Source organism: Vicugna pacos, unplaced genomic scaffold, assembly GCF_048564905.1.
Source record: "Vicugna pacos unplaced genomic scaffold, VicPac4 scaffold_20, whole genome shotgun sequence".
Classification (NCBI taxonomy): domain Eukaryota; kingdom Metazoa; phylum Chordata; class Mammalia; order Artiodactyla; family Camelidae; genus Vicugna; species Vicugna pacos.
In genome coordinates, this window is record NW_027328741.1 from 92,116,140 (window position 1) to 92,188,228 (window position 72,089).

The 72,089-nt window shown below is 33.3% G+C and overlaps 1 long non-coding RNA gene across 1 annotated transcript; it reads right to left on the reverse strand.

Moving 5' to 3' along the window:
• Window positions 1-18,728: 18,728 nt before the first annotated feature.
• LOC140693767 (uncharacterized) lies at window positions 18,729-55,223 on the reverse strand. The gene is made up of 4 exons (XR_012069464.1): window positions 54,951-55,223; window positions 53,505-53,761; window positions 44,887-44,957; window positions 18,729-19,005 (listed from the first exon to the last, which is right to left on the reverse strand). It is a non-coding gene; the product is annotated as an uncharacterized lncRNA (long non-coding RNA).
• Window positions 55,224-72,089: the final 16,866 nt, after the last annotated feature.

A 72,089-nucleotide genomic window follows, 5' to 3' on the forward strand; every position in this document is an offset into this window, starting at 1 on the left:
TGCATTTTCAAGGGATCAGTTATGTCTTGAATCAGTCTTGGTGGACAGTATGTTTCCAGAAAACTTTCCATCTCCTCTAGGTTATCCAGTTTGTTTCCATAAACTTTTCATAATATTCTCGTATGATATACGGTATTTGTATTTTATTTGTTGTAATTTCTCCATTCTATCTTATTTTGATAATTTGTGCTCCCTCTCTTTTCTTCTATTTGAGTTTGGACAGAGGATTGTTGCTTTTACTAACTTTTTCAAAAAATCAGCTTTTGGAATGGTTGATTTTTTTCCAATTATTTTTCGAATCTCTATTTTGTTTATTTCCTCCCTAATATTTATGATTTCCTTCCTTCTGCTGCCCTTTGGGGTTTCTTGTTCTTCTTTTTCTAGTTCATTCTGCTGGTGGGTTAAATTGTTAATTTGTGATTGTTCTTCTTTTTTGAGGAAGGCCTGTATGGCTATAAACTCCCCTCTCAGCACTGCTTCTGCTGTGTCTCATAAATTTTGTGTGGTATTGCTTTCCTTTTCTTTTGTCTCAAGGTTCTTTTTCATTTCAGCTTTGATTTCTTCTTTGACTCATTCGTTTTTTAGTAACATATTGTTAACTCCCCGTGTTTTCCGTTTGTTCTCATTTGTTTCTCTGTTGTTGATTTCTAGCTTCATGGCATTGTGTTCAGAAAACATGCTTGAGGTAATTTCTATCTTCTTAAAATTGCTGAGGATTCTTTTGTGCCCAAGTACATCATGAATCCTGGAATATGTCCCATGTGTACTTGAAAAGAATGTATATACTAATTTGTGGGGGGGGCAATGCTCTGAAAATATCCACAAAGTGTAATATTTCTATTGTATTTTTTAACTTCTCTGTTGCCTTATTCATTTTCTGTCTCAGTGATAGGTCCAGTGATGTTAATTCAGTGTTGTAAATTCCAACTATGATTAGATTCCCATCACAATCCCCCTTTACATCTGTTAGTAATTATTTTATGTACTTAGGTGCTCTTCTATTTGGTGCATATGTATTAACGGGTGTGCTAACCTCATCTTGTATCACTCCTTCAATCATTATAAAATGTCCTTCTTTATCTTTCTTTATGGCCTATGTTTTAAAGACTCTTTTGTCAGAAATCAGTACTGCAACACCTGCTTTTTTGGCTTTTCCATTTGTATGGAATACCCTTTTCCATCCTTTCACTCTCAATCTATATGTATACTTCTCCCTGAAGTGGGTCTCTTGTATGCAGCATATTGAAGGTTCTTGCTTTATTATGCAGCCTGCCACTCAATGACATTTGACTGGAGCATTTAGTCCATTAAATTTACAATAATCGATGATATGTTTTTATTTATTGCCATTTTGACCTTATCTTTGCAGTTGATTTGATATTTCCTCTTTGTTCGTTTCATCTTCTTTTTATGGTTTGGTCATTTTCCTTTGAATTATCATGAATTTTATTTAGTTTCACTGACTCCCTGATATGTTTTTGTCTTTTTGTTACCCTTTTATAGAAGTCTTTTATACCATTATTATAACTGCTTTTATTAAACTGATAGTAACAAGATCTCAAACCCATTCTACTGAGAAAGAAAAATTTTAAAAGAAAGACAAAAAAATTCTCTATTTTCCTGCCTCTCTCTCCCACTCTCAATTATTTATATGTCTTTTTTAAAAATTTTATGTTTAATTTAGTTATGATTAATGAGTTATCACCTTTCCAGCTGTGTGTTTAACATTCCTGCAGTATCCTACTTCTTTTGATTTTAGAGTATACCTTTCAATATTTCTTTTAGCATGGGTCTAGTATTGCTAAAATCTTGTAGCATTTTCTTGTCTGTGAAATCTTTATATCTCCTTCTACCAGAAAGGATACCATTGCTGGTTAAAGTATCCTACAATATATCATTTTTTTCATTCAGGACTATGAATATATCTTGCCAGTACCTTCTGGCCTGTAGTATTTCTGTAGTGAAATCAGCTGGGAGCCTTATGGGGATCCCCTTGTAACTCACTCTTTGCTATTCTCTTACTGCCTTTAGGATCATTCCTTTATCCTTTTCTATGGCCAACTTAATTATATGTCTTGGTGTGGGTGTATTTGGGTTCTTCCTTTTTGGGACACTCTGAGCTTCCTATACTTGGATATCTGATTCCTTATTTAAATTTGGGAAGTTCTCGGTCATTATTTCTATGAACACCTTAGCAACCCCCTTTAATCTTTCCCCCATTCTGGAACTTGTATCATGCCAAGATTGGCATGCTTTCTATTATCCCATATATTCCTTATGCTTTTTTCATTTGTTTCTCATTGTTTCTCTTGTAGCTCTTCTAATTGGGTGCTGTCAATTGTCCTGTCCTCTAAGTCACTAATTCTTTCCTCTGCGTTATCTAGTCAATATTGCAACACCTTTAGATCAATCCTCATCTCAGTCAACGAGTTTACATATTCTACTCATTTCTTCTTTATAGCTTCCATTTCATTTTTGACATATTTTGTATCTCTAAATACTTTATTTCCTTCAGTCATTTGATCACTCCTCTTCTGAACTCCTGATCTAGTAGGATATTGATGTCTATTTCACTGATCATTCTTTCAGGGAATTTCTTTTGTTCTTTTAATTGGGAATGGTTTCTCTGCTTGTTCATCTTGCTCCTACCTCTCTGGCACTGTGGTGTATGGAGTATCAGTTATCTAATGTGGTCTTAAAGGAGTTTGTCTACCTAATGTCTATGTGGTAATACAACTTAGAAAAAAAAAGAAAAAGAGAGACAGAGAATTTTAAAGAAGGGATAAACAAAAGTTTGAAAACATTGTATAATTCATAATAGAAGATCAAGTTGAAGCAGAGTTTTGAAAAACAATAATAATAAAATTATTTTTTAAAAATTTCAAAGGGATTAAAATGGGTGTGTATATAATTGCCTTAGAAGTAAAAATTAAGAGGTTAATAAAAAATGGAACAGTTAAAAACAGATTAAAACTTTGGGGTGGTCCGTGTCCTCCTGGTGACTGTGTATATTTAATGTGAAATCTTTCTGTATTCATCCTGTTTTGGAATCTCATCTTCATTTTATCAGAGGCCCTCCATTGGAGCCCTCACTCTGCTGCTACCAGTGTCTGTCGGCAAGCTGATCACTCTTACCCCCAACATTGCATCTGGAGCAGCTCTCTTTGACTTGGGCTTGTTTGTCACTCTCCTGCTGGATGCTGCAGTCAGCTGTTCCAGACTGACCAGACAGAAGTGGGCATCACACCATCTCCTGGCACCATGTTCAGGGGCTGCGGTCCAGCCCAAAAAGTGAGGGGCCACACTCCCCCTCAGGGTGCTGGTCACTTCACTGCTCTGTGTCACTGTACTGTCTGCCTCAGGTTTGCACACCAGAAGTTGGCTCCAGGAAGACAGAGGAACAGCCCTGTCCCTGGTCTGGCCCAAATCCCAGCTCCTTGTTTGTCTTGGTGAATCAAGTTTTCTGAGGAACCAGGACAGAAGTGTCCTATCTGCCTCAGGCTGTAAAGAAGTCTCCGTCTGGCCCTTAAGGTTGCTATGTCCTCAGAGGTGCATGCAGATTTTTCCCCCACTGCTGCCTGGGTGCAAAGTACCAGAGGGTATGGTGGCTGTATCTGATCCCCAGTTATCTTCACCTAGAAACTTTTCTGGGTTTTCAGACATGGTTATGCACCCTTCCCCACACAGGGCACATCTGCCCTATTGTTTTATGGAGGGCCCAGATTTTTCTGCCCTGTGCACCCACAGCCATGGCACACAGCCCCCTCCATTTCCCCTGGCTGCCACAGTGCAGCCATTCCCATCTACCACCCAGCTTGTGCAGCATGGCCCTGCCCGCAGCTTCTGGGCTGCATTTTGATCTGGGTGTCTCTGCTTGTTTAACTTAGTTCTGTCAGCCTACTTATACTCTGTACAGACCCAAGCCTTGGAGGCTCACCCTCCATCCTTCCGAATTCTCAGTTGGAGAGGGGAGACCCAGTGAATGAGCACCAGCCCTCCTTTGCAGCTCCCTCCCTGGGGGACCTGACCCCCTCTGTTTTGCCTTTTCTTCTTTCTTTCTTCCTTTTCTCCTACCAGATTTTCCACATGTTTACATAGTGAAGAGGACAATGTTCTGGCAGAGTTCTGCATGTTCTCTGCTTAGCTGAGTAGGTCTGTGTGTGTGAGTCTTGGTGCATTTGTGGGAAATGGTGAGTAACGAGCATCCTTCTAATCCACCATCTTGGCCTCTGCCCCCAAAAAGTTTCACTTTATGGTGGAAGATAAACACAGCCTGGAAATAGATGGAAGAGATATTTCATGGAAATTACAAGAAAGTGCATATTGCAATGATAAACTCATACAAAATACGTTTCAAAATAAGGGCCACAATGAAAGATAAATATGAGATTATATAATGAAAAAGAGATCAATATTAAAATAGGGTATTACACTCATTAAATTATATATGGACCCAACACCACAGATCCAAATTATATAAAGACATATTAGTAGACATGAAGGAATTAACTGATTATAAAACAATAATAGTAGATGAATTTAACACCTCTTTATTCTGAAGGCCAGTTCAACCAGAAAGAATATCTGTAAGGAAACAGAGGTCTTAATAGTATATTAGATCATTTGAACCTAACTGGTTTATTGGTCACAGCATCAGAAAATCAGAACACATAAACTTTTCAAGTGTGCACAGGATGTTATCTAAGGAATTAACCACAAATTATGTCATGAAAAGTGCCTCAGGAACTTTAAGCAAATATAGATTACAGCAAGTATTTTTTCATACTCATAATTATGAAAAAATGCATCAACTCTAGAAAGAAGAACAGGAAAAGCACAAACATGAGATTAAACCACACCCTTTAAAAAAATAAAACATCAATTATGAAATCAAAGGGGTAATAAAATCATACCTAGAGACAAATTACAATGAAAGCACAGCTTCATAAAATGTACGGGATGCAGCAAAGACAAATCTATCAAGTAAGTTTAGAACAATTAAGACCTTTTACAAGGAACAATAAAAACCTGACACAAAGGACCAAGCATAACACCCAAAATTACATGATATAAAAACAAGCAAAACCCAAAGGCATTAGAATAAGAATTCTTTAATGAGTACTTTGAAAATAAATGAAATAAAAATCAAAAAATAAATTAAATGTCCTAAAATCAAGAGTTTTTTCTTAAAAATATAAACAACCTGGTAAGCATTTAGCCAGGCTTATCAAGAAATACACAGAATGGACCCAAACAAAATAAGAAATGAAAGAGTAGAAATAACATCTGATATTACAGAAATACAAAAAAAGATTATGAAAGCACTGTGAGAAGTTACGTGACAAAAAACTGGACGACCTTAAAGAAATGGATACATTTCTAGAAACGTGTAGCCTACATTTTATAAAGACAAAAAAGAAAACTTGAAAAGCAGAATCAGTATAAGTTAAATAAAATCTTTAATTTTAATAACACCCCTTGAACAAAATGCCTGGGTGCCTTCACTGAAACCTCTTTCCCACCAACTCTTTCAAAAAATGCAGGAGGAAGGAAAATTCCCAGATTTATTCTATAAGGCCACCATTACCCTGATAACAAAACCAAAGACACTACCAAAAAAAAAAATGAAAATCCAATATCCTTGATGAATATACATTCAAAAATCCTCAAAAGAACATCAACAAATTAATCCAGCAATACATAGAAAGGATTATACACGATGATCAGTTGGATTCCTTCCAGAATCACAAGGATGGTTCAACATACACAGGTCAATCAGCATGACACATATCTAACAAAAGAGGGACAAAATTCACAGGACCATGTCAATACACACAGAAAAAGCATTTGACAAAATTCAACATACATTCATGGATGTGAGTATAATGGGAACATCTCCCAGCATAATAAAGGCCATTTAAAACAATTTATAATTCTCAGGGGGAAAAGCTGAAAGCCTTCTGGGTAAATTAGTGTAAAATATAAGGGCTCCTACTCTCACCATTTCTGTTCCACAGTAAAACAATAAAGGAAGAGGAAAAGAAAAGGAAGTAAAAGAAATGCAAAATGGAAAGAAAGAGGCAAAACTGTCGCCAGTACTGATGACATAACAATCTGCATAGAGAGTCCTAATGGATCCACACTGCCTATTATGAATAATAAATAATTTCAGCAAAGGAGCAGGGTACAAGATTAATGTAAAGAAGTCTCTTGCATTTCTACACATTAATCATGAGATACCCTAAAATGGACGTTGAAAGCAATACTATTTAAAATCCCATCCCCTCGAATATCTTGGAATAAATGTAACCACATATGGGAAAGGTCTACACACTGAAAATTATAAAACATTGACAAAGAAATTAAAAATTATTCAAAGAAATGGAAATATGTCTTGTGCTCTTGGATTGAAAGAGTTTGTATTGTTAACATAGTCGTACTACACAAAGAAACCTGCAGATTTAAGCAAATTCCTGTTAGATAGCTATAGTGTTTTCCGTAGAAGTAGAAAAAAATAACTGTTTTACATGAAACCATTAAAAATTGCCAAAATGATCTTGAGAAAAACAACAAATCTGTAGATATTACCCTCCCAGATACCTTACTATACTACAAACCTACAGGAATAAAAACAGCATGGAATTGGCACAGAGATATAATCAATAAAAACAGTCTAGAAATAATTCCACACACCTATGAGTAATGAATCTATGATAAAAGAGGCAAGAGTACACAATGGATAAAATGTCACGTCAATGGATGGTGTTGGGAAAGCTGGACATCTACATGTAAAACAGTGAAATTAGAGCATTCCCTGACATCATATACAAAAATATACTCCAAGTTTATTAAGGACCTAAATATAAGACCAGATACTATAAAACTGCTAGAAGGGAATATAGGTGATACCCTATTGGATATATATCATAGGAATATTTTCTTATATCAGTCTCCATAGGTAAAAGAAATAAAAGCAAACATAAGCAAGTGGGACCTAAACAAACTTGAAAACTTCTGCACAGCTAAGGACACAATCAATGAAATGAAAACGCTGCCTGTGTAATTGGAGAACATATCGGTAAACAATGCAAATGACCAGGGTTTAATAGATGTAGGTAAATAGATGCAACATATATTTAGGTTACACAACTCAATGTGAAAGGCAAAAACCCAATCAAAAACAAGGGCAGAGTAACTGAGCTAATATTTTTCCAATGAAAACATAAAGATGAGCAACAAGCAAGTGATAAAATTGCTCAACATTACTAATTATTAGGTAATTACAAAACAAAACTACAAAGAGGTATTACTTCACACTTCTCAAATGGCTATTATCTAAAAGTCTACAAATAGAAAGTGTTGGAGACCATGTGGAGGTAAGAATTCTCTTGAATTCTCTTGGTAGGAATGTAAATTTGAACAACTTCTATGGAAAACAATAGTCAGATTTCTTTAAACCTAAAAGACAAATACCATATGAAACATTAATAACTCTCCTCAGAAAAATCTGGGGAAAACACCCTAAATTGAGAAGAATCAATGTTCAAAACAGCACTGTTTATTATATGCAAGACAGGGAAGCAATCCAAGAGTCCACAGTAGACTATGGAATTAAGAAGATATGATATTTCTATAAATATGCAATGGTATAAAATGCAGCCATGAAATAGTATAACACATTGCTATTTCAACGTCATGAAAGGACCTAGTAAATAATGTGCTTAGTGAAGTAACTTATACAAAGACAAAACTATATAATATAATTTATGTTTGGAATCTAAAGAATAACAGATATCTATGTAAATCTATCTATAGCTATCTATTGATAGATGGCAGATAAATAGATAGATAGAAGGATAATAAATGATAGAGAGATAGATAGATATATAGATAGATGATAGATAGAAAGATAGATAGATAGATAGATAGACAGATAGACAGATTGATTGATTGATTGAATGATTGATAGAGATATGGTAGAAAGAAAGAGAGATTAGATAGACAAGACTGAAGCAGACTGAAATATATGGGAAAACATTTATCTTTACCAAAGTGGAAGGGAAGTGCAATTTTATGGTACGATATTGAGGGATATAATATAAAATACATAAAGGAGAGAAGCAACAAGATAATCTGTATAGATCAGGGAATTATACACAATAACTTAGAATAATTTAATGTTAAAAATATTGTCATAATTTATAATGCAATATTATCCACAAAGAGGTTGGTATCCCTTAACTGTACATCTGAAACTGCACAATATACTACATCAACTGTACTTCAATTAAAAATAAAACATCTCATGTATAATTTAGCCCTTTTTCCGCTGATAGCAGCTTCCTTTAATATTGATTTATTTTTACTCTTTAACTTTTAATATTACTGTCTCAAATTAGTTCATTTATTCTTGTGAAGGTGTTACCAGATTGATGTATATATATTTATTGCCCCTGATTTCCTATTTTTCTTTCTTGAATACATATAGTAGAGAAGCTTTTAAAAACATACCCAAAGAAACAGTAGCAAATATCTCATGTTGTCTACTTAGCATTTTGTTCAATGTTTTGCATATTTTTGCTCTCTTATTTTTCTTAGTAGAGCTCTTTTCTGCACCCCGTATAAGGTGTCTCAGTTTTGTTTTTTCATCTCATTCAGGTTTTTTTTGTCTGGTAAAGACTTTATTTTCACTTTATACCTAAGTGATAACTGTGCAAGGTAGGGTATTCTTGGGTGAGAGGTTTATTATTTCAGGAGTTTGAAAATGTCATTTTATTTACCCTTGGCCAATGTTTTCTGCTGAGAAATCTGCTGAAAACCTAATGAGGTTCCTTTGTAGATTATTATAATATTTTTTGGCTGCGTTTAAAATTTTCCTCTGTCATTGAGTTGTCAATTTGCATCTGACGTATCTTGAAGGTCTCTTTGCCTTAAAGTTATTGGTGTTTTGTTGGCTCACGGACTTGTATATCAGTTCCTTACACAGGTTTGGGAAGTTATCAACTATTACTTCTTTAAATAAACCATCAGCTACATTCTAACTTTCTTCTCCCTCCAGGATTTCACACTAAAGTGCATTTCCTGAAGAAGTCTGATGGCTATTGTAGAATTTCCTCACTTTTTAATATCTTGTATCTCTGCCCTCTTCTATCATTTCTAGTTTTGTATTGGTCAGCTTGGTAAATTCTCTTCCACATAGGCAGTCTGCTTCCAGTGCTTTCTGTTGCATTCTTCGTCTCAGTTTTTGAGTTCATCTCGTCCTCCAATTATGTTTGGTTATTTTATAGTTTCAGTCTCTTTGGTAATGTATTGCTTATCAGCATTTAATTTATTCCTAAGCTCACTAAACTGCTATCTGAGTTTTGTTTTATGTATTGAGATTCTGTATGACACCTATTTGGAGTCTCTATTAATTATATGGCAATATACCATGACTTTAAGTTTGCTGCAGGGTTGACATTGTGTGTGTGTGCGTGTGTGTGCTCATGTGTGACTGTGTCTGTTTTGGTGTCTGTGTCTGTGTATCTGTATGTTACCATGCCGTATAATTTTACTGTGGTTGGTCATGGTCTTGGTAATTTACTGCTCTGATGACACTAAATAACAGATTGGGAGTTGAAGACCTTGCTTTTGTTTTCTGGTAGTTTGCAATATTGCACAATTTTTGGTTTTACTTACCTGAGCTACCTCTGATAATATTTCAAAATGGCACTTTCCAGTCGCTACTGTCTGGATAAAAGATGTGCTTTCATTGTCACTTCTTAGAATTCTCCAGTAGTTAATGCCACTCTTGTCACTGGTATGGTGAACACTTCCTTTTATCTGATATGCCTTAAGACTCAGTGTACACATTGAGGAAACATGCAAAGACAGGTGGGTAATTGGAATCAGGCAAGTGCCTTTCCCATGACCAGTTTTGCAAGGTAACTTGTCTCCACCAATATGAATTGGGAGTTAGGACAATGTCATGAATGTCTGAGTGTCTGAAGGATGGAATTTCTGTCTCCATTGTGGCTCCCTCCTAGTTACCTGTGACCATGAGTACTGGTGCAGTTTGAGGCTGAAGCTGTGTGAACCTCTGAGACCCTGTTTCTACTGGGTTCTCTGAACCTGTAGGCTCAGATACCCTAGTCAGTGGTCCTTGGTTGCAGGCACCAAATCTTCTCTTCCCTCAGTAGAGCCTCCTTTATGTGTTTTAGCCCACCAAACGTCAGCTGTACATATGCGTTCTGGAGTATTGTTTTGTGTTGTAGTTATTTTTGTTGAGATGTGAACGTTTTACTGACTGTAGATTTAAGGGGAGAGACAGAAATAATTTAAACTTATGTCACTTTTTTCAAAGCATATACTTTTTCATTTAAATGCTTAAATTATAATAAGGACATTATAAGAAGAATAAAGAAATTGAACAAATCACCCCCCTTAATGTCATAGTACTACAAAATATTTTATTTTCCTGGGTTCTTTTCTTCAATATTTTTCCCACATACATGCACATTTTACTAAAATATATGCCTATAATTTCTTTAAAATCATTTAAATTATTAAAATATTTCTGTGCTGTAAATATAGCACTGTTGCTCCTCTAATTTATAACTAGTAGCTTGCATATTTTTGTCTTCCCCATCCTTCTTGTCTGTCCCCAAAGGAAACCACTACTTGGAACAGTACACATATATATGTGATTATGTTACTGTTTCTTTATGATTATTACACTTATATCTTTAATTTTCTCATGTAAGTTATAACTTAAAGTGTTTTTGTCTGTATGATTTATTTTCATATATACAACACTCTCTGGGTCCAGTCACATTGTTCCAATTTGAAGAATTTTATTTTTTGATATGGCAATGACTATTTATTATGTTATCTATATCTCACATCTACTTCAGCCAATCATCTCTTGATGGGCAGTTGATTTGTGCATCTATCCTTGGCTTTTATAAATGATGATGTAAAGAACATTGGGGTAAAATATCCTTTAAAGTTAATGTTTTCATGTTTTTACAGATCTATACCAAAAACTGGAATTGCTGCAACATATAATGCTTCTATTTCTAGTTATTTGTGCACTGTTTATACTTTTATACAAGTGGATGCATCAATTTTTATTTCCACCAACAGTGTACCTGGGTTCCATTTTATCCTTTGATGGTTGTCATTTGAAGACTTTTCTAATAGCCATTTTGGTTGCTGTGAGATTATATTTCATTCTGGTTTTGATTTATGATTCCCTTATGAATAGCAAAATTATGTTTCTTTTTATGTGCATGAAAATCATCCACATGTCTGTTTTTGAAAAGTTTACATGAAGACCCTTAAACTGTTTTTAAGATGGGGCATGTGTTTTAAAATATTGGGTCTAATATGCTACATATATATTAAGGCTATTAACACCATCTTGGTCTCATTGTCTGAAGTTTTTCCTTCTATTCTATGTGTTGTCATATTTCTTGTAGAAGGTTTCCTTTGCTCTGAAAACGGTTTTGCACTTCACACTTATACAAGAATTAGAATCCCTGTATCACGTAGAAAATCTAATTTTTCCTTAGTAAACTTAAAACTATTATTAATTTTCCTTTTTTTAATTAGGAGACATATCAAAAATAAATATTGCTATGATTTATCTCAAAGTAAGTTCTCCTCATGTTCTTGGTCAGAAATTGTATAGTTTCAGGTTTTACATTAAGGAAATTAATCCATTTATTTTTGTATTCTATGGAAGGAAGTGCTCATACATCTTCTTTTTACATGTACTGTCCTGTTTTCCCAGAACTACTTGTTGAAGGGATTGCCAATTTTCCATTGTATACTCTTGCCTCCTTCATTGTGGACTAATTGACCATATGTGTGTGGGTTTATTTCTGGACTTTTTATATTGTTCCATTGATCTATGTGTGTCTTTTAGTGATAAATTTTGATGTTTTGAATACTGTAGCTTTGTAATATGTTCTAAAGTCAGGGAGGGTAATACCCACAGCTTTGTTCATTTTTCAAAATTAATTTTAGAAAATTTGTGTCTTCTGATTTTGAATATTATTATTTTTCTCCTTGTTTTGTGAAGAGACATATGGATTCTGGGAGAATAGAAATTTTCTAAAGGAAAAAACAAAAGAAAAATACTAAAATTTAGATTATAAATCATACAATATTAAACAACCAATGGATTGCTGTATAAATCAAAGGAAATATATATAAAGAAAATGACAACAAAAACAAAGTCCATGGGGTATAGCAAAAGCAGTATTAATAGGGATGAATATAGCAAAATAATCCCACTTATTCAAATAAGAAATATCTCTCTCTTATAACATAATCGTACAAACAGATGATGTAGCAAAATATGAAACAAACTTGTTAGTAGAAGGAAAGACAGCTGAAAGATCATAAGATACACGAATAAAAAGATTAAAAATAGAACCATTCAATCATACTAAATAATGGCTATTGAAAGATAGATAAAATTGATAAAATTTAACCAGACTCATGAGTAAAACCAGAATACAGATAAATAAGCTCATAAATAAATGGAAGTTACAGTTTATATCAAAGAAATACAAAACATTATAAGAAGATACAACAAATTATATGTCAATAAAATGGAAACCCAAGAAGAAATGGACAATTTCTTAAAAAGACATAATCTCCAGGATGGAATGAGAAAGAGAAAATATGAACAGATTATCACTAATGAATTTGAATAAGTTATTAAACAAAATCTTCCAAGAAACAAAATTCCAGGCCTAGACAGCTTCACAGGTGAATTCTGACAAACAATTAGAGAAGAGCTATCACCTATACTTCTCAGAGAATTCCAAAAATTTGCAGAGGAAGGAAGGCTTCCTACCCCAACTTTCTGTATCACACTACTATTAAAACTGGAACAAATACCTTAAAAAATTACAGGTTAAATACTACTGATAAGCATAGGTGTAAAAATCATCACTAAAATGTTAGCAATGAAAAAAATACAGTAAAAGGATTATACAGTATGATTAGTCCATTTTATTCAAGGGATGCAAAAGCGATTCATTACCCACAAATTAATTAATATGATACACCACACTAACAAATTGAAGAAAAAAATAATATGCTCACTTCAAAAGAGTCATAAAATGTTTTGAAATATTCAGTATCTATTTATGAGTAAGTTTCTCCTCAAATTGGGCATGAGGAAACATACCTCAACACAGATAAGATCATATATGACAAGAACTCAGCTAACATGACACTCACTGATTAAAAGCTGAAATCATCTCCTTTATGGACAGGAAAAAGACAAGAATGCACACTCTTTCAACTTTTATTCTGAATAGTATTGGAAATTCTAGCCATAGTTATCCAAAATAAATGTAAATAAAATATGGCTAATTTAGAATAGGAATAAAAGTATCTGATTGCAGATGACATACTTTAAACAGAAATCCTTAAGATGGCACCTCAAAACTACTAGGGCTTATCAATGCATTTGATAAAATTTCATATTGTAAAATTAACATTCAGAAATCTTGCATTTCTGCACACTAACAACAAGCTAACAGATAGAGAAAGTGAGGGAACTGTCTCACTTAGAGTTGCATTACAAAAAAAATAAACCTGGAAATATATCCAATCAAGGAGGTAAAAGAACTGTACACAGAAAACTATGAAATATTTATAAAAGAAATTGAAGATAATGCAAACAGATGAAAGTATATATTGTGTTCATTGATGAGGTAATAATATTGTTTCAATGACAGTATTAGCAAAGAAAATACACTAATTAAATTCAGTGCCTATCAAAATACCAAGGGCATTTTCATAATTTACAATAAATAATTCTAAAATTTACATGTAAACACAAAATTGTTGAAATCACTAAAACAAATAACAAAAGAAAAAAACAAACCATAAATACAAATTTATTTTATAAACAACAAAGAGGATGTATCACTTTCCCTGATTTAAAACTATAATACAAAGCTACAGTAATAAAAAGAATTTGGTAGTGGCACAGAACAAAGGGAATAATGGCACACAAAGAATGCCTAAAAATGAAATCAGACAGTTATGGTCATTTAGACCATTACAAAAAATGAATATACAGTGGGGAAAAGGTAACCAACAGGCATATGAAACCGGTCAACATCACTAATCATCAGAAGAATGCAAGTCCAAAACACAATGAGAGTTTATGTCAGCCCTGTCAGAAAGAATATAATCAAAAAGATAACAAATATAAGTGTTGGTGAGTATGTAAGAAAAACAAACCTGATGCACTGCTGGAGTGAATGTAAATTTGTGCTGCCACTGTGGAAAACAGTATGCATTTTTCTCGAAAAATTAAAAATGAAATATAATCCAACATTTCCATATCTGGATACTTATTCCAAGAAAATAAAAACACTAACCAGAAAAGATAAATTCAAACATATATTCCCTGCAGCATTATATACAATAGACAGGATATAGAAGCAAATTAATTGCTCATCAATAGATGATGGATAAAGATAATGTGTGTTTATAATATATATATCTACACAGCTATATTTTTATCTTTGATTTTATTGATTAATCTATATTTACATGTATATATAAATATATATGTATATATATATGCACACACACAGATAAAATTCCAATGGGTTATTACTCAGCTATAAAAAGAATAATTTTTTCATTTGCAACAAATTTGTAGACCAAAAGGGTAATATGTTAAGTGAAATAATTCAGAAATAGAATGACATATGATATATGATTTTACTCATATTTGTAATTTAAAACAAATGAAAATAACACAGCAGAAAAGGAGATATAGATATACAAAGAAACAGGTTGTTCACAAGAATGGGGGAAATGGGGTGAGGAAAAAGAAATATTTCATGAAAATTAAGAGAGAAAATTTTCCATTTGCAAATTAAATGAGTCAGGGTCAAGAAATGTGCTGTATGGGGAATAGTAAATAACTACTAAATATCTTTAAATAGCAACATATCATATCTAGATATATTCTGGTTATCAGTTTGAAGTGTACTAAAAGTTGCAAAGAGTTTGATGTTTAAGAGATACTAACACAGTTTATAAATTAATGTTCACTTCGAAAAGAAACATACTTTTAGAAAGAAATTAGATTTGTAGTTAACAGGGGCAGGGGTTGGGAAAGGAGAATTTGATTAATGCACTCAAATGCTATAAACCTCCAGCCATAAAATAAACGTGTTCAAGGGATGCCCCGTAGTAATATGAAAATTACAATAAATACTGCTTTATGTTATATATGAATGTTGTTAAGGAAGTAGACAATAAGGTTTTATATCACAACCAAAAGGCAAATCGTATTTCTTTAATATTGAATCTAAATGAGATAATGAATTCTCCCTAATGTTGCTATGATATTTGTTTCAAGATACTTGTTAATCAAGCCAATATCCTGGACACCTAAACTTACACAATGTTCTATGCCATTTATATCTCAATAGATGCAGAAGGAAAAATGGAAAGACAATATTCATTTTTCCCATGATATTTCTCATGATTGTTTCTGCAGCAAGTAAATTTGAGTTATGATATACTTATCCTAGGTAAAGATACTAATAAATATGTGATTCTAATAAATAATACATAAAGATACTAATATAATTAGTTTTACCATGCCTTAAACATTGTTCATGTTAACAGCCCACTGCTTCTGTAGGCATCAAAATTTCACTCTGTGTATTCATCTGAGATTAGGAAATGGGTGCTCTTCTGCTGAGTGATAAAGTTCACTGTCTCTGACCGATGGTCTCATCTCCATGACAGCATCAGTAAGAAAGGAACATGCTAGGTTGCTAAAAATCTCAGCATGGGAAAATCTCAGAACCCCTACAATTCTTAACTGTTTTGCAATGGGAAGTCAATACTGACAAAGACTTGATTTTGGATAACAATGTGGTGTTTTCTCATGGTTGCATTAGAGAATGTGAGGATAATCATTGAGACCCACAACAAATATTCTCGCTCAAGAGCTGGGCAAAGAACTGTAAATGTTCTGCATTATTAGGACTGAGGACTGCTTTCAAAATGATGACAATGCAAACTCTACTCCATGTAGTCCAAGGAAAGAAAGATTATTGCAATTTCTAGGTGAACAGGAATAAGTCAGTGGTTCAGTCTCTATAAATTAGTCAACGGGTTTTCAAAGCCAAAATAAGTTGTGACAACAATGAGAATTAAAAGAAAAATAACTTAGATGTAAGCTTAAATTAAAAAGGAGACACAATCCTGTTCTGGGCTCTGTGGACTGAAGAATGTACCTGCCTCAGTCCAATTCAAGGGTTCAGAGGCTTGGCCCTAGCTTCAGCTCGGGATTCAATGAACAGTTAACAATTAGTATACTGGAAGAAATATAATCTACCTCTCCCTGATCGGTAGAAAATCTGGTGGCTCAATGAAACTCTTAATACACAGATATTCTGCCAAATGCAGAGGAATATTTCACTGATGACTCAGCTAAGACAAACTTAACAATCCATCTTCACACACACACAGTGGTAGACAGATTTGTAGTATTTACTGGGAAGAATTCAGTGGGCAGTGCACAGAGAATAGTTTTCAAAGCACCAGCCAACTTTTGTACTTTTGCCAATGGTCTAGATTTTACCAGGGAGAAAACTACAGATGGACAAACAAACAATATTCTTCTTTAGGATTTTGAATTTTGAAAGTAAACTGTAGCTTTTGGCTTATAAGTATAGAACCTTGTTAAGATGATTACGGTAAGACCCACTGTCTGATAAGAGAGCTGGAAACTAGCTGCTGAACCAGCCCATCTGAACCCAAGACTGCTAATGTAAGCAAAAACATAGCCACCATCAGATTTGAGCTGACAAACTTAAAAGCGTGATGTTTCTGTTGTAGGAAAAACCACTGCTGTCAATACACAGATCTCCTACTGCAAGTGGTCTCTTTCTTCTCTTGATAAAGGTCATATTGGTGGGATGTGCCAAGAGCTTACCCTGGACCATTTGCCCATTCTCCAGATAATCAAATACTTTCTTCACAACTGGTGACACATTTTCAGGACTCAATTTTACCATTCCAGTCTTATCAGCTGACACTGGCTGCATGATTATGACCAGAAGCCTTAGACACCCTGACCTTGCCTACAATTTTTCCAGCCTTTCAGGGCATTTCACATTCTGAAAATGCTTCACCTTTTATTTTAAATAAATGGGAAATACTCAAAGTCTTCCAGGAATATATTATATTTCCTAATATCTGCAGAAATTTGGTAATCTTGCAGTTGGACAAATTTTAATTCCACCACCCTCACCTCCTACTATTCCACACATATTAGATTGCAATTTCGTTACTGAATACGACCACCACAACCAAGGGTCTAGTACCTCTTAGATACTTCCTGTGTTAAGGTTAGAAGGGGCACAAATTATGTGGGGTGTATAAATCTACATTAAAAGTTTGAAATGGCACTGTCTCTTCTGGACAAAGCTCTGATTCTAAGAAGTAAATTAATTAGAAGGCAGTATAGTTATTGGTATGGGGAAGAGAATCAGCTATTTTGGGTGGGTGTGTGATGAAGAGATAGGAAGAAATCCAGCAAATGAGAATGGAATACTTTATGCCTCTCGAGGCATGAATTAAGAAGAAAATAATACTTTGTCTACTTTACCTACTTCCACTTACTGTTTTGAGTGACTAGTCCTTGGGCTATGAAAAGAGCTAGTTTGTGGGGAAGAGTAAACACCATAACGAAATAGTTTGAAAAGCATGAGAGATTTGTTGTTTCAGGAAAGTAGATTTTCCTTAAAGTCAACATGTATCTTTCATTCACTAAATATTAAATTGCATCCTGTGGCATGTGCTGTGCTTACAGTGCTGGTATCCAAGTTAGACAATGAAAGGGGGATAGACAGAAAACATCTGGAGGAGGTGGTTTCATGCTGAGACTGGGAAAGTCTAAGAAGGTAAAAGGAGGATACCTAAAGTCCATGGATGAGCTGGAACAAAAGTGGTAAGGTTGGAGCTTACATTGTTGACAAGCATTTGCCTGGATATATCTCCAGATACTGTGAAACATAAAGATATTCCAAGGAAGTCAGATACCAGATTTATTAAGGAATGACTAAACTAAGTTGAGTTTCTGGGCTTAGAGATGGATAGGCATTAAGTGCCAACCTGAGGACATAAGCTTGTCTTTAGCTGGAACGTAAAAGCAACATAAATTATTGACTTGTTAATATACTGTAGACTCTTTAGTTCAGGAAATGAAACCACCAATTGGAATGTTTTGAGAACAGCACAAAGAAGACCATAGATAAAATTGCTTCTTAAATTCTACCACATGCTTAATATGCCATCTGAGACTACATTATGTGAACTTTATGGTTCCAGGAGTGACACAATAGAGACCATGATCCCTGGGCTTGTCCTACATTTACCTTCTGTTCCAACCTATCCTAACTTAACACTATTAATACTTTCAAGGATGAACCAGAAACCATTTAGTACATTTGTCTCTCTCCATGTGTTAGTTTTTTTCCAAATTCTTCCATTTTCTCTTCTTCCTTACAAGAAATTATTTAAATTTACTTACATATTGTTCCATCAAATGATCAAATCAATCAAATATTTTTTTTCTTAAATGGTTACTTAGTCTCACATTTAAATTTTAACTCCATTTAAAACAAATAAGGAAAATACAGGTACAAATCTATGTTTATTGTTCAAAAAAGAAATTTGCAGATATTTGTGGACATTTGACAACATCAATTTTAATCTTTGTTATCTTGCATAATCTGGTAGTCCTCTGGTAGATCAGTTTTAATTAGGATGACGTTGATAAACTGAAGATGGTTGATGAGTTGGCTTTGAAAGAGAGGTAGTTGATGTATCAGCTATCCCTGGCACTGGAAACCGTGGGTTGCTCCCTGGTTGAAGTTTAGAAAAACGACCTTCACTGGCAGATTTGTTGTGATATCTATTTGGAAAAGTAGAAGGCTCCAACATCAGTCCATAACAATTGCTCTGTATGGGAGACAAGATGCTGTATTGAGAATTAGAAGTTGTAGTTGTAATGAAGTTCACAACAGTGTCATTTGCTTCATTGAAGCTGCTTTGAGAGTGCCCGTGGACAGTGGTAAACTGACTTAAAATAGCACGTTGATCCACTGCAATTTGCACTCGTGGTCTAACTGATATTGATGATGGAGGAGAAAAATCACCTCTGATCGGGGTATTTGTATCACCAATAATGTGGCTAGTAGGGGGCTTACTTATTAGATTCATATTTAAATTTGCAGGAGATAAAAATGGACTTTCTCCACTAGTGTCAGCCACAAAACCAGAATTAAGATTATCCACATTACCACCTGATTTAAAGTGCTTCTTTTTGAAATCTTCATCCAATGAAGATACCAGAGAGGCATTTTTAATCCCAACTCTTCTTTTTATTCTCACTAAAAGCTGGGGACAGACTCGTTTAAAATTTGGATAATGATAGAATTGCAGCTACAACCAAAGGAGAAAAATTTTAGTAATATTTTAAACCAAAATACAAGACTACAATAAGCCTAACTAATAAAACCTCAGATTTCACGTTTACTGTGCATAGAAAATATCATCAAAATATGAACAATGCTGATGATATTTTGAAGTTCCTTATTTGGAAAATACAAATTTAAATTTTATAGTCATCAAATTTAAGAAGTTAACATTTGCAGCAACGGTGAATTCCAATTTTTAAAGCAACTTTAATACCTTTATTTAGATTTCTGGTGTGATTCATAGTTGCAAGCAAAGTTTCTCATAATCTTGACTACTTAAGGCACTGTCCTCATTTTTTTGAAAAAATAAAGGATTTTAGTCTTAGTAGTTCTATACAATTTTCAAAATCTAGCTTTACATTTATATTACCATAGATTGATGTACAAAATAAACTTTTATATATAAGTTACCAAGTCGTAACTAATATTTCTGAATATCTTGCTTAAAACAGAGACTAATTTTTCTTCTGCCAGAATGTCAGCTAGACAAGCAGATCTTTGAAAATTCTGCCACTCTTTACTAAACCCATAAAGCTTAAGCTCTCTAACTAAACTTTTCATACTTCCAGTTTCAAATATAGTGAAAGGGGACTTTCTTTCCAAAACTTCCTTCTTAAAGACATCTTCATCAATCACTACAGAGGTTCCATTATCATCCCAACAGATGGATTTAAATTGGTCACTCCCAGTCATTTTCCAGAGTATTCTGGGAAATGTCAGAGAATGAAAATTATTATCTTCATCTGGTTCAGAGACACAATGTGTGTAACATGGTCTTTTTATCATGGATTCTTCAGAGAAAGTCTGGAAAATATTTTCCTCAATCATAGACCTCAAGTCCAAGTCCCCAGAGAATGTTTGATCACACAATAGAGATCTACCGGGGTTTCCTGAACCAGTTTGTTCATCTTTACGAGACACATCTTGAATTTCTGAAGAAACATGTACCATCTCAAATAAATTTTTCCACAGCTACTTTTCTAATCAGCATGATTTTGAGCACTGCAGCTACAAATGCAGCTTTGGCAGTCTTGCACAGATAAACTGCTAGGCCATCACAATGGTTCTCAATCTGAGTAGCTGTCACATCACAAAGCGACTGATCTCCTACCAACCCAAGAGTAACATTCAGCCACTGTTTACTTCTCATTCATCCAGTTAAAATGAAACATATAGGATGCTTATGTTTATAGTGTTATCTGCAAATCTTATTCCCACAAAATCTTTTTAAATAATTTAATTTTGGGGTCTATGAAATAAAACCAATCTCCATCCTTTTGTACACAAATTTATACCAGATTGGTGAACAGAGTATAAATAATGCACAAAATATCTATAGTAATTTTAAAGTTTTGGAATTTAAAGTGAAATTTGTGTAAAAACTGTAAAGAAATGGTATAATGATTTCATCATCATTTGTAATTAAAGTGAAACTTAGTTTGATTTGGAAATGGAAGTAGTTATTTATCTGTGTACTTTACAATATGTATCTCTATATTCAAAACGTGAAGAATAAATATGTTTATTTTTTATGTTTATAAATAAATGATAAATATTTATGAAATAAAATTAGATTAAAATAATCATTAAAATTTAAGAAATCCCAAAGGGTGGCATTTTTGTTTTAAATTGTAATTCAGTGCTATAAGTAAAACAAATGTAATTTAATATACTACTTTAAAATTACAAGAGAGACAATCTTATTGTATATTTACAAATGTTTGTTTTTGCCATTCTTTCACTCAGAGGTTTCTCAGTGCATAGAACTAATAAATTTTCTTGTCATCTATATAATACATACCCTTGGGGCTTCTGTTATGTGTTCCAAAATGATGTTGATTAATACTCTTATGCACAATATCCTGGGTTCAATAAATGTGCCTCCATTAAGGGGGAAACAAACAATCAAAAAACAAAGAAATAACAGTGTATGTGGGTTGGGTTGGAAAAGACCAGGTAATGCATTTTAGGAAGCAACATATTTCTCAGTCCTGAAACATTTGTCATTGTAAGTATAATATGGCATTTTAAGGCAAGTGTCTTGTGCACTAATTGTAACAATAGCTATGTTCTGTATCAGTAAACTGTAGTAAATCCAGTTCTACCAATACTTATATACTTATTTAGAAATAAATTCCGTTAAACATAAGCCAAATTCAAAATGGGAGATAAAATTTTTAAATAAATAAATGTACCCTCAAGCTACAATGTAAAATTTTCCTTCAGTATCTGTAAATTCCATTCTAAATAAATAATAGCAACCTGAATTTATTGCACGTTATAAGTATTAGAAATTATAGTTAAGTTGGGTTTAGTCCTCATTCATAAATATTACTTAACATATGTAAATGAATATATGTGATACCGTCCATTAGAAAACAAAGAATTCAAAAATAACAATCTGAAAATATGTAGGAAAATTATTCACAGATTGGATATTACCTTTTTTTATAAAAATATTCTTAACAAATTTGCTCTAGATTGAATGTAACTAAACATAATAAAAGCCATATATGGGAAACCCATGACTAACATCAAGTTCAATATTAACATACAGTAATGTTTTCATCTGGCCCAGTAATAAGAAGAAGTAGCTCATTTTCAGAAGTCCTAAATTACAGTACTAGATGTCCTAGCCAGAACAAGTAGTCAAGAAAAATTATAAAAGGCATCCAACTTGTAAAAATGCAGTAAAATTTTTACAGATGACATAATTATGCATAGATAGAAAACTCCATATACTCCTCCAGTGACTGTTAGAAATAATGAACAAACTTAGTAAACTTGCAGAATACAAAATCAATATACAAATATCCGTTGCATTTATGTATACTAAAAACACATTATCAGAAAGAGAAATTAGGGAACCAATTGTGTGTAAATTAATACCAAAAATATTAAAATACGAATAAATTTGATAAGTGAAATAAAAGATCTAAGCATAGATGTATAAATTACAGGTGCAAGAAATAAAAGCAAACAAAATAAATACAAAGATATTCTGTGCTCATGGATTGTATACATTGTGAGGAAATATTCTAATCTATCTTTTACATGTTCAATCTCCCAGCACTAATTATTGAGGAGAATGTCTTTTCTTCATTTTATACTCTTGCTTCCTTTATCATGGGTTAAAAGATCATAGGTGTGAGGGATTATATTTGGTTGCTCTATTCTCTTCAATTCATTGGTGTCTGTTTTTGAGCCAGTATCATGTTGTTTTAAATACTAAAGCTTTGTAGGACTATTTAACGTCAGAGAACTTTACACCATTATATTTAATACACTTTTTGAAGATTATTTTGGCAACTCATGTTCTTTGTGGTTACATATAAATTTTGAAATTATTTGTTCTATTAAATGGAAAAATATCATGGGTATTTTGACATGAATCACACTAAATGTAGATTGCTTTGGGTAGTAGGGTTGTGGCAACCACATTGTTTCACATTATTAACACAAGAGATTTTTTTCATTTCTTTGGACCAGTTTTAATTTCATTCATCAATATTTTCTGTTTTTTAATGTATAGGTTTTCTCCTTATTTGTTAACTTATTTGTAGGTTTTCTTTACATATATATAATTAAATACATTGTATTTGTAAATACATTTCCTGCACAAATACAACAGGCAGAAGGCAGTGGCAAGTCATATTCAAAGTCCTGAATGAAAATAGCTGTAATCTAAGATACTTTATCAAGCAAGGCTACCTTTTAGTGTAGAAGGCGAGATAAATAGCTTCCACACAAGCAAATACTAAAAGAATTAAGCAAGAGAAAAAGAAATAATGAAAGATATACTCTAAATAAAAAACAAGCAGGAAGCTATAGAAAAGAGAAAGGTATAATTAGAAAGGAAATAGCTACAATGACTTACAACAGAATAAATATGATGTTGTAAAACAGGACGTCAAAATTTTATGCGTCACCGACTGAAACATGAAAATACAGAGTGTTTTCTTCTTGTTTCTCTTCTCTGCAGGATGGGTTTGAGTTATATTCTTATCAGTTAAAATAAACAGAAATATCATAGGTCAATATAAATATAAAACAACGTAATAATAAGTCAAAAGCTTACAATGAATTCACAAAGCAAAAAAGAAACCAAGATTATAAAAGAATACTTATCAAGCCACAAAAAGAAAAAGAAATGAACAAAAAGGAAATACCAATCAACTGGAAAATGAAGTTAAAAATGGAAATAAACACTAGTCTATTAATAATTATCGCAAATGTTAATGGATTTAGTACTTCAATCAAAAGATATATATTGTCAGATGGGATAATATAACAAGACCCTACATTATGATGAATACAAGAGAACCACTTTTGCGAGAGGAACACACATCAAATTTATGTCAGAAGATGGAAAAATATATTCCATTCAAATGTACATATGAAGAATGCAGGACTAGCAGTACTGACTTCACACAATAGAGACTTTACAAGAAAGGCCATAGAGAAAGATAAACAAGGACATGATATAATGATTAAAGGAACAATGCAAAATGGGGGTATTATACTCATTAATGTATATGCACTCAATATAGTAGCCCCTAAATATATAAAGCAAATACAAATAGATAAAAAGACAGAAATCCCTGGGAACACAATCAGAGTTGGAGACTATAACTCCCCATTACATCACTGGACTGGTCTTTCACACAGAAAATTAATAAGGGAACAAAGATACTAAAAGACATTATAAAATAATTGGAGATGGTTGATATTTTTAAAACAGTAATTCTCCCCAAAACAGAATATGCACTCTTTTCTGTGCACATGGAACATCTTCTAGGAAAGATTATGAACTCAGGCTCTGAAAAAGCCTCAACAAATTTAAGAAGATAAAAAATATTTCAAGCATCTTTTCTGAGTATAATACCATGAAACAGAAAAACAGGGAGAAAAAATGACACCATCCAGAATAAAAAACATGGTACTAAAACAAGGGGGAGAGTTGATGAAGTAAAAGAAGAAATTACAAAATATCTTGAGAAATATGACAAAACACAGCACAAATTCTATGGAAAACTTAAAGCAGTCTTAAGAGGGAAGTTCATAGTGAAACGGCCTTCGTCAAAGAAGAAGAAAAATTTCAAATAAATAATCTAACATTCTATGTAAACTAATCAAGAAAAGAAGAGCAAACAAAACCAAAAGTCAACAGAATGATGTAAAAAATAAAGACCATGGAAGGAAGATTTGGAATAGAGATTAAAAAATAGAAAAAAATTAATCTAATTATTTTTTAAAATAGTAAACAAAATTGACAAATCTCTGTACAGGCTCACCAACAAGAAAAGAGAGAGAACACAAATAATATAAGAAATGAAAATGGAGAAAATACAAAGAGTACAACAAATTTGCAAAATATCATAAGGGATTACCATGAGCAACTGTATGTAAACAAACTGGGCAACCAGGAAAAATGGAGAAGTTTTTGGAAACATTCAGCCCACCAATATTGCATCAAGAAGAAATTAACCATTTGAACAGACAGATCACCAGAAATCGAATAGAAATATCAATAAAATAAAATTCTCTGCAAACAAAATCCAGACCCAATTACCTTCACTGGGGAATTTGATCAAACATACAAAGAAAAATCCATACCAGTCCTCCTCAAACTCTTCCAAAAGATTGATATGGAGAGAGTACTCCCAAACTGACACCATAGGCCAATATCAAACTGATACCAAAAGCAGAAAAAGACACTACCCCAAAAAGAAAACTATAGGCCAATATCATTGATAAACATAGATGTAAATGTCCTTAAGAAATTATTAATAAACAGAATCCAACAGCATGTAAAAAAAGATCATGCACCATTTACACTTTAGGTTCATCCCAGGAACACAAGGATGGTTTACCATTTGCAAATCAATCAAACAATTGTGATACACCATATCAACAAAAGAGAAGACAAAAATGATATGATCATCTCAGTAGATGCAGAAAAAGCATTTGATAAAATTTAACACCTATTTGTGATAAAAGTTCTTATCACAGTGGGCATAGAAGGACCATATCTCAACATAATGAAAGCTATTTATGACAAATATTTAGCCAGCAAATACTCAATGGTGAAAAACTGGAACCCTTTCCACAAAAACCTGAGACAATACAAGGATGCACATTCTCACAATTTCAATATAGTCTTGGAATTCCTAGCCACAACTATCAAGCAAGAAAAATAAATAAAATGATTCAGACTGTAAAAGAAGAGTTAAAACTGTCATGATATGCAGATATGACACTATATATAGAAAACTGTAAAAGCTTCACAAAAAATACTTAGGGTAAAAAAGGAATTGGGCAAGGTAGCCAGTGTAATGTACAAAAACCAATTAGATTTCATTACACTACCATTGAATCAACAGGAAAAAAAAAGTATAGAAACAACCCCTTTTATAACTGCACCCAAAACTATAAAATGCTTAAAAAAACTCTGACCAAGTAGGTGAATGACTTATACATGGAGAACAGGAAATCATTGTTTCAGGAAATCAAAAAGGATTTTAAGAATTGAAAAGATAACCAATGGTCTTGTAATGGAAGAAATAATATTGTTAAAATGGCCATACTGCCCAAGGCAATCCCCAGGCTTAATGTGATTTCCTATCAAATTATTCAAAACATTTCTTTTTAGGACTGAAACAAATGATCATAAGAATTATATAGATACACTAAAGATCTATAATTTTCCAAACAATATTGAAGACAAAGAAAGAGGCTGGAGGAATAACCCTCCTGGTCTCCATACACTATTGCAGACCTACAATAATGAAAATGACATGATATTGTTACAGAAATAGACATATGGCCAATGCAACAGAATTGAGAGACTAGGAATAAATCTACAGGCCTATGTTCAATTAATCTTTGACAGAGTAGCCAAGAATATGACTGAGAAAAGACCATCTCTTCACCAACTGGTGTTGGGAAAACAGGATAGCAGCAAGCAGGGCAATGGAGTTAGAACACTCCTTCGCTCCATACACAAGAATAAACTCAAAATGGCTTGAATACTTAAATGTAAGGCAAGACAGAGTAAATCTCCAAGAAGAAAACATAGGCAAAACACTCTGAGATAAATCTCAGCAATGATCTCCTAGTACAGTCTACCCAAGTAATGGATGTAAGAGCAAAATTATTAAAATTGGACCTAATTAAACTTATAAGCTTTTGCACAGCAAAGGGAACCATAAACAAAGCAAAATGACTAACTACAGGATTAAGGAAAATATTTAGAAATGATGCAACTGACAAAGGCTAAATTTCCAAAATATAGAGTTCATACAACCTAATAATAATACAAAAAAAACGAAACCCAATCTGAAAATGCACAGAAGCCCTAAACAATACATTATCCATTAGAGACATACAAATGCCACATAGAAATATGAAAAAAAAATTGCTAACTCTCATTATCAGAGAAGGGCAATTCAAAACTATAATGAATTATCACCTCACATTAGTCACAATGGCCGTCAATAAAAAGTCCAAAAACAATAAATGCTGGGGAAGCTATGATGAAATGGAACCCTCTTACACTGTTGGTAGGAATGTAGTTTGTTGAAGTCATTGTGGAAACCAGGATGGGTATTCCTCAAAAGAATAAAAATATATTTAACTTATCCAGCAATCCAACTCCTGGGTATATATAAAAGAGGACCCTAATTCAAAATGTCACCTGCACACAAATGTTCTTAGCAGTGCTATATACAAAAGCCATGACATGGAAGCACCCTAAATGTCCATCAACAGATGACAGTATACAGAATTTATGCCTTATTTACAAAATGGAATAATATTCTGCCATAAAAATTGATAAAACAATGACATTTGCAGCAAAATATATCTCCCAAAATGTGTCATTCTAATTGAAGTAAGCCAGAAAGAGAAAGAAAAATTATACATGGCATGACACATGGAGAAACCTAAAAAAAAAAATTTGGATGAGAACACTATGATTTCATCTACAACTATGAAACACACTTGCAGATCTACATAATAATCTTATGGTAACTGCCGAAATGGTCAAGGATAGGATATATTTGGGAGCTGTAGATTTATAAATGTTATCCACTATATATAAAAATAAATATTTTCAAAATGTCTATTGTATGACACAGGGCAGTATGTTAAATATCGTGAAGTTAAATTTAATAGGCATGCAAACATATGCATGAAGTGGGTCACTGTGTTATGCACCACAGATTGACACGTTGTAAATGGAAGTAGTTCAATGATAAATAAATGAATATATAAGTAAATAAGAAAATAAATAAGTAAATAAATAGACAAATTAAATAAATAAATAAATAAATAAATAATATTTAATAATGAATGTAATACAAAGATTCACGCTACTTAACTTTACACATCAAGAACCTAGGAGAAAACAGAAAGAATGAAGAAGAAAATTGAATGAATGAGAGTAAGGCAAATAACAAGAGAAACAATTGAAAAGATAACAAAAAATATACCTAAGTGTGATTCTTTTAAACATAAACTGGACAAAAGTTTAGGTTGGCTAAGAAAATAAAGACAAATAAAATTTGAAATAGAAGAGAAGATATTAACACTGATGTTGTAGAGATGCATAGCATCATAAAAAATGACCACTAGATAACAATTTGAATGACCTAGAACAAAAGACAAATTCCCAGAAATATGTCTTCCAATACTGAATCAAGAAGTAATTAGAAAGTTAAATATAGCAAAACTGTGTATGAGCAAATCAGTAATCCAAACCTCTGAAACCAGAAAATATTTACAAAAAGTGTTTACTGGTATATTCTGTCATATATTTGAAGACAATTTTTCACCAATTCTACCCCAAATCTTCCAAGAATTTGATGGGGTGAAAGTTTCCAAACTAGATTTATGATGCCAGCTATATTTGCATAAAATGCTAGAAAGGACATTATATGCAATATATATAATATAACCCTCATGAACATATAAGCCAAAATTCTCAAGAAAACACAAGCAAAATGGATTCAATAAAACTTTTAATGTATCATACACATACATGAGTAAAGGGATTTATCCCTGGGTTTAAGGAAACTTCAAAATATTCAAATCAATAAAGATGACATGCCACACTAATAGAATGAGAAATAAAACTCACATAATCATCTCAATAGGTGCAGAAAGAGTATTGTATATAATGCAACATCTTTTTAAGTTACTCCCAACAAATTAAATTAAACCTGTCAGAGGCACGATATAATATACACACAAACACTGTGTGGAGATAAGCGAAGCAGTTCTCTGTTTATTGATTCTTAGGAAAAGGGTTTATATACATCATGCACAATGCCTCACATATCATCTAAGTTATAACAATGTTAATAATCGTAAGCTATTTATGTCCCCATGCTCCTGCAGTAAGCATTGGATGTTAAATAATCAAGGATTGTTTAAAAGTTCATCACAGAACTTCATTAAGTAGGCCATCTCTTATCCAGCCGGCTCTGCCTGTCTTACGTTGTCCTCCTATGAGTATCTTATCCAGCATAGGCTATCCAGCCAACCATACAGGATACATTGAATAGGCCATTTCTTTTCCAGCCTGGATATGTAACACTCCTCACAGCTTGTTTATTAGTTCAGCCCATGGGCTTATTCTCTAGAGCCTTCAGACAGGGGCCTACGAACCAAACATCCCTTGACAGAAAACTGGATGAAGAAAATTTGATGTTTATATGTTATGGAATCAATACTTTGCATTCCTATCAACAGTTTCCATGGTGTTCCCTTTTCTCCACAATCTCACCAATATCTATTTCTTTTCCTTTTGTTGAGAGCCTTCTGACAAGTGTGAGGTGTTGTCTCATTTTTGGTTTATGACTTTCCTAATAATTTATAACTCTGAACATATTTTCATGTGTCATTTAGCAAACTGTATGTTTTCTACAGAAAATTGATTCAGATCTATCTATTCAGTACCTATGGACTTTTTTTAATTGAATTGTTTGGTCTTTATTTTGTTGTGGTGTATGAGTTTGCCATATATTTTGGATATTAACACTTGATAGGAAAATATCACTTGCATATATTTTCTCCCATTGTCTTGGTTGACTGTTCATTTTATTGATCATTTCTTCTGCAGTGTAAATCTGTTTAGACTGATACAATCATCTTTTGTTAATTTTGCTTCTGCTTCCCCTGCCAGAGGAGACATATGAAAAATCAAATTAAGTCAAGTGTACTTCTTTTGTTTTACCCTAGGATTCGTTGTTTTCAGGTTTTATGTTTTATATGCCCAGGAGTGGGATTACTGTGTCATAAGATAGGTCTATTTTTATTATTAAAAGGAACTTCCGTACTGTTTCCAAAGTGGTTGCACTAATTTTCATTCCCACCAACAGCGTTGGAGAGTCCCTTATTCTCTACAACCTCCACAGTCTTTATTATTTGTAGACATTTTGATGACAGCCCTTCTCACTAGTGTGAGGTAAAACATTATTATATTTTTGTCTTTCCTTTGTATAATGATTAGCAATATGAGCATGTTTTTATGTTCCTGTTGGTCATCTGTGTGTCTTCTTTGGAGAATTGTCTTCTGCTCATTTTCTGGCTGGGTTGTTTGTAGATTTTTGAAATGGAGTTTTATAAACGATGTGTGTATTTTAGAAATTAGCCTCTTGTTGATTGCATTTTTTCCAAATGTTTTCTCCCATTTGGAATTTCATGTTTTCATTCTGTTTATTTTGCTGTGTATAAGCTTTTAATTTTAATTCAGACTAATTTGATTATTTTGCTTTTATTGTTTTCAGCTTGGGAGAGTGAGATAAGAAAATCTCAGTACAATTTATCTATTGTTTTCCTTATGTTAGTTTCCAGGAGATTTATTGTGTCATGTGTTAGATTCAGATAATTAAATCATTTTGAGTTTATTTTTGTACTGTATGAGGGAGTGTTCAAATTTCATTGATTTACATGTAGCTGTCTAATTGCCTCAACATCACTTGCTGAAGACTGTCTTTTAGGCATTGTATATTTTTGTTTCCTTTGTCATTGTTTAGTTGACCATGGGTGTGATGTTTTATTTCTACCTCTGTGTTCCGTTCCAGTGATATAGATGTTTGTTTTCCAGTATTGTGCTGTTTTGATTACTGTATTTTTGTAATATTGTCTGAGATCTGGGAGGGTTATGGGTTATGCTTCCAACTTTGTTCTTTTCCCACATTGTTCCTTTTGCAGTTCTGGTTCTCTTGCAGTTCCTTACAAATCTTAGGACTGTTTTTATTTCTATGGAAAATATCATGTATTTCGATCTGAATCACTTTATATCTGTAGACATTTTTGTAGTATGTATATTATAGCAATATTATTTCCTCTAAGCTAGGACCTTGAGATTTCTTTCCATTTCTTGCATCATCTTCAATTTTCTTTATCAGTGTCCTAATGATTTTTTATCTTGATTTTTAATAGGTTTTTCATTTTTCATCTGATTTCATATGGTTTTTTAAATTATGGAATATTTCATTGTTAAAGAAATGTGACAGTATTTTATATTAATCATGAATCATGCAACATTGGTAAATGTCTTTATTAGTTTTAGTTGTTCTGATGTGGAGAATCTTTAGAGTTCTCTATATAGATTATTATGTCATCTAAAATAATGACTGTTGTACTACATTCAATCCAATTTGAATACATTTTTTTCTATTCCAATTGTTGTTGCTAGGGCATCCCATACTGTGTTTAATAGAAATCTTGAGAGTGGGCATCCTTGTCTTATTTCTTATTTTGGCTTTCAGTTTTTCACTTTTACATATTATATTTTCTGTGGGTCTGTAATTAATGACTTTAGTTATGTTGAGATTTATTTCCTGAATCCTACTTTTGTAAGAGGTTTCTGTTGTTGTTGTTGCTGTTGTTGTTGTTGTTGTTGCTGTTGTTGTTGTTGCTGTTGTTGTTGTTTTAATGAATAAATGTTGAATTTTTTGAAATGCTTTTTATGGATTTATTGGGGTGACCACATCATTTTCACTTTTTCTTTTGTTAATTTGGTGTATCAAACTGATTTGTGTATGTTGAACCTCTCTTGTGACCCTGCAATAAATCCAAGTTGATCATAGTGCATGATTCATTTTAGCTATTGTTGCATGCAGTTTGCTAATGATATTTGGTAGAACTTTTGCAACTAAATCAATCAAATATATTGGCTTGAAATTCTCTTTGCCTGTACTTTGTTGGCTTTGCTATCACATTGATGAAGTCTTCATTGAATTAATTTGGGAGTTTCCCACATCTTCACTATGTTTGAATAGTTTGAACAGTATAAGTCCTGTTTTGTATGTTTGTACAGTACTCCACGACAGCTGTTTATATCTGCACTAATGTTTAACGATTTTTTTAAATGAAGATTCTAACTTTCTTCTAGTAATTAGTTTGTTCAAATTATTTGTTTTTCCTTATCTCTGTCTCTTTCTAGACATTTGCCTATTTCTTCTAAGTTGTCCAGGTTATTGGCATGTATGTGTTGACAAAATGATCCTTTTTTTGTATATCTGAGGTAACAATTATTATTTCTCTTTTTATTTCTTATTTTATTTCTTTGGAGCATCTCTCTTTTCTTCTTGGTGCACCTGGCTAGAGGTTTTTTGATTTTGCTTACCTTAAAAAGAAAACATAAAACAAAATCTGGTGTTTTACTACTCTTTTGCATAGTGTTTTTGCTCTCTAATTTATATTTACACCTGTAATATTTAGGATCATGTTTTCTTCTATTATTAACTTTTTTTATTCGTTTATATTCATTTTACAAAGTTGACTCAAATTCCAGCGAAGAGCACAATCTTTCAGTTACAATGAACATAACACATTTGTTTTCCCATTTTTTCCTCAGTGAGCTGCCGTAAGATGTTTTCTATATTTCCCTGTGCTATATAGTACAATCCTGTTTATCAATTCTACAATTTTGAATTCTCAGTCTATCTCTCCCTGCCCCGTGCCCCCTTGGCAACCAAAACATTGTATTCTATATTTATGAGTCTATTTCTGTTTTGAATTTCTGTTTTTTTTTGTTTTTTGTTTTGTTTTGTTTTTAGTTTCCACTGATGAGCCATCTCATATGGTATTTCTCTTTCTATATATGGGTTACTTCACTTAGACTGGTTTTCTCCAGGAGCATCCATGTTGCTGATAATGGCATTATGCTGTCAGTTTATAAGCCTGAATAGCATTCCATTGTATAAATATACCACCTCGTCTTTATTCAATAAACTGTTGATGGACATTTTGGACTTTTCCACATCTTGGCTATTGTAAATAATGCTGGCTATGAACATTGGGGTGCAGGTGTCATCCTACAATAGGGTTTTTTCTGGATTTATGCCCAGGAGCGGGATTCCTGTGTCATATGATAAGTCTATTCCTTGGCTTTTGAAGAATCTCCATCCTGTTTTCCACAGTGGCTTCACCATACTGCATTGCCACCAGCAGTGAAGGACTGTTCCCTTTTATCCACAGCTCCTCCAGCATTTGTCATTTGTGGATTTTTGAATGATGGCCATTCTGAGTAGTGTGAGGTGATACCTCACTGTAGTTTTGATTTGCATTTCTCTGATAATCAGAGATATTGAGCATTTTCTGATGTGTCTTTTGGTCATTTGTATGTCTTCCTTGGAGAATCGCTTGTTTAGGTTTTCTGCCCATTTTTGTATTATGTTGTTTATTTTTTCTTATTCAGTTGGATGAACTGCTTATATACTTTGGAGATCAAGCCTTTATAGATTTCATATGCAAATTATTTTCCCATTCCGTAGGTGGTCTTTTTGTTTCACTTCCGATTTCTAACTGTGCCGAAACTTGTAAGTTTCATTACGTCTCACATGTTTATTCTTGTTTTTATTTCACCTGCAAGAAAATTTTGGAGACGTAAGTTAGATAACGTTTTGCCTATATTTTCCTCTAGGAGGTTTCTTGTATCTTGTCTTATGTTTAAGTCTTTGACCCATTCTGAGTTTATTTTTGTGTATGGTATTCTAGCTTCATTGGGAGTGTTCTAGCTTCATTGATATTCCTGCTGCTGTCCAGTTTTCCCAACACCATTTCCTGAAGGGACTGTCTCAATTCCATTGTATTTTCTTGCCTCCTTTGTCAAAGATTAATTGACTAAAAGTTTGTGGGTTCATTTCTAGGCTCTCTATAATGTTCCACTGGCCTATATGTCTGTTTTCCTACCAATACAGTGCTGTCATTTTTACTGTAGCTCTTTAGCATTATCTGAATCGTTAGCGTAAAGAAATGCCACTGATTTTTGAACCTTAATCTTGTAAACTGCTACCTTGCTTAATTCTCCGTTCAGCTGTAGTAGTTTTTGGTTGGATCTTGCAGGGTTTTCTCTATATAGTAACATATTATTTGCATATAGTGAGAATTTTACCTCTTCCTTTCCAATTTGCATCCCTTTTACTTCTCTCTCTTGTTTGACTGCTGTGGCTAGGAATTCCATGATTATATTGAGTTGGAGTGGTGATAGTGTGCATCCTTGTCTTGTCTCAGATTTTGGTGGGAAGGTTTAATTTTCTCACCATTCAGTACTATGCTGGCTGTAGGTTTATCTTTAGCTTTCATGATGCTGAGATATGTTGGTGAGATTTTTTATCAAACTTGAGTGTTGAATTTTATCAAATAATTTTCCTGCATCTATTGAGAAGATCATGTGGTTTTGTTCCTTTCTCTTGTTGATGTGCTGTATTACACTGATTGATTTGCATATGTTGAACCACCCCTGTGTCCCTGGCATAATCCCCAATTGGTCATGATGTATAACCTTTCATCTGTGTTGTTGGATTCTATTTGCTACAATTTTTGTGAGGAGTTTTGCATCTGTGTTCATCAGTGATATTGATCTAGAATCCTCTTTTTTGGTAGTGTCTTTGCCTGGTTGTGGTATCAGGGTGATTGTGGCTTCATAGAATGACTTTGGGAGTATTCCTTACTTTTCAATCTTCTGGAAGAGTTTGAGAAGGACTGGTATGAGTTCTTCTTTGTATGTTTGGTAGAATTCTGCACTGAATCCGTCCTGTCCTGGAGTTTTATTTGTAGGGAGCTTTCATATTGCTATTTTGATTTCATTTCTAGTGCTCTCCTTGTTCAAGGGGTCAGTTTCTTCTTGATTCAGTCTTGGTGGACAGTATGTTTCCAGAAAATTGTCCATCTCCTGTAGGTTATCCATATACTTTTAATAATACTTTCGTATGATATTCTGTATTTTTTATTTGTTGTTATTTCTCTATTCTCCTTCCTAATTTTGCTAATTTGTGGTCTCTCTTTCCTTCTTTTCGAGTTTGGACAGAGATTTGTTGAATTTACTTACTTTTTCGAAAAACCAGCTTTTGGATTTGTCGATATTTTTCTATGGTGTTTTTAATCTCTATTTTATTTATTTCCTCCCCAATATTTATGATTTCCTTCTTTCTGCTGCCTTTTGTTGTTTTTTGTTCTTCTTTTTCCAGTGCATTCTGCTGGTGGTTTAAATTTTTTTTGAAATTGTTCTTCTTTTTGTGGAAGGCCTGTATTGCTGTAAACACCCCTCTGAGCACTGCTTCTGATGTGACCCATAAATTATGTGTGGTATTGCTTTCATTTTCTTCTGTCTCAAAGTATTTTTCATTTCAGCTATGATTTCTTCATTGACCCATTGGTTTTTTATTAACATATTTTTTAATCTCCGTGTTTTCCTTTTGTTCCCCTTTGTTTCTCTGTTGTTGATTTCTAGCTTCATGGGTTTGTGGTCTGTAAAGATGCTTGAGATAATTTCTATCTTCTTAAAATTGCTGAGGTTTCTTTTGTGCCCAAGTATATCATGAATCCTGGAAAATGCCCCATGTGCACTTTATTCTATTTTTTGTGGTTGCAATGCTCTGAAAATATCCACCAAGTGTAATATTTCTACTGTATTATTTACCTTCTCTGATGCCTTATTCATTTTCTGTCTCAGTGATATTTCCAGTGATGTTAATGCAGTGTTGAATTCTCCAACTATGATTAGATTCCCATCACTATCCCCCTTTATATCTGTAAGTAATAATTTTATGTACTTAGGTGCTCCTTTTTTTCATGCATATGTATTAACGAGTGGGCTATTCTCATTTTTTAATCACTCCTTCAATCATTATAAAATGTCCTTTTTTATCTTTCTTTATGGCCTTTGTTTTAAAGAATATTTTGTCTGAAATCAGTACTGTAACACCTGCTTTTTTGGATTTCCTATTTGAATGTAATTCCCTGTTCCATCCTTTCACTCTCAATGTATATGTGTCCTTCTATCTGAAGTGGTTCTCTTGTATGCAGCATATTGAAGGTTCGTGCTTCATTATACAGCATGCCACTCTTTGACTTTCTACTGGAGCATTTATTCCATTAACATTTACAGTAATCAATGATAGGTTTCTGTTTATTGCCATTTTTACCTTATCTTTGCTGTTGATTTGTTATTTCCTCTTTGTTCATATCACCTTCCTTTTATGGTTTGGTCATTTTCCTTTGTATTTTCATGAATTTTATTTTGTTTTAGTGACTCCCTGATATGTTTTAGTCTTGTTGTCACCCTTCATTATAAGTCTTTTAGACCATTATTATAACTGCTTTTATTAAACTGATAGTAACATGATCTCAATCCCATTTAACCAAAAACAAAAGAATTTTTAAAGACTAAAAAAAAAAATGTTCTATTTTCCTGCTTCCCTCTCCGACTCTCAATGATTTGGATATCTTATTTTAAAATTTTGTGCATATTTTATTTGTAATTCATGAGTTATCACGTTTCCAGCTGTGAATTTCACATTTCTGAAGCATCCTGCTTCTTTTCTATTTAGAGTAGACTTTTCAATATTTCTTCTAGCATGGGTCTAGTGTTGCTAAACTCTTGAAGCATTTTCTTGCCTGTGAAATTCTTTATGTCTCCTTCTACCAAAAAGGATAGACTTGCTTATTAAAGTATCTTAGGGTATATCTTTTTTCACTCAGGCCTTTGAATATATCTTTCCACTCCCTTCAGGCCTGTAGTACTTGTGTAGTGAAATTAGCTGGGAGAGTTATGGGTATTCCCTTGTATCTCACTCTTTGCTATTTTCCTGCTGCCTTTAGGATCATTTCTTTATCCTTGGCTCTGGCCATCTTAATTATATGTCTTGGTGTGGGTATATTTGTGTTCTTCCTGTTTTGGACACTCTGAGCTTACTGTACCTGAGTATCTGATTCCTTCTTTATGTTTGGGAAGTTCTCAGTCATGAATTCTTCAAACGGCTTTGCAATCACCTTTGATCTTTCCTCCCCTTCTTGGACTTCTATCATACCAAGATTGGCATGCTTTATAATATCCCATAGATCTCATGCATTTTTCATTTGTTTCTCATTGTTTCTCTTGTAGCTATTCTGATTGTGTGCTTTCTATTGTCCTGTCTTCTAAGTCAATAATTCTTTCCTCTGCATTGTCTAGTCAGCTTTGTGATGCTTTTATATCATTCCTCATCTCAGTCAATGGGTTTACTAATTCTACTCGGCTCTTCTTTATACCTTTCATTTCATTTTAAACATATTTTATATCTCTAAACACTATCTTTAATTTCCTTCAATAATAAGATCACTATTTTTTTGAAATTTTGATCTTGTAGGATATTGATGTCTATTTCACTGATCATTAATTCAGGGGATATCTCTTGTTCTTTTAATTGTGAATGGTTTCTCAGCTTCTTCATCTTGCACCTACCTCTCTGGCACTGTGATTTATGGAGTATCAGTTATCTACTGCGGTCCTAAAAGAGTTTATCTACCTAATACCTATGTAGTAATACAAGTTAGAAAATGGAAAAAAGAGAGAGAGAGATGAAGAATTTTAAAGAAGGGAGAACAAAAGCTTTGAAGACATTGTATAATGAATAATAGAAAAGCAAGTTGAAGCAGAAATCTGATAAATAATAATAATAAAAATATTTTTAAAAATTTCAAAGGGATTTAAATGGGGGTATATATAATTGCATAAGAAGTAAAAATTAGGAGGGTAATGGAAAATGGAATAGGTAAAACAGATTAAAACATGGGGGTGGTCAGCGTCCTCCTGGAGACTGTGAAACTTTTCTGTATTCATCCTGTTTTGGAATCTCAGCCTGCTGTTTCCTGAGACCCTCCATTGGAGCCCTCATCTGTGGTGCTCCCAGGGCATGTCGGCAAGCAGATAGCTCCCAAACCCAACACTGGGTCAGGTTCAGCTCTCTTTACTATGGGCTGGCTTATCACTGCCCTGCCTGATGCTGCAGTCAGATGTTGCAGACTGACAAGGCAGGATTGGGCATCACAACCTTTCCCAACACCATTTTCAGGGGCTGCATTCCAGCCCAAAATGTAGGGGGCCACATGCACCCTCAGGGTGCCGGTCACTCTGCTGCACTGTGACACTGTACTTTCTGCCTCGGGTTTGCACAACAGAAGTGGGCTCAGGGTAGACTGAGTATCTGCCCTGTCCCTGTTCTGGGCCAAAATCCAGCTCCTTGTTTGTCTTGGTGGACAAGATCTCTGAGAAACCAGGACAGTAGTATCCTATCTGCTTCAGGCTGCAGGCAAGTCTCCATCTGGCTCTTGAGGCATCTAGGTTCTTAGGTGTAGATGCAGGTTTTGCCCCCACTGTCACCTGGGTGCAAAACACCAGAGGTTATGGTGGCTGTGTCTTAGCCCCAACTCTCTTCACCTAGAACTTTTTGCAGATTTCCAGAGATGGGGATAGTACCCTTCCCCCCAACAGGGCACATCTGCCCTGTCGTTTTATGGAAGGCCCAGGTTGTTCTGCCCTTTGCACCCACAGCAATGGCACAAAGCCTTTTCCATTCCACTGGGATGCCTCAGTGCAGCCATCCCCATCTTCCTCCCAGCTCGGGCAGCAAGGCCCTGCCCCCTGCATCTGGGGTGCATTTTTGGCTGTGTTTCAGAGTGATCCTCTGTGCCTGTTAACTTAGAATTGTCAGTCAAATTATACTTTGTAAAGGTCAAACCTTGGAGGCTCCCCTTCCGTCCTGCCAAACTCTAAGTTGTAGAGGGGAGATACAGTGAATGAGCACCAGTCCTTCTTTGCTGCTCCCTCCCCATGGGATCTGTCCCACTATGTTTTGCCTTTTCTTCTTTCTTTCTTCATTTCTCCTACCAGATTTTTCGCACCTTTATCTATTGAAGAGGACAATGTTCTGGCAGAGTTTTGCAGGTCCTCTGGTTAGCTGAGTGGGTCTGTGGATGTGAGTCTTGGTGCATTTGTGTGAAAGGGTGAGCTACGGGCATCCTTCTGCTCTAACATCTTTGCCTCCCCCCCAAAAAAGTCTCACTTTATGGTGGAAGATAAACATAGTCTGGAAATAAATGGAAATGATATTCCCTGGAAATGACAAGAAAGTGCAGATTGCAATGCTCAACTCATAGGAAATACATTTTAAAATAAGGGCCAAAATGAAAGAAACATGAGATTATATAAAGAAAAAGAGATCAATAAAAAAATAGGGTATTACACTCATTAAATTATATATGGACCCAACACCATAGATCCTATGTATAAAAAGAAATTTTAGTAGACAACAAAGAATTAATTCATTATAAAACAATAATAGTAGATGAGTTTAAGACCTTATTATAATGAAGGCCAGATCATCCAGAAAGAATATCTGTAAGAAAACAGAGGTCTTAATAGCATATTAGATCATTTGAACCTAACTGAAATGTTAGACACTGCATCAGAAAAGCAGAACACATAAACTTTTCAAGTGTGCACAGGATGTTGTCTAAGGAATTAACCACACATTATGTCATGAAATGAGCCTCAGGAACTTTAAGCAAATATAGATTACAGCAAGTATTTTTACATACACAAAAGTATGAAACTATGAATCAACTGTTGAAAGAATAGGAAAAGCACAAACATGAGGTCAAACCACATCCTTTAAAAAAATAAAATAAAACATGTTCAATGATGAAATCAAAGAGGTAATAAAATCATACCTGGAGACAAATTACAATGACAACACAGCTTCATAAAATGTATGGGTTGCAGCAAAGACAAATCTAAGAGGGAAGTTGAGAAGAAGCCAGGGCTTCTACAAGGAACAAGAAAAACCTCATAGAAAGGACAAAGCATACCACCAAAAATAACAAGAAATAAAAGAAACAAAACCCAAAGGCAATAGAAAGAGAAATCTTTAATGATTAAGTTGAAAATAAATAAAGTAAAAGTTGAAAAATAAATTACAATTCATATCATCAACATCTTTAATTTTTCTTAAAAATTTAACAAACATGTAAGCATTTAGCCAGGCTTATCAAGAAATACAGAGACTGGACCAAAACAAAATAAGAAATGAAAGAGTAGAAATAACATCTGATATTTCAGAAATACAAAAAAAAAAAAGGTTATGAAAGCACTATGAGCTTTTACATGACAACAAACTGGACTACCTAAAAGAAATGCACAATTTTCTAGAAATGTACAGCCTGCCAACAGTGAAGTAAGGGAAAACTGAGAACTTGAAAAGAGCAATCAGTATAAGTTAAATAAAATCTGTAATTTTAAAAACACCCCTTGAACAAAATGCCTGGATGCATTCCCTAAAACCACTTTCCCCCCAACTATTTTAAAAACTGAAGATAGAAGGAAAATTCCCAAAGTTATTCTATGAGGCCACCATTACACTGATAACAAAACCAGTCAAAGAAAATACCAAAAAAAAATGAAAATGAAAATCCAATATCCTAGATGAATATATATTCAAAAATCCTCAAAAAACATCAACAAATTAATCCAGCAATAAATAGAAAAGATTATACATTATGATCAGTTGGATTCCTTCCAGAGACACAAGGATGGTTCAACATACACAATTCAATCAGTATGACAATTATCTAATAAAGGAAGGACAATATTCACAAGACCATGTCAATACACAAAGAAAAAGCACATGAAAATTCAACATACATTAACCTTAAGAACTCTCATGAAAGTGAGTAAAATGGGAACATCTCTCAACATACTAAAGGCCATTTATAACAATTTATAATACTCAGGGGAAAGGCTGAAAGCCTTCTGGGTAAATTCGGGAACAAGACAAGGGCTCCTACTGTCACCACTTGTGTTCCACACTAATACAAGAAAGGAAGAGGAAAAGAAAAAAAGTAAAAGAAATGCAAAATGGAAAAAGAGGCCAAATTTTCACCAGTACTGATGGCATAAAAATCTACATAGAGTGTCCTAAGGGCTCCACACTGACTATTATGAACAATAAATAATTTCATTAAGGGAGCAGGGTACAAGATTAACCTAAAAAAGTCTCTTGCATTTCTACACATTAATGAAGAGATACCATAAAATGGACATTGAAAGCAATAATGTTTAAAACCCCATTCCCCAGAATATTTTGGATTAAATGTAGCAACATATGTGAAATATCTACACACTGAAAATCACACAACATTGACAAAGAAATTAAAAATGTTTCAAAGAAATGGAAAGATGTCTTGTGCTCTTGGATTGAAATGTTTCAAAGAAATGGAAAGTTGTCTTGTGCTCTTGGATTGAAAGATGTCTTGTTAACATGGCCGTACTACACAAAGAAACCTACAGATCAAGTGCAATTCTTGTTACGAAGCTGTAGTATTTTCTACAGAACCAGAAATTAAATAACTCTAAGTTTTACATGAAACCATTAAAAATTGCCAAAATGATCTTGAGGAAAACAACATATCTGGAGGTATAACCCTCCCGGACACCTTACTATACTACAAACCTACAGTAATAAAAACAGTATGGCATTGGGAAAGAGATATAATCAATTAGAAACAGATAGAGAGCCTAGAAATAATTCCACACACCTATGAGCAATGAATCTATGATAAAAGAGGCAAGAGTACACAATGGAGAAAAGACAGTCTCATCAATGGATGGTGTTGGGATAGCTGGACATCTACATGTAAAACAGTGAAATGAGAGCATTCCCTGACATCATATACAAAAATAAACTCCAAGTATATTAAGGACCTAAATATAAGACCTGATAATATAAAACGTCTAGAAGGGAATGTAGGTGAAACCCTATTGGATATATATCATAGGAATATTTTCTTATATCAATCTCCTAAGGCAAAAGAAATAAAAGCAAAAATAAGCAAGTGGGACCTAAACAAACTTGAAAATTTCTGCACAGCTAAGGACAATATCAATGAAATGAAAACACTGCCTGTGTAATAGGAGAACATATTTGCAAACAATGCAAGTGACCAGGGGTTAATAGATGTATGTTAATAGATGTAAGATGTATTTAGATTACACAACACAAGGTGAAAAACAAAAACCCAATCAATAACAAGAGCAGAGTACCTGAGTTAATATTTTTCCAAAGAAAACTTACAGATGAGTAACAGGCAAGTGATAAAATTGCTCAACATAACTAATTATTAGGTAATTGCAAATCAAAACTGAAATGAGTTATCACTTCACATAGGTCAAATGGCTATTATCAAAAAGTCTACAAATAGTAAGTGTTGGAGATGATGTTGTGGTAACAAATCTCTTGTATACTCTTGGCAGGAATGTAAATTGCTACAACTTCTATGGAAAACAGTATTCAGATTTCTTTAAAACCTAAAAAGTTAACTACCATATGACCCAGTAATGCCTCTCATAGAAAAAATCTGGGGAAACACCCTAAATTGAGAGGAACCAATGTTCCCAATAGCAGTGTTTATAATATACAAGACAGGGAAGCAATCCAAGAGTCCACAATAGACTATGGACTTAAGAAGATATGATGTTTCTATAAATATGCCATAGAATATTACTCAGTGATGAAAAAGTATAACACTATGTTATTTCAGCATCATGAATGAACCTAGTAAATACTCTGCTTAGTGAAGTAACTTAGAAAAAGACAAAAGAATATAACATAATTTATATGTGGAATATAAAGAATAACAATTATCAGTTTACATCAATCTATAGCTATCTTTTGATAGATGACAGATAAATAGATGGACAGATACATACATACATGGTAGGTAGATAGATAGATAGATAGATAGATAGATAGATAGATAGATAGATAGATACATGGATAAATAGACAGAGACATGATGGAGAGGTAAAGAGATTAGATAGACAAGACTTAAGCAGGCTCAAAGATATGGGAAAATATTTATGTTTACCAAAGCGGAAGGAAAAGAGAATTTAATGGTAGGACATTGACAGATACAAACTAGTATAAATAAAGGAGAGAAGCAACAAGAATAATCTGCATAGGTCAGGGAATTATACACAATGGCTTAAAATAATTGTATGTTACAATCATTTTAATAATTCATAATGCAATAAAATCTACAAACTGGTAAAAATAACTATGCTTTACTTCTGAAACTACACAATATACTACATCTACTGTACTTCAATTAAAAATAAAACATCTCATGTGTAATTTAGTCCTTTATCAGCTGATAGAAGCTTCCTTAAATATTATTTTATTTTTAATCTTTACCTTTTATGATTACTGTTTCAATTTATTTCTTTTACTGCTATGAACATGTAACCAGTTTGAAGTATCTATATTTATTGCAACTGATTTCCCATTTTTCTCTCTTTAATCCATATATTATAGTAGCATTTAAAAACATACCCAAAGAAACAGTTGCAAATTTCTCGTGGTCTCTCCTTAGCATTTTGGTCAATGTTTTGCATATTTTTGCCATTTTATATTTCTTGGAAAGCTTCTTTTTTACACCTATTATAAGTTATCTCGGTTGTTTATTTTACCTCATTCAGGTATTGTTTGTCTGTTAAAGTCTTTATTTTCACTGTATCTCTAAGTGATAATTGTGTAAGTATTAATGGGTGAGACATTTTGTATTTTAGTATTTGAAAATGTAATTTTATTTACCCTTGGCCTATGTTTTCTTCTCAGAAATCTGCTGATAGCCTAATGGGGGTTCATTTGTAGATTATCATAACTTTTTTGGATGCTTTTAAAATTTTACTCTGTCATTGACTTGCCAATTTGCATATGACGTATCTTGAAGGAGGTCCCTTTTTCTTATAGTTATTGGTGTTGGCTCACGGACATGTATATCAGCTTCTTACACAGGTTCGGAAAGTTATCAACTATTACTTCTTTAAATAAACCATTAGCTGCCTTCTAAATTTCTTCTCCCTCCAGGATTCCAGTCTAATGTGTACTTCCTGAAGAAGTCTGATGGCTATTGTAGAATTCCCTCACTTTTTAATATCTTGAATCTCTGCCCTCTCCTATCATTTCTAGTTTTGTATTGGTGAGTTTGCTAATCTCTCTTCCACAAAGACAGTCTACTTCCAATGCTTTCTGTTGCTTTCTTCATCTCATTTATTAAATTCTCCTGGTCCTCCAATACTATTTGGTTATTTTATAGATTCAGTCTCTTTGATAATGTATTCCTTATCATCATTTCATTTATTCCTGAGCTCACTAAACTGCTTTCTTAGTTTTGTTTTTTGTATTGTGATTCTGTATGACACCTATTTGGATTCTCTATTAGTAATGTGGCAATATACCATGACTTTAAGTTTGTTTGCTGCAGGGTTGACATTGTGTGTGTGTGTGTGTGTGCAGTTGCATGTGCGTGTTTGACTGTGTCTGTGTCGGTGACTTTGTGTGTCTATCTGTGTGTGTGCACGCCCTATAATGTTACTGTGATTTGTCATGGTCTTGATAAGTTATTTCTCTGTTGACACTAAATAACAGATTTTGAGTTGGAGTCCTTGTTTTTGTTTTCTGGTTGTTTGCAATATTGCACAGATTTTGTTTTACTTACCTGAGCTACCTGTGATAATATTTCAAACTGGCACTTTCCAGTCACTATTTTCTGGATAAAGATATGTTTTCATTGTCACTTCTTAGACTTCTCTGGTAGTTAATGCCACTCTTGTCACTGGGACTGTGAACCCTTCCTTTTATTTGATATCCCTTGAAACTCAGTGTACTCAGTGAGGAAACATGTAAAGACAGGTGGGTATTTGGAATCAGGCAAGTGCCTTTGCCATGTCCAGTATTGCAAGGTAACATGTCTCCACCACTGTGAATGGGGAGTAGGGACAGTGTCATGAATGTCTGAGCGTCTGAAGGATGGAAATTCTGTCTCCATTGTGAGTCCCTCCTAATTACATGTGACCATGAGCACTGGTGAAGTTGGAGGTCGAATCTGTGCGAACCACTGTGACTCTGTTTCTACTGGGTTCTCTGAACTTGTGGACTAAGATATCTTAGTCAGTGGGCCTTGGTTGCAGACACCAAATCTGCTCTTCCCTTAGTTCAGCCTCATTTGTGTATTTTAGTCCATCAAACTTTACCTGTTCACATGCCTTCTGGATTATTGTTTTGTGTTGTAGTTATTTTTCTTCAGATGTGAATGCTTTACTGACTGTAGATGTAAGGGGAGAGACAAAAATAATTTAAACTTATGTCACTTTTAAAAGTATATACTTTTTCAAATGAAAGCTTAAATTCTACTAAGGACATTATAAGAACAGTAAAGAAAGTGAACAAATCACATCCCTTAATATCATAGAACTACAAAATATTTTGTTTTTCCTGGGGTTTTTCTTCAATGTTTTTTACACCCACATACACATTTTACTATAATATATCCATATAACATCTTTAAAATCAATTAAATTATTAAAATATTTCTCTGTGCTGTAAATATAGCCCTTTTGGTTTTCTAATTTATTACCAGTATCTTGCACATTTCTGTCTTCTCCATCGTTCTTCCCTGTCCCCACAGGAAACCACTACTTGGTACAATACACATATATACGTGATTCTGTTTCTGTTTTTTTATGATTATTTCTCTTATATCTTTATTTTCCTCATTTAAGTGACAACATAGTGTGTTTTTCTCTGTATGACTTATTTTACTATGTGCAATAATCTCTGGGTCCACTCACATATTTCCAAATTGTAGAGTTTTATTTTTTAATATGACAATGACTTAGTATTTATTATGTTATCTATATCTCACATCTACTTGAGCCAATCATCTGTTGATAGGCAGTTGAGTTGTGCTTCTATCCTTGGCTACTATAAATGATGATGTTAAGAACTCTGTGGGTAATTTATCCTTTAAAGTTAATGTTTTCATTTTTATCAGATTTATAACAAAAACTGGAATTGTGGCTACATATAATGTTTCTATTTCTAGTTTCCTTAGCACTGTCCACACTTTTATAATAGTGGATGCATCAATTTATATTTCCACCAACAGTGCACCTGGGTTCCCTCTTATTGATATTCTTATTAATATTTGTCATTTGTAGAGTTTTTATTAAAAGCCGTTTTGGTTGTTGTGAGATTATGTTTCATTCTGGTTTTGATTTTTAATTTCCTAATGAATAGCAACAATATGTTTCTTTTTATGTGCATGAAAATCATCCACATGTCTGTTTTTGAAAAGTTTCCATGAAGATCCTTCAACTGTTTTTAAGTTGGGGTCTTTGTTTATTAAATATTTTGTCTAATATGCTATATATATATTATGAATATTAACATCTTGTTGGTCTCATTGTCTGAAATTTTTCCTTCTATTCTGTCTGATATCATGTCTTGTTGAAGGTTTCCTTTGCTCTGGAAAAGGTTTTGCACATCACACATATACAAGAATTAGAATCCCTGTGTCACATAATACATCTATTTTTTCCTCAGTAAACTAAAAACTGTAATTGTTAGTTTTCCTTTATGCTTGAAATTTGAAGACAAATCAAAAATAAACATTGCTATGATTTATCTCAGAGTCACTTCTGCTCCTGTTCTTGGTCAGAAATTGTATAAATTTGTGTTTACATTTGGGAAATTAATCCATTTTTACCTCATTTTTTATACTTTGGAAGGAAGTGCTCTTACATCTTCATTTTACATGTACTGTCTACTTTTCTCAGAACTACTTGTTGAAGAGACTGCCTTTTTTCCATTGTATACTCTTGCCTCCTTCATTGTAGACTAATTGACCTTAGGTGTCTGGGTTTATTTTTGGACTCTTTATTTTGTTCTACTGATCTATGTGTTTCTTTAAGTACCATATTTTGATGTATTGATTGCTGTAGCTTTGTAGTATGTTATAAAGTCAGGGAGGGTAATGCCCACAGTTTTGTTCATTTTTCGAAATACTTTTAGAAAATTTGGGTCTTTCAGATTTATGTATAAATTTTAGTATTATTCTCCTTGTTTTTTGAAGAAACTTATGGATTCTGTGAGAATGAAAATTTGCTAAAAGAAAAAACCTGAGAAAAATACTAAAGTGTGGAGGATAAATCATGCAATATTAACAACAAATGGATTGCTGAATAATTGAAAGAAAAAATATATATAAAACATGACAACCAAAACAAAATCCATGGGGTATAGCACAAGCAGTATTAATAGGGATGCTTATAGCAAAATAATCCCACTTATACAAATAGGAAATATCTCTCTCTTATAAAATATAGTTACCAGCAAATGTTGTAGAAAATAATAAACAAACTTTTTGCTAGAAGGAAAGACAGCTGAAAGGACAGAACATAATTAAATAAAATAAAGATTAAAATAGAAACATATAATCAAACTAAATAATGCCTTTTGAAAGATAAATAAAGTTGATAAACTTTAACCAGACACAAGAGCAAAAAAGATAGTTACAGATTAATAAGCTCAGAGATGAATGAGAAGTTACATCTTATTTCAAAGAAATACAAAGCATCATAAGATGATACAACAAATTATATGCCAATAAAATGGAAAGCCTAGAAGAAATGGACAATTTCTTAGAAAGAACTAATCTCCAGAATGGAATGAGAAAGAAAATATGAACAGATTATCACTAATGAAATTGAATATGTAATTAAACCAAATCTTCCAAGAAACAAAATTACAGGCCTACACAGATACTCAGGTGATTTCTGCCAAACATTTTGAGAAGAGGTTTCACCTATACTTCACAGAGTATTCCAAAAATTTCGAGAGGAAGGAAGGCTTTCTACCCCACATTTCTGTATCACACCACTAGTAAAACTGGAACAAATACCTCAAAAAATTAGAGATTAAATACTACTGATAAGCATAGATGCAAAATCATCACTAAATTGTTAGCAAATCAAACAATATTTTCAGAGGATTATACAATATGAATAAGTCCATTTTTTTCTAGGGATGCAAAATTGATTAAATACCCACAAATTAATCAGTATGATACACCACACTAACAACCTGAAGAATAAAAATTATATGGTCACATCAATAGAGTCATAAAATGTTTTGACAAATTTGGTATCTTTTTAAGAATATATTTCTCCTCAAAGTGGGTATAAAGAAACATACCTCAACATAGTTAAGGTCATATATGACAAGAACTCAGCTAACATGACACTCACTGATTAAAAGCTGAAAGCATCCCCAATAAGAGAAGGAAGAAGACAAGAATGCTCATTCTTACCACTTTTATTCAGTATAGTACTGGAAATTCTAGCCATAGCTATCCAAAATAAAAGTAAATAAAATATAACTAATTAAGAAAAGGAGTAAAAGTATCTGTTTGCAGATGAAATACTTTAAACAGAAATCCTAAAATTGGTGCCACAGAATTTCTAGGAGTTATCAACGCATTTGGTAAAATTTCCGAATGTAAAATTAACATACAGAAAACTTGCATTTCTACACACTAACAACAAGCTAATAGATAGAGAAAGTGAGAGAAATATCACTTTTACAGCTGGATTACAAAAAACAAAAAAAAATCAAGAAATGTTTCCAACCAAGGAGTTAAAAGACCTGTTCTCAGATAACTGTATAATATTTACAAAAGAAATTGAAGATAATGCAAACAGATGAAAGGATATACTGTGTTGGTAGATGAGAAAATAAATTCTTTAAATGACAGTACTAGCCAAGAAAATAAACAAATTAAATTCAGTGCCTATCAAAATACCAAGGGCATTTTCAGAATTTACAATAAATAAATCTAAAATTTACATGTAAACACAAAATAGTTGAAATCAATTAAAAAAAAGAAAGAAAAGAAAACAAACTAAAAACACAAACGCTTTGACAAAGAACTAAGAGGGTGTATCACTGTCCCTCATTTTAAACTACAATTAAAAGCTACAGAATTAAAAGAATATGGTAGTGGCACAGAACAAACAGAATAATGGAACACAAAGAATGCTTCAAAATGAAATCAGACACTTATGGTCATTTATCCCATTACAAAAATTGAATATACAGTGGGGGAAAGGCAACCAACAGGCATATGAAACCGATCAACATCACTAACCATCAGAAAAATGCAAGTCCAGAACACAATGAGATTTTATGTCACTCCTGTCAGAATGACTATTATCAAAAAGATAACAAACATAAGTGTTCATGAGGATGTAAGAAAAACAACCATGATGCACTGCTGGAGTGAATGTAAATATGTGCTGCCACTGTGGAAAACAACATGGAGATATATCTGAAAATTAAAAATGAAATATGTACCAACATTTCCATATCTGGATAATTATTTCAAGAAAATGATAACACTAATTAGAAAAGATAAATTCAAACCTATATTTACTGCAACATTATTCACATTAGACAGGATATAGAAGCATATTTATTGCTCATCAATAGATGATTGATAAAGAACATGTGTGTTTATAGTATATATATCTACCCAACTTAAATGCAGATTTATCAATATTTATATATACATACACACAATATATATTTATATGCACTATATATATGCACACACACACATAAAAATACAATGAGTTATTACTCAGCTCTAAAAAGAATAATTTCTTGTCATTTGCAACAAATTCGTAGATCAAGAGGGTAATATGCTAAGTGAAATAAGTCAGAAACAGAATGACAAATGCTGAATGATTTTACTCATATGTGGAATTTAAAACAAATGAACATAACAACACAGAAAAGGAGTTATAGTTATAGAAAGCAACAGGTTGTTCACAAGAAGGAGGGAAATGGGGTAAGGAAAAGAAAAAGTTGAGGGAAATTAAGAGAGAAAATTTTTCAATTGCAAATTAAATGAGTCAGGGACAAGAAATATACTGTATGGGCATTAGTAATTAACAATAAAACTTCTTTACATAGCAACAAGTCATAACTAGGTATATTCTGGTGAGCAGCTTGAAATGTATTAAAAACTGCAAACAGTATGTTGTGTAAGAGAAACCAACACAGTGTTTAGATTAAAGTACACTTCAAAAACAAGGAAACATTTTTATAGAAAAAAATTAGACTTGCAGTCAACAGAGGCAGAGGTTGGGAAAGGAGAATTTGATTAATGCACTCAAAATCTACAAACCTCCAGCCATAAAATAAACGTGTTGTAAGGATGTCCCATAGTAAAATGAAAATTACAACTAATAGTGCTTTATGTGCTAAATGAATGTTGTTAAGAGAGTAGACCATAATGTTTCTCATCACAACCAAAAGACAAGTTGTATTTCTTTCAAATTGTATCTAAAAGAGATAATGAATTCTCCCTAAAGTTGCTATGATATTTATTTCATGATACTTGTAAATCAAATCACTATCCTGTGCACCTAAACTTACACAATGTTTTATGCCAATTATATCTCAAAAAAAAGTGGAAGAAAAAATGGAAAACCAATGGTCATTTTTTCTCATGTCATTTCTCATGATTGTTTTTGCAGCAAGAAATCTTGAGTCATGATATACTTATCCTAGGTAAAAATACTAATAAATAAGTGATTCTAATAAATTATACATAAAGATACTAATAAAATTAGTGTTTTGTCATGCCTTAAACTTTCTTCATGTTAAAAGCCCACTGCTTCTGTAGGCAACAAAATATCACTCTGTATATTCATCTAAGATTAGAGAATGGAAACAAATGGTAACCCTGGCTGCTTTTGCTGTGAGTGATAAAGTTCACTGTCTCTGACCGAAAGTCTCATCTCCACGACAGCATCTGTAATAAAGGAACCTGCTGGGTTGCTAAAAATCTCAGCATGGTAAAATCTCAGAACTCCTACAATTCTTAACTGTTTTGCAATGGGAATGCAATACTGACTAAGACTTGATTTTGGATAACAATGTGGTGTTTTCTCATGGTTGCAACAGGGGATGTGAGGATAATCCCTGTGATCCACAACAAACATTTTCGCTCAAGTGCTGGGCAAAGAACTGTAAAGGTTCTGCATTATTAGGACTGAGGACTGCTTTCAAAATGATGACTACGCTCACTCTATTCCAGGTAGTCCAAGGAAAGAAAGGTTATTGCAATTTCTAGTTGAACGGGAATAAGTCAGTGGCTAAGTTGCTATAAATAAGACAACGGCTGTTCAAAGCCATAATAAATTGTGTCAACAATGAGAATAAGACAAAAAAAATTAGACATAAGCTTAAATTAAAAAGGAGACACAGTCCTGTGCTGGGCTCTGGGGACAGGAAAATGTATATACCTCAGTCCAATTCAAGGGTTCATTATAATGGCCCTAATATCAGCTTGGGATTCAATGAACAGGTAACAATTAGTATACTGGGAGAAATAAAAACAACTACCTATCCCTGATTGGAAGGAAATCTGGTGGCTCAATTAAACTCTTAACTCACAGAGATTCTGCTAGATGCAGAGGAATAATTCGCTGATGACTCAAATAAGACAAACAGTTGCTGCTTAACAATCCATTTTCACACACACACACACAATGGTAGACATATTTGTTGTACTTAGTGGGAAGAATTCAGTGGGCAGGTCTCAGATAATAGTTTTCAAACACCAGACTACTTTTCTACTTTTGCCAATAGTCTAGCTTTTGCAAGGTAGAATACTACAGATGGACAAATAAACAATATTCTTATTTAGGATTTCTAATTTTGAAAGTAAACTGTAGCTTTTCACTTTTCATTATAGAACCTTGTTAATATGATCGTGGTAAGAACCACTGTCTGATAAGAGAGCTGGAAACTAGCTGCTGAACCAGCCCATCTGAACCCCAGACTGCTAATGTAAGCAAAAACATAGCCACCATCAGAGTTGAGCTCACAAACTTAAAAGCTTGAAATTTCTGTTGTAGGAAAAAACCACTGCCGTCCAGACAAAGTTCTCCTGCTGCAAGTGGGCTATTTTCTTCTCTTGGTAAATTTCATATTGGTGGGATGTTGCTACAGCTTACCCTGGCCCATTTGCCTTTTCTCCAGATTATCAAAGGCTTTCTTCACAACTGGTGACGCATTTTCAGGACTGAATCTTGCCATTTCAGTCTTATCAGCTGACACTGGCTGCATGATTATGAGCAGAAGCCTTAGGCTCCCTGAACTTGCCTACAATTTTTCCAGCATTTCAGGGCATTTCACATTCTGAAAATGCTTCACCTTTAATTTTAAAATAATGGGAAAAAGTCAGAGTCTTCCATGAATATTTTATATTTCTAATATCTGCAGAAATTTGGTGTTCTTGCAGTTAGATAAATCTTTAATTCCACTACCCTCACTTCCTCCTACTCCACACATTTTAGATTGCAATTGGGTTACTGAATATGACCACTCCAACCAACGGGCTAGTACCTCTAAGATGCTTCCTGTGTGAAAGTTAGAAGGGGCACAATTTATGTGGGGTGTATAAACATACATTAAATATTTGCAATGGCACTGTCTCTTCTGTGTAAATTTCTGATTCTAAGAAGTAAATTAATTAGAAGTCAGTATAGTTATTGGTAAGGGGAAGAGAATCAGCTATTTTGGGGTGGGTGGGTGATGAAGAGACAGGAAAAATTCCAGCAAATGGGAATGGAATGCTTTAGGCCTCTGGAGGCATGAATTAAGAAGAAAATAATACTTTTTCTCCTGTACCTACTTCCACTTACTCTCTTGAGTTATTAGTCCTTGGACTATGAAAAGAACTAGTTTGTGGTGAAGAGTAAAGACCATAACGAAATATTTTGAAAACCATGAGAGTTTTGTTGTTTCAGGAAAGTAGATTTTGCTTAAAGTCAACATGTATTTTTCGTTCACTAAATAGTAAAATTCATCCTTTGGCATGTGCTGTGCTTACTTTGCTGGTATACAAGTTAGACAAGGAAAGTGGGATAGACAGAAAACATCTGGAGGAGGTGGTTTCTGTGCTGAGACTGGAAAAGTGTAAGTAGGTAAAAGGAGGACACACAACTTCCAAGGATGAGCTGGAGCAAAAGTGGTGAGGTTGGAGCTAAAATAGTTGACAAGCATTTGCCTGGATGTATCTCCAGATACAGTGAAACATTAAGATATGCCAAGGTAGTCAGATGCCAATTTATAAAGAACTGACTAAACTAAGTTGAGTTTGTGGGCTTAGAGTTGGAAAAGCATTAAGTGCCACCCTGAGGATGTAAGCTGGCCTTTGGCTGGAACAGAAAAGCAATATAAATTATTGACTAGAAAATATAGTGTAGAATCTTGAGGGCAGGGAATGAAAGCACCCATTCGAATGCTTTGAGAACAGCGCAAAGAAGACCATTGATAAAATTACTTCTTAAATTCTACCACGTGCTGAATGTGCCATCTGAGACTACATCATGTGACCTTTATGATTCCAGGGATGACATAATAGAGACCATGATCCCTGGGCCGATACCTGCATTTATCTCCTGTTCCAACCTATCCTAACTTAACACTTTTAATACTTTCCAGTATGAACCAGAAACCATTTAGTACTTTTCCCACTCTCCATGTTTTAGTCTTATTCCAAATTCTTCCATTTTCTCTTCTTCCTTACAAGAAATTATTTAAATTTACTCCCATATTGTTTCATCAAATGATCATATCAAATATCTCTTTTTTTTAAATGGTAACTTACTCCCCATTTAACTCTTAATTCTATTAAAAAATAAAAGGAAAATACAGCTACACATCTATGTTTATCGTTCAAACAAGAAATTGGCAGATATTTGTCGACATTTTTCAACATCATTTTAATCTTTGTTACCTGTATAATATGGTAATCCTGTGGTAGATCAGTTGTAATTAGGATGACGTTCATAAACTGAAGATGGCTGATGAGTTGGCCTTGAAAGAGAGGTAGCTGATGTATCAGCTATCACTGGCACTAGAATCCGTGGGTTGCTCCCAGGTTGAAGTTTATAAAAACGACCTTCATTGGCAGATATGTTGTGATATGTATTTGGAAAAGTATAAGGCTCCACCATCAGTCCAAAATAATTGCTCTGTATGGGAGACAATATGCTGTACAGAGAAGTAGAATATTTAGTTGTAATGAAGTTCACAACACGGCCATTTGCTTCAGTTTAGCTGCATTGATAGTGCCAGTGGACAGTGGTCAACTCATTTAAAATAGCACGTTGATCCACTGCAATTTGTTCTGTTGGTCTAACTGACCTTGATGATGGAGGAGAAAAATCACCTCTGATAAGGGTAGTTGTATCACCAATTATCTGGGTGGTAGAGGGCCTTCTTATTAGAGGCATGTTAAAATTTGCAGTAGGTTAAAAAGCACTTTCTCCACTAGCGTTAGCCACAAAACCAGAATTATGATTATCCACATTATCCCCTGCTTTAAAGTGCTTCTTTTTGAAATCTTCAGCCAATGAAGATACCAGAGAATCATTTTTAATCCCAACTCTTCTATTTACTCTAAGTAAAATCTGGGGACAGCCTCATTTAAAATTTGGATTATGATAGAACTGCAGCTACAACCAAAGGTGAAAATTTTTAGTAATATTTTAAATCAAAATACAAGCCAAAAATTAGCCTAACCTGTAAATCCTCAGATTTCACGTTTACAATGCAAAGATAATGTCATCAAAATATGAACATTGCTGACGATATTTTTAAGTTTCTTGTTTGGAAACTACACATTTAAATAGAATAGTCATCAAATTTAAGAAGGTAGTATTTGCAGTAATGGTTTATGCCACGTTTTAAAAGCAGCATTAATACCTTTATTTTGATTTCTGTTAAGATTCAGAGTTTCAAGCAAAGTTTCTCATAATTTTGACTTCTTAAGGTACTGTCCTCATTTTTTAGAAAAAATAAAGTATTTTAGCCTTAGTAGTTTAATACAATTTTCAAAATCTATCTTAACATTTATATTACCATAGGATGATGTACAGAATAAAATTTTATATATAAGTTACCAAGTGGTATCTAAAATTTCTGTATACCTTTCTTAAAACAGAGACTTCTTTTTCTTTTGCCAGAAAGTCAACTAGACAAGCAGATCTTTGAAAATTCTGCTGCACTTTACCAAACCCATAAAGGTTAAGCTGTCTAACTAAACTTTTCATACTTCCAATTTGAAATATTCTGAAAGGGGGCTTTCTTTCCAAAACTTCCTTCTTAAAGACATCTTCATCAATCACTATGGAAGGTCCATTATCACCCCACCAGATGGATTTAAGTTTGTCACTCGCACCTTTTTTCCAGAGTTTTCTTGGAAATGACAGAGAACGAAAATCATTATCTTCATCTGGTTCAGAGACACAATGTATGTAACATGGTCTTTTAATCAAGGATCTTTCAGACAAATACTGAACAGCATTTTCTTCAATCATAGTCTTCAAGTCCAAGTCCACAAGGAATGTTTGATTACACAATAGAGATCTACCGGGGTTTCCTGAACCAATTGGTCCATCTTTATGAGACACAACTTGAATTTCTGAAGAAAAATATGCCATCTAAAGTAACTTTATCTACAGCTACATTTTTATTCTGCATGATTTTGAGCACTGCATCTTCAAATGCTGCTTTGGTAGGCCTGCACAGATAAACTGCTAGGCCATCACAATGGTTCTCAACCTGAGTAGCTGTGACATCACAAAACGACTGGTCTCCTAGCAACTCAAGTGTAATGTTCAGTCAGTGTTTACTTCTCATTTATCCAGTTAAAATGAAACATGTAGGATGTTTATTTTTATAGTGTGATCTGCAAATATTATCCACACAAAATCTTTTTAATAATTTAATTTTGGGGTCTATGAAATAAAACCAATATCGATCCTTTTGTACATAAATTTACACCAGATTGGGGAACAGAGTATAAATAATGCAGAAAATATATAAAATAATTTTAAATTTTGGAATTTACAGTGAAAACTGTTTAAAACCTCTACATAAAATTTATAACACTTTCATGATCAGTTGTAATTAAGGTGAAAAATAATTTGATTTGGAAATGGAAGTATGTATTTATCTGTGTACTTTACAATAAATAACTCTATATTCAAAATATTAGCAGAATAAATATCTGTTTATTTGGTATGTTTATAAATAAATGGTAAATATTTATGAAATAAAATTAGGTTAAAATAAGCAATCAAATTTAAGAAATCCCAAAGGGGGGAATTTTTGTTTTAAATTTCATTTCATTGCTATAAGTAAAACAAATGTAATTTAATATTCTACTTTAAAATTACAAAAGAGAACATATTATTGTATATTTACAAATGTTTATGTTTGCCATTCTTTCACTCAGAGGTTTTTCAGTCGCTAGAAGAAATAAATGTTTTGTCATGTTTATTATCCATACTCTTGTGGGTTCTGTTATGTGTTCCAAAATGATGTTGATAAATACATTTATGCACAAGATCCTTGGTTCAATAAGCAGTGCCTCCATTAAGGGGCAAAGAAATAAACAATCAAAAACAAAGAAACAACAGTATATGTGGTTTGGGGTGAAAAAGACCAGGCAATTCATTTTAGGTAGCAGTACATTTCTCAGTTCTGAAACAGTTGGCATTGTTAGTATAATACGGCATTTTAAGGCAAGTGTTTTGTTCACTAATTGTAAATAATAGCTATGTTCTGTATCAGTAAACTGAAGTAAATGCTGTTCTACAAAACTTTATATTTTTATTTAGTAATAAATTCCGTTAAACTGAAGCCAAATTCAAAATGAGTGATAAAATTTTTAAATAAATAAATGTACACTCAAGCTACAAAGAAAATTTTTCCTTCAGTATCTATAAATTCCATTCTAAATAAATATTAGCAACCTGAATTCATGGCATATTACAAGTATTATAAACTATAGTTAAGTTGTGTTTAGTCCTGTTACATAAATATTATTTAACATACACAAATCAATATATGTGATATCATCCCTTAAAAAACAAAGAACTCAAAAATAACAATCTCAAAAAATGTAGGAAAATTATTGACAGATCTGATCATAACTATTTTATAAAAATATTCTTTACAAATTTGCTCTACAAAGAATGTAACTAAACATAGTAAAAGCCATATATGAAAAAACCATGACTAACATCAATTTCAATATTAGCATACAGGAATGTTTTACTCTGGTCCAGTAATAAGAAAAACTAGCTCACTTACACAAGTCCTAAATTACATTACTAGAAGTCCTAGCCAGAACAATCAGTCAAGAAAAATATAAAAGTCATCCTACTTGTAAAAAAGCAGTGAATTTTTACAGATGACATAATTATGCATAGATAGAAAACTCCATAGACACCTCCAGTGACTGTTAGAAATAACCAACAAACTCAGTAAACTTGCAGAATACAAAATCAATATACAAATATTCATTGCATTTTTGTATAGTAACAACACATTATCAGAAAGAGAAATTAGGAAAACAATTGTGTGTTAACTTATATCAAATAGAATAATATAGGAATACATTTGGTATGTGAAATAAAAGATCTTAACATAGATCTATAAATTTCAGGTGCAAGAAATAAAAGAAAACAAAATAAATAGAATGATATTCTTTGCTCATGGATTGTATACAATGTGAGGAAATATTGTAATCAATCTTTTACATGTTCAATCTCTCCAGCACTAATTATTGAGGAGAATGTCTTCATTTTGTACTCTTGCTTACTTTACCATGGGTTAACTGATCATAGGTGTGAGGAATTATATCTGGTTGATCTATTCTCTTCTTTTGATTGGTGTCTGTTTTTGAGCCAGTAACATGTTGTTTTAATTACTAAAGCTTTGTAGGAGTGTTTAACATCAGAGAACTTTACACCATTAAATTTAATACTCTTATTCAAAATTATTTTGTCAACTTATGGTCTTTGTGATTATATATAAATTTTGAAATTATTTGATCTATTTAATGGAAAATTCTCATGGGTATTTTGATATGAATCACACTAAATGTAGATTCCTTTGGGTAGTATGGTTGTTTCAACCACATTGTTTCACATCTTTAACATAAGAGATCTTTTCATTTCTTTGGATAAATTTTAATTTCTTCATCAATGTTTTCTGTTTTTTTATGTTTAGGTTTTCACCTTATATATTAACTTCATTTCTAGGTGCTCTTTACATAAATATATATAATTATATATATAAAATTTGTAAACTAGTTTCCTACACAAATACAGCAGGCAGAAGGCAGTGACAAGACATATTCAAAGTCATCAATAAAATAAAACTGGGTTCTAAGATACTTTATGAAGCAAGGCTATCTTTGAGAATTGAAGGAGAGATAAATAACTTGCACACAAGCAAATACTAAAAGAATTTAGCAAGAGAAAAAGAAATAATGAAAGATCTACTCTAAATAAAATAGAAGCAGGACACTATAAAGAAGAGAAAGGCATAATTAGAAAGGCAATAGATTCAATGACTTACAACAGAATAAATATTATGTTGTAAAACAGGACATTAAAATTTTTAAGTGTCACAGAGTGAAACAGGACAATACAGGGAGTTTTCTTCTTGTTTCTGTTCTCTGTAGGATGGATTTGAGTTTGTGTTCTTTTCAGCTAAAATAAACAGATATAGTACGGGTCAATATAAATACAAAACAATGTAACCATAAATCAAATACTAACAATGAAGTCACAAAGAAAAAAGAAACCAAAATAGTAAAAGAAAACTTATCAAGCCACAAGGAGAAAAAAAATTAACAAAAAGGAAATACCAAATCACCTGGGAAATGAAGTTCATAATGGAAATAAACACCAGTCTATCAATAATTATCACAAATGTTAATGGACTTAGTGCTTCAATAAAAAGATATATATTGTCAGATGGGATAATATAACAAGACCCTACATTATGAAGCATACAAGAGACCCACATTAGTAAGAGGAACACACATCAATTGAAAATCAGAAGATGGAAAATTATATTCCATGCAAATGCACTTGACAGGAAAGCAGGACTAGCAGTACTGACTTCACACAAAATAGAATTTACAAGAAAGGCCATAGAGAAAGATAAACAAGGACATGACATAATGATTAAAGAAGTAATACAACGTGAGGATATTATACTCATTATGATATATGCACTCAATATAGGAGCACCTAAAAGAAAAGCAAATACTAATAGATAAAAAGAGAGAAATCCCTGGGAACACAATCACAGTAGGAGACTACAGCTTCCCATTACCACCACTGGACTGGTCTTTCACACAGAAAATTAATAAGGGAACAAAGATACTAAAAGTCATTATAAAATAATTAGAGATGGTTGACATTTTCAAAACAGTACTTCTCCCCAAAAGAGAATATACGTTCTTTTCCTGTGCACATGGAACATTTTCTAGGAAAGATTATGAACTCAGGCACTGAAGAAGCCTCAACAAATTTAAGAAGATAATAATAATTTCAAGCAGCTTTTCTGAGTATAATAGCATGAAACTAGAAATCAATCACGGAAAACCAGGGAGGAAAATAACAGCATCCAGATTAAAAACATGGTACTAAAACAAGGGGGGTAGGTGATGAAATAAAAGAATAAATTAAAAAATATCTTGAGAAATATGACAAAACACTACACAAAGTCTATGGAATACAGTAACAGCACTCTTAAGAGGGAAGTTCAGAGTGACAAGACCCTCCTAAAAGTAGAAGAACATTTTGTAATAAATAATCTAATTTTCTATGTAAACTAATCAAGAAAAGAAGAGCAAACAAAACCAAAAGTCAGCAGAAAGAAGGAAAAAATAAAGATGAAGGGAGGAAGAATAAAATAAAGTTAAAAAATAGAAAAAAAATCAATCAAACTCTTTTTTGAAGTAGTAAACAAAATAGACAAATCTCTGGACAGGCTCACCAGCAAGAAAAGAGAGAGAACAAAAATAATATAAGAAATGAAAATGGAGAAACTACAAAGTGTACAACAAATTTACAATACATCATAAGGGAATACCATAAGCAACTGTATGGAAACAAACTGGATAACCAGGAAGAAATGGAGAAGTTTTTGGAAACATTCATCCCAGCAATATTGCATCAAGAAGAGATTAACCATTTGAATAGACAGATCACCAAAACTGGAATAGAATTATCAATTAAATAAAAAATCTCTGCAAACGAAATTCAGACCCAAATAGCTTCACTGAGGAAATTGACCAAACATAGAAGGAAAAATCCATACAATTCCAACTCAAATTCTTCCAAAAGATTGATATGGAGGAGTACTCCCAATCTCACACCATAAGGTCAAAATCAAACCGATAAGAAAACCAAAGACACTACCCCAAGAAGAATACTATAGGCCAATATCATTGATAAACATAGATGTAAATGTCCTTAAGAAATTATTAACAAACAGAATCCAACAGCATTTAAAAAAAAGATCATTCACCATGAACAAGTTGGGTTCATCCCAGGAACACAAGGATGGTTTAACATATGCAAATCAATTAATAAATTATGAAACACCATATCAAAAAAAGAGAAGACAAAAACGATATGATCATCTCAGTAGATGCAGAAAAAGCATTTGATATAATTTAACACCTATTTGCAATAAAAGTTCTTATCACAGTGGGCATAGAGGGACCATATTTCAACATAATGAAAACTATTTACCACAAACTTATAGCCAGCAAAATACTCAATGGTGAAAAACTGGAAAACTTCCCACAAAAACCTGAGACAAGACAAGGATGCCCATTCTCACACTTTCAATTCAATATAGTCTTGGAATTCTTACCCACAACGATCAGGCAAGAAAAAGAAATAAAAATTCAGACTGGGAAAGAAGAGGTAAAATTGCCACGATATTCAGACATGACACTATATATAGAAAATTGTAAAAGCTTCACAAAATATAACTTAGGCAATAAAAGGAAATGGGAAAGGTAGACATAGTAATGTACAAACCATTTAGATTTCTTTACACTACCATTGAATCAACAGGAAAACAAAGTATAGAAACATCCCCTTTTATAACTTCACCCAAAACTATAAAATGTTTAATCAAAACTCTGACCAAGGAAGCAAATGACTTATACATAGAAAACAAGAAAACATTGATTAAGGTAATCAAGAAAGATTTGAAGAATTGAAAAGATACCCAATGGTCTAATAATTGAAGAAATACTATTGTTTAAATGGCCATACTGCCCAAGGCAATCCACAGACTTAATCGGAGTTCCTATCAAATTATGCAAAACATTTCTTTTTAGGAATGAAACAAATGATTATATGACTTATATATAATCAAAAAAAAATCCATAATTTCCAAAACAATATTGAAGACAAAGAAATAGGCTGGAGGAATAACCCGCCTGGACTCCATACACTTTTGCAGAGCTACAATAATCAAAACGACATGATATTGGTACAGAAACAGGCATATGGACAAATGCAACAGAATAGAGAGCCTAGGAGTAAATCTACAGGCCTATGTTCAATTAATATTTGACAGAGTAGCCAAGAATATGACAGAGAAAATTCCATCTCTTCACCAACTGGTGTTGGGAAAACTGGATAGCAGCATCAGAGCAATGGAGTTGGAACACTCCTTCACTCCATACACAAGTATAAACTCAAAATGACTTGAAGACTTAAACATAAGCCAAGACACAGTAAATCTCCTAGAAGAAAACATACGCAAAACACTCTGAGATGAATCTCAGCAATTATCTTATAGAACAGCCTACCCAGGTAATGGATGTAAGAGCAAATTTAATAAATGGGACCTAATTAAACTTATGAGCTTTTGCACAGTAAAGTGAACCATAAACAAGTCAAAATGACAACCTACAGGATTAAAGAAAATATTTAGAAGTGATGCAACTGAAAAAGGCTAAATTTCTAAAATATAAAGGGTTCATACAACCTAATAATAATAAAAAAAAAAACAAGAAACCCAATATGAAAATTTTCAAAAGCCCTAAGCAAGCAAATCTCCATTAGAGACATACAAATACCACATAGAAATATGAAAAAAAAATTGCTCACTATCTTTATCAGAGAAGGGAAATTCAAAACTTTAATGAAGTATCAACTCACAATAGTCACAATGGCCATCATTCAAAACTCCACAAACAATAAATGCTGGGGAAGCTGTAGAGAAAGTGACCACTCCTACACTGTTGGTAGGAATAGAGTTTGTTGCAGTCTTTGTGGAAAACAGGACGGTGATTCCTCAAAAGAATAAAACTAGACTTAACATATGATCCAGCAATCCCACATCTGGGTATATATCAAAGAGAACCCTAATTCAAAAAGACACCTGCACCCCAATATTCTTAGCAGTGCTATAGACAAGAGCCACGACATGGAAGCACACTAATTGTCCATCAAGAGATGACAATATGCAGAATTTATGCCATATTTACACAATGGAATTATATTCTGCCATAAAAAATGATAAAACAATGACAAATGCAGCAAAATGGATGTCCCAAATAGTGTCATTCTAATTGAAGTGAGCCAGAAAGAGAAAGAAAAATAATACATGTCATCACATATGTAGAACATTAAAAAAATTTTGGATGAGAACACTATGATTCCATTTACAAAAGTGAAACAAACTTGCAGACCTACTTAATAATCTCATGGTTACTGAAGAAAGGGGCTAAGAGACGATGTATTTGGGAGCTGTAGAGTTATATATGTTATCAACTATATATAACAATAGATTTTTTCAAAATGCCTTTTGTATGACACAGGGCTGTATGTAAATATCATGAAGTTTATTTTAATAGGCACAAAAACATATGCATGAATTTGGACATTCTGCTATAAACCATAGATTGACACATTGTAAATGGTAGTACTTCATTGATAAATAAATGAATAAATAAGTAAATAAGTAAATGATTATGTAAGTAAATGAATAAATAATAACTATATAAATAATATTTAATAATAAAAGAAATACAAATATTCACACTACTTATCTTTACACATCAAGAATCTAGGAGAAAACAGAAAGAATAATGAGAAAATTGAATGAATCAGAGTAAGGGAAATAACAAGAGAAATAATTGAAAAGATATAAAATATACATAAGTCTGTTTCTTTTAAACATAAATTGGACAAACATTTAGGTTGGCTAAGAAAATAAAGATTGAAATTAAATTAGAAATAAAAGAGAAGATATTGTAGATGTGTAGAGATACAGAGCATCATAAGAAATTACCACTAGCCAACAATTTGAATGACCTAGAACAAAAGACAAATTCCCAGAATCATATGTCTTCCAATACTGAATCAAGAAAAAATTAGAAATTTAAATAGAGCAAAAGTGTGTATGAGTAAATCAGAAATCCAAACCTCCCAAACAAGAAAATATATAGTAGATGACTTTACTGGTGAATTCTGTCATAAATTTGAAGACAATTTTTCACCAAGTCTTCCCCAAATCTTCCAAGAATTTGAAGGGGGTGAAAGTTTCCAAACTTATTTTATGGTGCCAGCTTTATTTGCAATACAATGCTAGAAAAGACATTATATGCAAAATATAGAATATTATCCCTGATGAAAATATGTGCCAAAATTCTCAACAAAACACAAGCAAAATGAATTCAACAACACATTTAATGTATCATACACATACATGAGTAAAGGGATTTATCCCTGGGTTTAAGGAGACTTCAAAATATTCAAATCAATAAAGGTGACATGCCACACTAATAGAATGAAAAGCAAAACTCACATAATCATCTCAATAGGTGCAGAAAGAGCATTGTATATAATGCAACATCCTTTTAAGACACTCCCAACAAATTAAATTAACCCTGTCAGTGGCACGATAACATATATACAAAAACACTGTGTGGAGAGAAGCGAAGCAGTTCTCTGATCATTGATTATTAGAAGAAGGGTTTATATAGGACATGCACAATACCTCATATATCATCTAAGTTATAACAATGTTAATAATCTTAAGCTATTTATGTCCTGATGCTCCTGCAGAAAGCACAGGATGTTAAATGATCAAGGATTGTTTTCAAGTTCATCACGGAACTTCATTAAGCAGGCCATCTCTTATCCAGCCGGCGGCTGTGCCTGCCGTAGTTTGTCCTCCTCTGAGGAACTTACCCATCATTGGGTATCCAGCCATCTATACTGGATACATTGAGTAGGCCATTTCTTATCCAGCCTGAATATGTGACATTCCTCACAGCTTGTTTATCAGTTCAGCCGATGGGCTTAATCTCTACAGCCTTCAGACAGGGGCCTACAAACCCAACATCCCTTGAAAAAAACTAGATGAAGAAAATTTGATGTTTATATGCAATGGAATTAATACTTTGCATTCTTTGCATACACAGTGTCCTCGGTTATTCTTTTTCTCCACAATCTCTCCAACATCTATTTCTTTACTTTTTGATGAGAGCCTTCTGAGAAGTGTGAGGTCTTGTCTCATTTTTGGTTTATGACTTTCCTAAAAATTTATAACTCTGAACATATTTTCATGTGTCATTTTACCAACTGTATGTTTTCTTCAGAAAATTGATTCAGATCTATCTATTCAGTTCCTATGGACATTTTTTTAAATTGGATTGTTTGGTCTTTTTTGTTGTTGTGGTGTATGTGTTTGCCATATATTTTGAATATTAACAGTTGATTGGAAAATATCACTTGAAAATATATTCTCCCATTGTTTTGGTTGAATTTTCGTTTTATTGATCATTTCCTCTTCAGTGTAAATCTGTTTAGAATGATCTAATCATATTTTGTTACTTTTGCTTCTGCTTCCCTTGCCAGAGGAGACATATAAAGTATCAAATTAAGTCAAGTGTACTTCTTATGTTTTACCCTAGGATTCTTTGTTTTCAGGTTTTATGTTTTATATGCCCAGGACTGGGATTTCTGGGTCATATGATAGGTCTAATTTTATTATTTAAAGGAGCTTCCATACTGTTACCAAAGTTATTGCACCAATTTTCATACCCACCAAGAGCGTTGGAGAGTCCCTTTTTCTCTACAACCTCCACAGTCTTTGTTATTTGTAGACATTTGAATGACAGCCCTTCTCACTAGTGTGAGGTAAAACATTATTTTATTTTTGTCTTGCCTTTGTATAATGATTAGCAATGTGAACATTTTTTTTATGTTCCTATTTGTCATCTGTGTGTCTTCTTTAGAGAATTGTCTTCTGCTCATTTTCTGTCTGAGTTGTTTGTAGATTTTTGAAATGTAGTTGAATGAACGATGTGTGTATTTTAGAAATTAGCCTCTTGTTGATTGCGTAGTTTCCTAATGTGTTCTTAGATTTAAGTTCATCTTTTCATTCTGTTTATTTTGCTGTGTAGAAGCTTTTAAGTTTAATTAGGACCTATTATTTATTTTGCTTTTATTGTTTTCAGCTTGGAAGAATGACGTAAGAAAATTTTACTACAATTTCTCTCTTGTTTTGCATATGTTAGTTTCCAGGAGTTTTATTGTGTCATGTATTAGATTCAGATAATTAAAACATCTTGAGTTTATTTGTGTACAGTGTGAGGGAGTGTTCTAATTTCATTGATTTACATGTAGCTGTCTAGTTTTATCAATATCACTTGCTGAAGATGGTCTTTTAGGCATTGTATATTTTTGTTTCCTTTGTCATAGTTTAGTTGACCATAGATGTGATGATTCATTTCTGCCTATGTGTTCTGTTCCAGTGATATAGTTGCTTGTATGTTTTCCAGTATTGTGCTGTTTTGATTACTGTATATTTGCAATATATTCTGCGATCTGGGAGGGTTTAGGGTTATAACTCCAAATTTTTCTTTTTCCTCATTGTTACTTTTGCAGTTCTTGTTCTTTTTCAGTGCCATACAAATCTTAGGAGTATTTTTAGTTATGAGGAAAATATCATGTAGTTCGAGCTGAATCACTTTATATCTGTAGACATCTTTTGTAGTATGCATATTTTAACAATATTAATTAATCTCAACTAGACCTTGAGATTTCATTCCATTTCTTTGCATCATCTTCAAATTTATTTATCAGTATCCTATTGATTTTTTTATCTTGGTTTTTCTTAGGTTTTTCATTTTTTGACCTGATTTCATATGAATTTTTTAAAATTATGGAATATTTCACTGTTAGGGTAAAGAAATGTGACAGTTTTTATATATTAATCATGAATCATGCTACTTGGCGAATTGTCTTTATTAGCTTTAGTAGTTTTGTTCTGGAAAATCTTTAGGGTTCTCTATATAGATGATCAGGTCATCTAAGTTAATATAATAACAGTTTTACTTCATTCTATCCAACTTGAATAACTTTATTTCTTGTCCGAATTCTGTTGCTAGGACTTCCCATACTGTGTTTAATAGAAATGGTGAGAGTGGGCATCATTGACTTGTCCCAGTTTTTAGTGGGAAGATTTTGACTTTCTCACCGTTGAGTACTATGCTGTCTGTAGATTTGTTATCTATAGCTTTCATGATGCAGAAATATGTTGCCTCTATGTCCACTTTGGTTAAAATTTTTATCATACTTGTGTGTTGAATTACAGCAAATGTTTTATCTGCATCTATTGAGATGATCATGCGGTTTTGTTCCTTTCTCTTTTTGATGTGCTGTATTACATTGATTGATTTGCATATGGTGAACCACACCTGTGTCCCTGGCATGATCCCCACTTGGTCAAGATGTATAATCTTTTTTCTGTGTTTTTGGATTCTATTTGCTACTATTTTGGTGAGGATTTTGGCATCTGTGTTCATCAGTGATATTGGCTTTTAATTCTCTTGTTTGGTAGTGTCTTTGCCTGGTTGTGGTATCAGGGTGAATGTGGATTCATAGAATGACTTTGGGAGTATTCCTTCCTTTTCAATCTTCTGGTAGAGTTTGAGTAAAACTGATATGGGTCCTTCTTTGTATGTTTGGTAGAATTCCTTAGTGAAGCCATCCTGTCCTGGGCTGTTATTCATAGGGAGGTTTTATATTGCTATTTTGATTTCATTTCTAGTGCTCTGCTTGTTCAAGGGGTTAATTTCTTCTAGATTCAGTCTTGGTGGACAGTATGTTTCCAGAAACTTGTCCATCTCGTCTAGGTCATACAGTTTGATTCCATATAGTCTTCAGAATATTCTCATATGATATTCTGTATTTCTATTTTATTTGTTGTAATTTCTCCATTCTCCTATCTTATTTTGCAAATTTGTGCTCTCTCTCTTTTCTTCATTTTGAGTTTTGCCAGAGGTTTGTCGATTTTACTTACTTTTTTAAAAAACCACCTTTTGGATTGGTTTAATTTTTTCCTATGCTCTTTTTAATCTCTATTTTATTTCCTCCCCAGTATTTATGATTTCCTTCTTTTTGCTGTCTTTGGCGATTTTTTGTTCTTATTTTTCTAGTTCATTCAGCTGGTGAGTTAAATTATTTTTTTGTGATTGTCCTTCTTTTTTGAGGAAGGCCTGTATCGCTATAAACTCCCCTATCAGCACTGCTTTTGCTGTGTCCCATAAATTTTGTGCCGTTTTGCTTTCATTTTCTTTTGTCTCAAGGTACTTTTTCATTTCAGCTTTGATTTCTTTATTTTCCCATTGGTTTTTTAATAATATATTTTTTAATCTCCATGTTTTCCTTTTGTTATCATTTGTTTCTCTGTTGTTGATTTATAGCTTCATGGCATTGTGTTCAGTAAACATGCTTGAGGTAATTTCTGTCTTCTTAAAATTGCTGAGGTTTCTTTTGTGCCCAAGTATATCATGAATCCTGGAAAATGTCCCATGTGCACTTGAAAAGAATGTATATACTATTTTGTGGGGGGTGCAATGCTCTGAAAATATCCACCAAGTGTAATATTTCTATTGTATTATTTAACTTCTCTGCTGCCTAATTTATTTTTTATCTCAGTGATCTGTCCTGTGATGTTAATTCAGTGTTGAAATCTCCAAATATGTTTAGATTCCCATTAGTATCCCCATTTATATCTGTTAGTAATTATTTTATGTATTTAGGAGCTCCTCTATTTGGTGCATATATATTAACGTGTGTGCTATCCTCATCTTGTATAACTCCTTCAATCAGAATAAAATGTCCTTCTTTACCTTCCTTTATGGCCTTAGTTTTAAAGACTACTTTATCTGAAATGACTACTGTAACACCTGCTTTTTTGGCTTTTCCATTTGAATGGAATACTCTTTTCCATCCTTTCACTCTCAATCTCTATGTGTCCTTCTCTCTCAATTGGGTCTCTTGTATGTAGCATTTTGAAAGTTCTTGCTTTATTATCCAGCATATCACTCTATGACATTCGACTGGAGCATTTAGTCCATTAACATTTAAAATAATCGATTATAGGTTTGTGTTTATTGCTATTTTGACATTATTTTTGCAGTTGATTTGGTATTTCCTCTTTGTTCCTTTTATCTTCCTTTTATGGTTTGGTCATTTTCCTTTGTATTATCATGTATTTTATTTAGTTTTATTGACACCCTGATAAGTTTTTGTCTTGTTGTTACCCTTTTTTATAAGTCTTTTAGACCATTATTATAAGTGATTTTATTAAACTTATAGTAACATGATCTCAAACCCATCCTACAGAGAACAAAATATTTTAAAAAGAAAGAACAAAAAAAAAAATTCTCTCTTTTCCTGCCTCCCTCTCCCATTCTCAATGATTTGTATCACTTGTTTTAAAATTTTGTGTGTATTTTATTTGTAATTCATGAGTTAGCACTTTTCCTGCTGTGAGTTTCACATATTTGTTGTATCCTGCTGCTTTTCTATTTAGAGTAGACTTTTAAATATTTCTTCTAGCATGGGTCTAGAGTTGCTAAACTCTTGTAGCATTTTCTTGTCTGTGAATTTCTTTATGTATCCTTCTACCATGAAGGATAAACATGCTGATTAAAGTATCCTAGGATACAACTTTTTTTCATTCAGGACATTGAATATATCTTTCCACTCCCTTCAGGCCTTTAGTATTGATGTAGTGAAATCAGCTGGGAGCCTTATGGGGATTCCCTTATAACTCACTCTTTGCTATTCTCTTGCTGCCTTTAGGATCATTTCTTTATTCTTGACTCTGGACATCTTAATTTTATGTCTTGGTGTTGGTATTTGCATTCTTCCTGTTTGGGACACTCTGAGGTTAGTGTACTTGGATATCTGATTCCTTGTATCTGTTTGGGAAGTTTTCAGTCATTATTTCTTCAAACACCTTTGCAATCCCCTTTGATCATTCCTCCCCTTCTGGGATTTCTATCATGCCATGATTGGCATGCTTTTTATTATCCCTTAGGTCTCATGCTTTATTCAATTGTTTCTCTTGTAGACAATCTGATTGGATGCTTTCTATTGCCCTGTCTTCTAAGTCAATAATTCATTCCTCTGCAATGTCTAGTCAGCTTTGTGACCACTTTAGATCATTTCTCATCTCAGTAAATAGGTTTACCTATTCTACTCAGCTTTTCTTTATATCTTCCATTTCATTTTTTACATATTTTATATCTCTAAACTCTATCTTTTATTTCCTTCAATAATTTGATCACTCTTGTTTGAAATCTTGATCTAGTAGGCTATCAATATCTATTTCACTGATCGTTCTTTCAGGGGATTTCTCTTGTTTTTTAATTGAGAATGTTTGCTTCTTCATCTTGCTCCTACCTCTCTGGCACTGTGGTTTATGGAGTATCAATTATCTACTGTGCTCTTAAAGGTGTTTATCTACACAATGCCTATGTAGAAATACAACTAAGAAAAGAGAAAAAAGAGAGAGAGAGACATAAAGAATTTTAAAGAAGGGAGAAATAAAAGTTTGAAGACATTGTATAATGAATAATAGAAAAGCAAGTTGGTGCAGAGTTTTGAAAAATAATAATATTAAAAATATTTTTAAAAATTTCAAAGGGATTAATATGGGGGTATATATAATTGACTTAGTAGTAAAAATTAAGAGGGTAATAGAAAATGGAACAGGTAAAAACAGATTAAGACAAGGGGATGGTCAGTGTCCTCCTGGAGACTGTGTACATTTAATGTGAACTCTTTCTGTATTCATCCTGTTTTTGAAGCTGAGCTTGCTTTTTCCAGAGGCCCTCCATTGGAGCCCTCATCTGTGCTGCTCCCAGAGCCTATCAGCAAGTAGATTGCTCCTACACTGAAAACTGGTTCTGGAGCAGCTATCTTTACTGTGAGCTGGCTTCTCACTGCCCTGTCTGAGGCTGCAGTCAAATGTTTCTGACTGAGCAGGCAGGAGTGGGTGTCATGCCCTCTCCCAGCACCATGGCCAGAGGCTGCATTCAACCCCAAAATTTGGTGGGCTGCCAGCCACCTCAGGGTGCCAGTCTCTCCACTGCTCTGTGCCACTGAATGCTCCGCCTCAGGCTTGCACACCGGAATTGGGCTCAGTGTAGACTTAGGAACAGACCTGTCCCTGTTTGGGCCAAAACACATCTCCATGTTTGTCTAGGCAGAGCAAGTATTCTGAGGAAAAATGACAGAAGTATCCTATCTGCCTCGGACTGTAGACAAGCCCCATTTGGCTTTTGAGGCTGCTAAGTCCTTAGGAGAGGATACAGGTTTTGCCCCCACTGCCACCTGGGTGCAAAGCACCAGAGGGTATGGTGGCTGTGGCTGAGCCCCAGCTCTCTTCTCCAAGAAAATTTGTGGAATTTCAGAGATGGGGAATGCACCTTTCCCCTGCCAGGGAACATCTGCCCTGTTGTTTTATGGAGGGCCCAGGTTTTTCTGCCCTGTCCACCCACAGCAATGGCACACAGCCCCATCCATTCCCCTGGTCTGCCTCAGTGCACCCATCCCCATCTTCCAACCAGGTCTTGCAGCATGGCCCTGCCCTCAGCTGCCTGGATGCATCACAGGCTGGCTGTCACAGGGATCCTCTGCCTGTTTAACTTAGTACTGTCAGTCAACTTATAGACTTCAGAGATCCAATCCTTGGAGGCTCCCCGTCCGTTCTGCCAACATTTCAGTGGGAGTGGGGAGACCTAGTGAAAGAGCGCCAGTCCTTTTTAGCTGATCCCTCCCTGTGAGACCTGTCACAATCTGCTTTACCTTTTCTTCTTTCTTTCCTCCTTTTCTCCTGCCAGATTTTTTGCATCTTTATCTTTTGAAGAGGACAATGCTCTATCAGAGTTCTGCAGGTTCTCTGGTTAGCTGAGTGGGTCTGTGGATGAGTCTTGGTGCATTTGTGGAAAAGGGTGCGATGCCAGCATCCTTCTCCTCCAACATCTTGGCCTCCACCCAAAAAAATCTTACTCTATGGTGGAAGACATACACAGCCAGGAAATAGATGGAAATTATATTTCATGGAAATGACAAGAATGTGCAGATTGCAAAGCTCAAATCATACAAAATACATTTTAAAATAAGGTTTACAATGAAAGATAAATATGAGATTACATAAAGAAAAAGAGATCAAAATAAAAATAGAGTATTACACTCATTAAATTATATATGTACCCAACAATGTAGATCATAAGTATAAAAAGAAATATTAGTAGACATGAAGTAATTAATTCATTATAAAACAATAATAGATGAGTTTAACACCTCACTTTTCTGATGGCCATATCATCCAGAAAGAGTATCTGTAAGGAAACAGAGGTCTTAATGTCAAATTAGATCATTTGAATCTAAATGAGTTATTGGAAACTGCATCAGAAAAGGAGAACACATAAGATTCTCATGGGTGCACAGGATGATTTCTAAAGAATTCGCCACATATTATGTCATAAAAAGAGCCTCAGGAACATTAAGCTAATATAGTTTACAGCAAGTAATTTTCCATACACAAAATTATGAAACTATGCATCAAATCTGTAGAGAAGAACAGGAAAACCACAAACATGAGATTAAACTACATCCTTTAAAAAAATAAAATAAAACAAGGTCAATGATGAAATCAAAGAGGTAATGAAAACATACGTAGAATCAAATTACAATGAAAAGAGCTTCATAAAATTTATGGGATGCAGCAAAGGCAAATCTAAGGGGGAAGTTTAGAGCAATTCAGGCCTTCTACAAGGAAAAAGGAAACCTCACACAAAGGACCAAGCTTGCCACCCAAAATAAAGTGAAATAAGAGCAAACAAAACCTAAAGGCAGTAGAATGAGAAATCTTTAATGATTAGGTTGAAAATAAATACAATAAAATTAAAAAATAATTTAAAAATCATAAAAAAACCAGCTTTTATTTTCTTAAAAATTTTAACAAATTGATAAAATTTAGCCAAGCTTATCAAGAAATACAGGGAGTGGGCCCCCCAAAAATAATAAATGAAACAGTAGAAATAACATCTGATATTACAGAAATACAAACAAAGATTATGAAAGCACTCTGAGCAGTTACATGACAACCAACTGGACGATCTTAAAGAAATGGATAAATTTCTCAGCCTGCCAACACTGAATAAAGAGAAAACTGA